We start from the raw sequence: 72,089 nt of genomic DNA on the forward strand, positions 1-72,089 counted from the left end.
TCTGTATCAAAATATTAAATCAACATGAGTCAGACTAAAAATAAATTAATCCATGCAGTGGAACATCTGATCTTGGTAATATCACGTGCTTTCATTTAATTACTCTGCTAAGAATTAAAATTGTAGTTAAAATTATACAAATAAAAACACTGCTTTTAATTAATAAAAAGAGTATTAATTATGAATATAATTATTGATTTAGTACATAGTAGCTCTACAGGCTGGAAACATCAGGCACCACAGTGTTTTTTGCAGATTATCAGCCACTACATTAATATACGCCATGAATGTAAAATAATTTTCTGTTCGATATTGTATGCATATGCTATCCAGCCATTGTAATGAGGGAATTAGTTCATGTTAAATTAGTAGCCAGCAGAGCCGGAGTGGCTAATCGGGAGATACGGGAGGATTCCCGATGGGCCGGCTCATGTCAGTCTGTAGTTTGGGCCGATTGGGAGGGGAAAATAATTTTGGGCCGGATTTGGGCATGAAACTCCCGGGCTGAAAAAGTGTCCCACTCCGGCCCTGGTAGCCAGTGTTGTGGCTGATACCAAAGTCCTAAAATTTTGCATCCAGGGATTAAGCATGCATGACGTACCTCGTCATTATGCCATCACTGGTTATTATGAAGTCACATGTACCACAGTATAAAAAGAACAATGATTGCTCAGCGATAGACAACAATTAATCCAAATCACTGATACTTGTGAACTATATTAATTTTAAACGTTGTTCACTTTTTGTCCAATCCTTTCTACATTTGGTCATAAAGAAAACAGCATTTAAAAAACATTGGGCGTACTTTTAGTCCATTTTGTTTTTTAAATCGACATTTGACCTCAACAAGAGAACTTAGATGTGTTTTTTTTATATAATTTTATTATTAGAATAAGGACGTCTTACAGTCAACATTCTGCTTGTACATCCAAGCCATGCTGTGGAATTCTGTTGAGTCCTTGTGGACTGTGTTGTAATTTTTAGTGTTGTGTGAGAATTTTGGTGACAATTTTGGTATGATTTACATTACTGGTATTGCAATTGCAGCTAAACAGATGCTAGACATAGCTGATGATGATGAGACTTGGTGCAAAGGGTCTTTGCAAGCACGTCCTTAGCCCAACCGCCCATCTGTTCTAAAAGGAGAAATGGACATCTCTCCTACCATGCTCCACAAGGACCCCCCTCACAAGAAGAAAGTTAGCAGGGCAGCATACTGCTGGGTTTGGACGGGAGGACCTAACAAGCCAACCAAGGAAGACGCCCCTTGGACAAAGACACCACCAGCTCTGGAGAGAGCGGTCTCATGGTCTGATCTGACCACGGAGGAAGAAGTTCTTCAGAGGACGCGCAGAATGAATGCCCAGCAGGGGATCCAGTCCAAGGTCTACAGTTCCAGGTACAAGAGACGGTTGATGCTGGCCAGAGTGGCTTTGTGTCCCGATGCTGATTTGGGCATTCCTGAGGTCTGTGGCACACTCAGAAATGATGAACTACTGAAATATGACATGTCCATTAAAATTGAGCAGGATCAGAACATGCGTGATGTGCTCAGGAGAGAGAAGAGTGCTGACATGGTGCCTGAGAGAGAAAGCAAAGGAGCAACCCAGGCAGAAGTGAAAGACACAATGGAAAGAACGAAGGAACAGTGGTCCTGCACCAACAAGAACACTGTTTCTGCTTCTGCCTGCACTTTGTTAGCTAAACCTACCACCAGGGCAAAAATCAGTATGACTTCCTCTCAGGTAGGGGCAGGCAGCTCCAGACTAACCGTGAGAGTAGCTACCCCTAGTGTCAGGCTAAGCAGCCCAAGACTCTCACCAGCAGCCCCTCCTTCCACTGGATCAACACTCATGTGGAATTCCAGGCAGTCCCAGCAGTCACCAGCTGGAGTGGGAAAGCCCAGAAGATCCTCCTGAATGGAGAAGATGATGAAATGGTACGCTTGTGGGATGGGGACACGGCTCTTCTGCTAATTTCATAATGTCAGCGACGAATCATTTTAGCAGTCATGTTAACATTTCTTTTTCTGTTTCTTAGGCTCTGATTGATCTGGAGGATGAACAGAACCCAGGAAGAGGTATTGGAGACCCAGACAACCACAAACATGGCCACAATCAAGACGAAGGTGTCTGAACATTCATTGATCATTGAGAAGGGTGTGGTGTATGCTGCTGGTCCTACCATGACCGCTCCTCCACTGAAGCCTGTCTCCAGAGGAGCTGCTAGAGCAGCTAGTGCTCAGCATAATGTGAACTGCAAGATCAGTAGACCACTTAGCACTTTGATGGGTGAACACAACTTCAGGAATGGAGTTCATCCCTGTTGCACAACACTTCATTCCCAGAGGAGCATCATCACTGATGAGGAGATGAAGTGTCCAGGGCATCTTTTCAGCAGAGATGCTTCGGTTCAGGTATGTGGGAAGGGGCTGAGAGAAAGAGCGTTGTCCACTGTTTGGATGGAATGTACCGTGTTGTGAAAAATCACATTAGCAACAGTGTTTGAATTTGTCTTTATATCCATCAGAGACCTGTCACTGATGTAAGTGGTAGTAGACGAAAGAATAAAACCGAACAGATTGTCAGAGAGGAGGAAAAGAACTGTGAGGTTCAGGGAATGAAAAACAGAAAAAAGACCAAGTGGTGGAGGAGGTGAGGATTTGACATAAACTATTACATGCAGCAGTTCTCCATTTGAAAACTCATCTGAGGACTGAAGTGAGACTTTGAGCAAAAATGAATCATTTCTGAAAGCAGCTGTGTTTGTGGCCATTAAGATGTGCTGTGTTCACCTTCCCTTACAAACTGCATTTATTCTGCTTTGTTACAGGCACCTCTGTTTACTCCCTTGCTTGTGTGTTAAATATGGCAATAAGCAACAGTAGAAACAGTGAGACACGAAGCACTCCACATGTCTTTCCTGGACAGGCTTGGCCACATCAGAATATTCTTTTGTAATGAATTGCAATACAAACTGCAAAATGTTTCTTTTTTTTACACAGGGATTACATGAATGGGGAGTTTTATGACTTGTTTACCAGATCCTTGCCTTTTGTGATCTGCAAATGAGGGCACTCTTGGTGGTGGGTGGTGGGGGTGTGGAGGTTGGTTGGTTTTAGCTAAAATGCGAGATGGTTAAGCTAGGTTTGCTCAGTTGTAAAGCAGTCATTTAATTTGAGAACGTACTTTCAAATGGGGTTTCAGGTCTAGTAAATATTTAGCGAATGTTGATGTCTGATTTAATGAGTCTCCAATCCAAATAGATTTAAAGTCGTAAACGCAAAATGTCATATAGGACGTCCTTGTGTGCGCTGTGGATCCTCAGGTTCATTTACCCACCAACATAGACCCAGCACAGTGTGTGTTTGATTAAAATCATAATACAGACAGTTTGGCTCTGATATTCTTCAGCTACACTTTAAATCACTTTCCCTCTTTATTTAATTTGTCTTTAAATATGTCATCTTAACTGTTACCATATTAATTATTTAATTCATGTTAATATTTTCTTTTAATGTATTTTCCCTCTTTTTTTTAATATTGAATAATTTGTTTTATTTTATTTATATTATTATAATTTGTTTTTAAATTAATTGCATTTTAATTATGAAATTGTTGTATGTAACTTTATTCAATTGGCAAAACTGGCAAAAAATGCATAGCATCCCTGTGTAGTAGAAGCAAAGACCTATAAACTAAGCCTTTCAAGTTTTAATATTAAATAGGACTAAACAGTCTCGCTTCTATAGGATCAGTAATAGAAACAATACAGGAACATCACCCAGCTGAGGTTACAAAGAGCTGGAGTGATCATGTAGACCGGGTGAAGATCCCTGAGGCCTGGGTGAGGAGCTGAGGCTCTATCTAGTCCAGTCCGGTGTTAAAGACATCCAGTCCAGGATTTTACGTTACCCTTTGATCTCTGATTTAACCCACCTGCTTCCAGTCCTCCACTAATTTCCAAACGCTTCATACACTCTAAAATGTTTGTAGTGGGGACAGGGATTTTATACCTCTATGCTCTGCTTTGTCATGTTTGCACTGCGAAACTGGCATGATGTCATATGATTAAAAGAACCCTGATGATGCAACATGTGCCAGAAATGAGGTCATTTTAGGATATCGGTGACTGAAACTAAATGGAGAACGTGCTACAGTCAGATCCATGAATTACCAATACTAAAATTAGGGCTTATATTTCCAAATTCTCTTTATGTATCAAGGTAACTTGATCTGGTTTGTTCATATTTAAAATGAGCCAGCAAATGTTGGCTACAGTTAACAAATTAATGGCCCATTCTAAGTCCCAATTGCGTATGGTGAACTACTGTGAATTTGATGCTGTATAATGTGCCATTTAACTGCTGGAATCATCTGGACATCCCACCGTTCAGGAACATCATCTGAGACCTCTTAGCCCCTCACCATGTACTGTTCTCTGTGTTCTTGGCCCCTCACCATGTACTGTTCTCTGTGCTTTTGGCCCCTCACCATGTACTGTTCTCTGTGCTCTTGGCCCCTCACCATGTACTGTTCTCTGTGCTCTTGGCCCCTCACCATGTACTGTTCTCTGTGCTCTTGGCCCCTCACCATGTACTGTTCTCTGTGTTCTTGGCCCCTCACCATGTACTGTTCTCTGTGCTCTTGGCCCCTCACCATGTACTGTTCTCTGTGCTCTTGGCCCCTCACCATGTACTGTTCTCTGTGCTCTTGGCCCCTCACCATGTACTGTTCTCTGTGTTCTTGGCCCCTCACCATGTACTGTTCTCTGTGCTCTTGGCCCCTCACCATGTACTGTTCTCTGTGTTCTTGGCCCCTCACCATGTACTGTTCTCTGTGCTCTTGGCCCCTCACCATGTACTGTTCTCTGTGCTGGGCTCTGACAGGAGATTCTGCAGCATTTGGTGCAGGACCACCAGGTTCTGCAAGAGCTTTTCCCCATCAGACCGCTGAACTGTTAATGTAAACATACCACCTGAATTGATACCATGGTTCTCTATACCGGTTACCATGCCTTCCTGTGCACTTTTCTACACCTTTAATCTACATCCTCTAATATATACAAACAGTATTACTAACTTGTTTTTGTATTTTATAATAGTTTTGGCTGCTACACATTTGATATATATTTGCATATTCTATTTTTCAATGACATGCAGAGCTTATTGCAATATAATTTTGTTCCGTGTACACTTGCTGTATTCTGAGTTACAAAGTTTGCCAAATTTAAAAAAGTGCCACCTGTGGTCTTTTAGAATATACTGCCTTTTATACACAGGTACAATGAGATTGAAAACATCTCCATCTTTTGTATATGTTGTATCTGTGAAACCTGACACACATAAAGGTATTGTTTATTTCCTTTAAACTCCACTCCATTGTTGCAACCATAGTGATCCAAGGCCCTGGAGATGAATTTTCAAGCACCATATACCCTCATGTTTTTCTCAGACAAACACCAAGAGTCTTGTAAATGGGATTTTTTCCTCATTAGGGTTGAGGGTTCAGGATTGTGTGTGAACACATGATGCTTCTGTGACTAAAACAGCTGGTCTTGCCTTTATACTGTTTGTTGTCCTGCACATTTGTCATTTTGTGTGTCCAAGATAGAATAACCCTTAGCAGAAAAAACTATAGCTTGGATAGCATGGAAAACCTGAAACTATACTGGACAATGAAGAAGCTCAGTGGTAAAACATTAGTTCTCAGTTTCATATACCCGATTCAGGTTATCAGCAAACACTTCAAGAGAGCAGGGAGGAAGCCCAACGTGGTAGTGCCACTTGGAGCCACTTGGCAAAAGCCCTGGAGGAAGTGCTGATATGTCAAGGGATGGGTTCCAAATCACCACCTCACCTGGAATCCTTAGAATATATTTCAAAATACATCTGTGTTCTTCACACTTCCCACCATGAGTGACAACTGAATTAAATTTGAGCTTCCTCCACTCATCTTTCATCTGGTGTTGTCGTGATTTGGACATCTGGGTCAGGAGGAGCCGGGGACATGATATCGACACCTGTTGTAAATCCTGATTTGAAAAAAACACCATGGTATTATTGTCAGTGACTTGAATAGTTCTTTGTAGGAAAAAGCCTTGCCTCATACCCATGAGGTTTCTGGTTCAAATCCAGCCTCACCTATGTGCAGCTTGGAGGTCTGATGGCATCATTTTTTAACAAAACGTAGTTCTGAAAAAAAAAAAAAAAAAACCACAACCAACCCATATTCTTAATGTCCACAGATGTAACACTTCTGGATTTTTGGCTTTTCTTATATTACATTCCCCGCCTTGGACTGACAGTTTTTTTTTTAGAATATTTATACACATTATATAATATTAATATAATACACTGTCGGGATTTTTGTCTTTGCTTTCTCTTAAAATGACATTAGATCTCCTGAACTGCCCATTTTCACCATGCCTTATATAAATGGTGATGTATGAAGAATTTCTTGGGCAGGAGGCAGAGGGGTGCAATGCCAAAGCTGGAACCTGACACATAAGAACGTGCCACGCCTCAGGCCAACATCACACAAACACCACTCTCTGCTAAGCTGCCCCATATTATGACTTCCACCTCTCTCACCTACAGGAGCAGAGTGCATTGATCACAGGATCCCAGATCATCAAACTGGCCAGAATCATCAGGTCTTCAGGTCATTAGCTCCTCAATCAAATGGCAAACCAAGCCAAAGAAAAACACCAATGTGATTGTGAGTTAGGATCAGTCATCAAAATACAAATCAGACCATACACTCTAAGCTCTTCTGATTACCTTGCTTGTAAAGGGTGGTCATTTGGGTTATTGTTGTATTTCTATCGGCTCAAAAAACGTTTGACCTCTGGTCAATCCTCCTCTGACCTCTGCCATCAGCAAGTCATCATCACCCAGAGAACTGCTGTTCCCTGGATATTTCTTTTCCCTGGGTCATTCTCTGTAAGCCCTAGTGGTGGTTGGGCATAAAAATCCCAGTACATCAGCAATTTCTGAAATATTAAGCCCATCCCATTTAGCACCGACAACCAGGCCACTTGCATCTCTTTTGCTCTCCGTTTTAATGCTCAGTTTAAACTTCAGAAGGTTATCTCGACCATGTCTACAGGCCTAAATGCACCGACTCGCTGACATGTGTTGAGCTGTTTAGATGTTTGCATTAATGAGCAGCTGAATATGTGTAACAAATAAAGTTGGGAGAGAGTTTACACAGCATGTGGCCCTTCAGTTCAAATCTTGACAAGAAGAACCTTTGACATAACCCTAACCCTAGAACGTTCAACCTCAGCACTTTAACATTTTCTTAACTACCCTGCATCTGATTACTCTGCTGAAAGGGAACTCTCTGCAAAGCATTTGAGAGAATATAGTAAGAATCCAGAATCCCCTGGACAGCATTATGGTTCTAATCTTTTGATGTTCCTCATGTTCTACAAATCATTTTGCACATGGGTAATAGATGTCACGACCCTTAACAGTTGACCAACCATAAGTGATAATGTGCTTTTTTTTTAGCATACTAAAATTGTAGATTTTGATCTCTGATCTCTTAGAGCTCTTTATTTGGTCTTATTGTCAACCCCTAAAATGTAAATATACACTAGAATTATCACAATGCTGAACCATTCTTCCACTGAATTTTTCTTGTAGCTAGCAATTAAAAGTGACAAAGCCTGTTATTAAGTCAAAGACAAGAAAATGCTCTGATTAAGACCGATGATTATCAGTGCTGATTAAGAGAGATAGCAGCTTTACCGCCCCTTGCTTTAAACTCATTTAGTTCAAATCAGCCTCAAAATCAAAACTAACTGATGTAAGGGGGGGGTGGGGGTCTTAAAGGGACTCATTTGTTATACTGCATGTTTGTGTAAAATTGTATTCATCAATGGGATTCTATCCTGCATTGATTCTGGACCCACACGGATCAGCCTCATCATCATCTGTGTGATGCTCACTTTCTCAGATTCAAGAGAACTCGGACTAAAAATAAAAGCCATTTTTATAGAGAGGTGTGTCTTTTTGACCAGGACAATAAGAATAATTAATTCTTTCCCTGACTCCACACTGAACACATCTTGATTGAAATGACTTGATGCACTTGTCATATCTTGTTATTACATGGTTATTATATACATGTGCATATGAGTAATGCAAGTCTTAACTATTAGCTTTTGTGTGCTGGATTTGCACGTAGTAGCCGTTTTACGGCTGTTTTACCCACATTGTAGACTTTGCTGTTCTCATAACCTTGGCATTTCAAGTCTAAATGAGAAGACCAGTCCTGAAACATAGTTTCAGAGCAGCACCCACAACCCTTAAACATGATTAACTACTACAATTAAAAGCATCAAATCTGAGCCAGAGAGCAGCTGACCAGCTCCTCAAATATTCTTTGATACCATCTAAGGCGGCAGGCTCGTTGCCTAGGTTACATGGTTGCAGTGATGGGGAAGTCCAGCTCTACTCAGTGAGGTTGTACATAACACCATGACCCAGACTTCACACCTGACACTAAAGTGCTGGCTATTTAGCTCCATATCCATACTTCACATACCTCACATTCCTCTCAGTATATGAGGAGTGAAGCGATGTGGAAGTGGAAATCCCGGTGGATCACAGCAGCCATCATCCAATAGAATCGACTGAGGAAAAACTATATTATAGCCATCGCTCCCCCTCCCCCCATTGGTCATACTGGGCACTATGGATCAGACATCACATCCAGAGGAACACAGGAGAGGTCATCCCAAATAACAACAAACAACAGTGTCTTGAAACATCTAAAGCTTTGTGAGTGTATAGCATTTAAAAACAATCATTTAGTTATCTTAGAATGTCATGTCTATATAACTACTGGGGCCAAACAGGAATTGTTGAATGGTTCTTATCTTAGAGGGATTGGGGTAGAACACATTGGACTGTTTGTTTTAAAATGAACCTTCCTACACTTAAAGTATTTGCTCAGCTGCCTTTGCATGCATATGATCTTGAGTGATATCCCATTCCATATAATCCATATGGCAGTCATGGCCTGGTGGTAGGGAACTGGTCTTGTGACCGGAGGGTCGTGGGTTCGATTCCCAGACCTGAGTCCATGACTGAGGTGCCCTTGAGCAAGGCACCTAACCCCAACTGCTCCCGGGCGCCTGGATAGGGCTGCCCACCGTTCTGGGCATGTGTGCACCACAGTCCCCTAGTAATCACTAGTGTGTGTGTTTGTGTGTGTGTTCTAATTGCACAGATGGGTAAATGCAGAGGACAAATTTCGATTGCAGTGAAAAATCACAATTGACAAAAATATGGCACATTTCATTTCATATGGTTTAGTATGATGTAATATGAAGCGATAACAGCTTCAACTTGTCTGTGAAGGCCAACCATATAGTTTATGATTGTGTTTATGGGGTTGGACGAGAAGGCCTGTCTTTGCTAATTCATCCCAAAGGTGTTCTATCAGGTCGAGGTCAGGACTCTGTGCAGACCAGTCAAGTTCCTCCACACCAAACTCACTCATTCATGTCTTTATGGACTTGCTTTGTGCACTGGTGTGCAGTAATGCTGGAAAAAGAAGGGACCGTCCCCAAACTGTTTCCACAAAGTCAGGAGCATAAAATTGTCCAAAATCTTTTGGTATGCTAGTGTTGAGTTCCTTTCACTGGAATTAAGGGGCTGGGGTTGGGCCCAGGTCCTGAAAAACAACCCCACACCATAATCCTCCTTCCACCAAACAACCCTGATGGACAAGAGGGATTGGTCACTCCAGAGAACAAGTCATCCATGGTTTACACCACTTCCACATGGTGTAATATGATGATATGAAAGCAACATGTAGTTTGTTGATGTGGGCAGGGCATGTGTTACTGAAGTTAAAGGAGTTTCATTTCCTGTTCCATTGTACTGCTTTTATTTTTAGTCTGCGTTCTCTTGGTTCTGAGTGAACATCAGGCAGATGATAAGGCTGATACGGTCCAGAATCAATGCAGAAAAGAATTAGTAATAAAATGAACACAATTTTACACAAACATGCAGTATATAAAAAATTAGTATGTGCCTTAAAATGAGTATGTGCCCCCCTTTTCCCCCAGCTGAATTCTATAGCCCCTTCATTTGCATAAGAGATCCCATTTGTCATGTTTCATCGTTGTATGCATGCAGGTAACTGGTGTCTTTGGTGAGCATTTATTTACTGTCAGACTACAGAAGAGGGACCAAGCCTTTACTGCTAAAGGAACGTCTGTTTGTTGATGACAGACATAAAGCTGGAGTTTATGTGCACTTTACTGGCGCCTTGTGAACTTCCAAAGAAGAACAAATTAAGAGCAGTTCTGTCTGTGTCATCAAATTCGCCACCTGCTATGTTAAAGTCAATTGTTTAAAATCAATACCAGAATCAAATACCAGAATCAAAATGACTGGTGTCCGGTTTCGATTAAGCCCAGAAACTGAAATGTCAGCGTGATTAAATAATCACTCAGAACTGGATGAAGCATATAACTCACAATGTCTCCTCTATATGATAAAAAACTACAAAACAAAGTACTCTCTATATACTGCATGTTGCTGTGATGTGTCACAAACTCTGTTACTGCTCATTTGTCATGTCGATTGTCTGCCCTTATACAGGATAACCACACCTTCAAATCAACAGCAAGGTTATGCTGACCTTAAATCTACACCATTTGGCTGACTCCCTTGTCCAGAATGACTTACGTGCTGTGTGATGCTCCATCAGACACACATTCTCACGTGACAATAGACAGTGAGTGTTCAGCATACCATAAAAGTATTAGAAATGACCAGAAATAAAAGAAAAATATCTAGCCGTTTACACTGTGTGTGCCATTTTCAAACATCCGCCTTGCCTTTATTTGTTTGTGGCATTGTGTCTGTAATATGACAACAATGAGTGCTTCACAAACTCCTCCTGCAGCAATGCCTTGCTAAATCCAAATACTACCTTCATATCCCATAACGCCTTGTTACCAAATACCCTGAATAAAAAAACTAGTAGACACAATGTTCGCCTTTAAAACATTTCATGCATTGAAATGCTTCCTGCTGAGTTTACTTCTTGGACATAATGCCATAACGCCTGGCCATTTCTTGTGTCACCACTCTGAAAATCTGAGTTCTGTGGTTTCCTTGGAGCTGACACAGGGTCAAAAATAGTAAAGACCTCCAGCATTAAAGGGCACCTTCAGTGAACACAGACACAACGTGGTACTGTGGTGCATAATGTGTGTTCTTTTGAACGTTTATGATTGTAGACAAAAAAAATGCCTCCGCCATTACATTTCTGAAGAGAAGCCTCTCACTTTCTTTGGGTTAATGTTATTAAACCACTGGACCCTCCCACATATATACAGTTACAACTAGCTGCTCTAAGCCACTGCAGATATTTAATGTAGCTAGACTATATCGATGTCAACAATGTTTCCATTTCCCTATTTTTGAAGACGTATTGACATTTGTTAGTTACGTCTGTAAAACGTTCGACAAGAACTTGTTCATATTTGCTCATACAAATAAAAGTTGAATCGGGTACTGAAACATCAGTGCCATGGATGTCAGCCATTGTATTGCACCCTCAATGCTACTTAGCTGTTAGCATCTTTCCATAACTGCTCAAGATTGCATCACGACAGAGAACCGTTAGCACGAAAAAAGAGTGCGAGGAAGACATTTGCTGTTATCACTAAATTATTGGGAATAATAAAACAAACCCTTAATTGTGTCCATTTAGGTTTAGGGTTTTTTTTTTATCTTTTAAAAACAATCTTTCTTTTTGCGTGTCACAGCGGTTCATTTTGCAAGTGTTTCTTCGAAAAAGTGAGCAAACTGCATAGGGTTGGTTAAGGGATATTAGGCCCTGCTACCCTGCTAATCAATTTCCACTGCTGAAAATGCAACAGCTCTATGGCCGCTGCAGGAAGAAACTAGAGAACCGCTGAAAAAGAGAAACTCAAGGCAGGGCAACCCGTGCATGACAAACGCATCTACAAATGCAAACCAATATGTCTACTGTTCGGAAAAGCACAGAGGATATCATGAACATTCGCAGCAGAAGAATGATGAAATGTGTGTTAATAAGGCCACAATGTTGACAGCTACTAACGCTAACCTTCAAAAGGTTAAGCTCAACAATGAATCACACATGTCAATTCTGATTCATAATTAAATAGTACAGTATGGCAAGGATTTTTATGCTGAAAATATCCACGAGGTAACGCGGTAGGAATATGACGTGTTTTTAAAGGGACAGTACACCGTGTTTTCCATTTTCTTGGAGTGCATTGGAGTAAATGTTTACAGCGCTGTCCATTTGAAAATGTCAAACAAGCCTTGAGAAATGGTGTTTGGAACAAACCTTTGCTCTCCCTCTGGGAATACAGCCGGGGCCATCACTTTGATTCGCCGCTATAAATTCTACGCGCCCAGAACTATAATAAAGTGTGCCGTCAGCTAACACAAACTAATTAATACCCGGCGCATTTAAATTATTTTTCCTTTACTTGCCTCTCGAGAGACGTTGCGTCGGTGATCATTGCTGACAGTCACGCCAAGGCTGGGCAGCTCCCAGTGGCGGAGCCAAAGGGGGGGCCAGGGAGGCAATAACCCCCCCCCCAACAGAGCCCGTGCCACCCCTAGTGCCACCCCACTGGAAATAGAAATTTTAACCACTGGCGATCGGGATATAATACTTAATTTGTGTCCATTTTACACTCGCCACCCCCTACCCCCGTCAACAATTTACACTCGCCCAAGATCGAATCTCTTCCCAAGCGATCTCTTCCTTTCATTCATCATTTGTATATGGACCCCTCTGATAAAGTCTTGGTCACCCTTTGGCCACCCCTTGAAAAAAAGTCTAGCTCCGCCACTGGCAGCTCCTGCAACTAGGCCACGATCTGATTACCCTGTCAGTGTGCGGCGATTTCTGGAAGCAAGCTGATCCGCACCTGCTACTTCAAAGGGTCACACTGAGATGCGACCCTGAAAATATCCACCTAAAGCAATGGCTTATAGTACTCGGAGTGTGAATAATGATACCCTGTGCCAAATGAGGCTTTCGTTTAGCCAGAAGTCAGCGTCCTTGAAGTTAAGATTCAAAAACAGCTTTCGTTGTTTAAAATCCTGTACCCGCGAGTCTCGGCGCAAATGCCAGAGCTGATTCGATGTGACAGTTATGCAAAAATCTAATTTCCAAAAATGTAGTCTAACTCAACTGTGCTGCGAATACAGGATATCAAGTCCAAAACGCATGGGTTTGTCATAACCTGTCATAAATTGAGGACGCTATAGTTATCCTTTCTTGCTTTATTCATAACAGCCGTCTTGGCTTCATAATTAGCATTAATCCAAAACCACTTATACCATTTAAACAGCACTTGCTATAGTGAACTCTAATTAAAGCAGGACTCCTCCAGTTAGATCCTTTATGCAGTAATAGGCAGTAGATATGCTTTAACCATCCTTGTCGGGATCGGTAGCAAACTGAACAGGACCATGAATTCTTGAACCTTCTGTTGAAACCCAAATGATCTCATAATTCCTCGGTCTGATTTTGTATAGTCATCTACTTACCGTCGCCTCTAAAAGTGCATTCCTTAGTCTCGTTCGTTTTGCATGGTGTAATGCCTTTGCAGGACTATTATTGCTTTTTGCACTTGTCCTAACGTGTCTACATCAGATTAGTTATAATTTATTTATTTATTTTTTGTTTGGCTAGTTCTTCATGGAGTCTCACCTAGATGACTTTCCCCATTTTAAGCTGTGGGGCTGGTATGCGCTTTGATTTCATCCTTATTTAATGGTAAGCGCCCAGGAAGCTAGTGCAACCCTCAGCAGATGCAGCCCTGCTGAAAGCACTGCACACAAATACACAAATCTCAAAAGGTGAACATCAACCCACAGTAAGGAGATGCTTGGTGGAGACCACCAGACTTCAGACTGCAGCTGAGCTGCGTGTGCACGGACACCTCACCAGAGTTTACCGACAGATAAAGTGTAAGTGGAACAGTAGACCTAGCAGTCTAACCTTAACCTGCCTGGGGCGGAGGATGGGAGATGGTGAGAGGGAGAAGTACTTGAACTCCCAGCACTGGCTTCAGCTGCTCGCTCTGCAACCCCGTCCAACGCCGCGGCAGTTGAAAGCCTTTTAGAAACTCAACAGACCGCTGCCACCTTTTCCACCACGTCCGATTCTACTGCAGGGGCTTAGCCGCAGCTGTGGCCCATGGCAGAAAACGTTCCTGCTACGCTGTAGGCAATTATTCTCATAAAGGGTCCGTTTTAGAGGCCGTTTGTGCTTGTGTGTGTCTGGGGGTGGAGGTGCCAGTGCTGTTAAATTTATGGGTGAAGCGTGATGCTTTCCTGCTCAACACCACCACTCCCCACCGAGCCTGCGGGACTCTGGCGTTCACCTTCGTGTTTCACTTGATACAGAAGGCAGCTTGGCACAGACAGGACCGTTTCCTCTTATACTGCCTGTCCATCTGATTAAGGGACAGCCAGCTGCAGTTAAAATTGCACTTCTGCACATCGCGAGGGAGCTGAAAACGATCAGACGGTTGTGCAGTGGCTCTGGAACGTTCTGCAGGGTGCAACAGTAATCCAGGAGAACAGACACTTAAGTGCCACTGATGGTGACATTTTTAATATTAATTGGCGAGGCATTCTGGGAATGGATGAACAGAAAACATGTTGCCGGAACATCAGAGTCATGGCAGCGTTGATGAGTGGGGATAAGGTTGACCAGTCTTCCATGACTAGTGAATATACTGGTGATATACCACCATGCTCTGTGCCTTAGCAGTTTCACAGAGGATAAGTTGGGTGTGAAAGCAGAATGAACAAGAGATGGGGATGAGGGTGGTGACCAGTGTTTTGCGGTGTAAAGCGGTTGGGTGTGTGGAGTGCAGCCGCTCTGTTTTGGGGTCTGACTGTACGTGGCACTGGCTGAACTCATCCTGCTCCCACAACGTTAGACCCTCACATGCAAGACTTCATCTGAACACAACTTGGGCATCCGCAACTACAAAACCCAGTGTGCCTGAGAAATAAAGCAGCACAAACTCACTTCCAGCGGGCTTTCAGTTGCTTGTATATTTCACAACAGTGCTGAATCCACGTTTGTAGAACTTTGCCCCAATGGGTGACTAATATGCGTATCCCCACATGGCTGTAATTGCAAACAATGCCACCGCAGCCTACCTGTAGGGGGCTGCACAATCAAGGCCTGGCAGGCAAAAGCAAAGAATTTATACAGGGACATTTATACGTGTGGACGCACCTCCACCCCCCTCCCAAAGGCAGAGAGAATTAGCAGCCCTGAAGCAGGCGTGCTGACCCCCCCCAATAGGAGATTCAGTGTCATGCATCACTCAGACAGCCTGGAACAGCCTAATGTGTTTACATGCCTCTGCCAGATACCACTACAGCTCACGCACACAATTACAGACGGCCCTTTTTGACAGTGCTCGTACATCCTAATGAGGTTGGCTTGTGTGCGCAATAGAGGGGCAGTGGAGGGGAAGGTGATGTGGACGATGCTTTAAATGCTGGGGGCAATATTGCGATGTCCCCATATCAATACAATGAAGCTGTATTGATACTCTCAGTAATCACAATTTTGGACTTCTGTTTGCTATTAAATGCTTTACAGTAAAACAAAATGTCATGTTTGTGCATACAAGTGACTGAGGACGAGGTTGTACTGTGGCCCCACCTGAGTCCTAGTTCACATACAGGTCATTAAAATAGAACAGGACTGGGAGAAATGGCCCCCATGATGGACCTTAGGGCCTGTTCCCGTCAGGCAAATGGTTATAAACTGGCGTCTTTGCTGCTCACACAACCACAAACATCCTCACAGTACAAAGACAAAATGAGGCTCAGCACTGGCCAATTCGTACACTTTCCTTCCTGTGAACCCACATTGCATGCTCATTGGTTAATGAACATGTTGACTTGGATTCACAGTGCACAGGGCGAAAACGTTAACCCTTTCCAGTCTGTTTCTTAGAAATAAAAATGCAAGCCTTGGGGTGTCTGGGTGAGAGAAAACAGTTAAGTGTTTCTGCAGACACCTACATTCACAGGCAATACACCACACTGATGTACAAACAGCACCCTACCACACACTCGCGTCGTGTCAAAACATCTTCCCTTCGCACCACCTAACAACTTCGAGGGGGCGGAGTCTCACATCACACACCCCCACCTCCGCCCCTTTAGAGGGGATCTCTAAAAGCAACGTGACAGCCTCAGGAGAGCTGTAGGCTTCAAGTAGACCAGGATGAACAATTAATGCACTACAGCGGGACTCCTGGGAACGGCCAGCAGCGGATCAAACACATGCAATGAACACTGAAATGGGACAGGAAGAGCATGGCCGCATCAGGAATCAACATTAAACATTTTCCAACTTATGTTTGGGAATATATATATTTATTTATTTACAGACACGTGTTTAAAGAAAAAAAGCCACACCTGTGTAAACATCTTTGACTGCCAAGGTGGCAGCTGTAGTAATTACTGTGGAAACTGGTTGATGAACTGACTGAAATTTAGCATTAACATACTTAACGTGTCGTGTTGCCACGGATACAGAAGTAGGCCATCTCTAAAGGAACAGAACTCCTTTGCAGGATTTGCAACTCCTGAAAAATCATTCCCCTTTAACAGCGCATCAAGCCCTTTTCAGAAGTCCCTAGGAACTTTTGTGAGGCCTGCACGGGTAAGTGTGGACTTGTGGTACCCACTTTACTAGCAGACAATCTAAATGCACGAAGGAATGACTAGAAAAACCCTGCCCATCTTAGGAAGCCACTCCAATTCCACCAGCAGTGATGCAACCACGTTGCCCCTAACAGACCCGTGTATCTCTGTGACTCGAGTCCTGCTGTATGTCCAACCATGGCCTCTTGGGCTTTTAACAGGACCCTGTAGACCACTGCAATCTGTCTGAACCACAACGATAAAACAAGAGGTCGCCATAGAGATGGGAACTACGGAGACGGGGGTGGGGGGGAAGAGATGAGTAAAACGAACAACGTTACAACCAGGTCTGTCACAGCTCCCTTCAACTTCTTTATTGATGTACCGAACATGAAAAAAATACAAAGTATTCGAAACACAAAGAAAAGAACATGTACATCTTCTGGTAATACTTCAGTTTACTTTTTGTTTTTAAATACTCAACAAAAAGATATATTCTATACCAAAAAAAAAAAAAAAAAAAAGAAAAAAGGAAATGATAACGGCTGTGAATAAAGGTCATACTATACAACTTTAATCAACACTGGTAGAACTGAGACTACAGGGGGGACAGAGGGACATTTGTCATGGTGCCAATGCGTCAGGAGTGTACACTGAAAGCCTCGCAGCTTCCGCCTTGGCCAAGCTACCATCCAATAGGACGGCAAATTTTAGCAGCTAATTTACAAGGCTTTCTGCACGCCACCACACATTAAAGCGGAGGGCTAACGTTTTGCGGCCAAGGGCGCACGTGGCATGAAAATTGCACCTCTGTCCCCAAGCAGCAGAAAGTCACAGTTCAATACTGAAATGCTCAACAACAAAATGTCCAAATTATAATAATAATAAAAATCCAAAAACAAAAAATAAGAAACCCCACAAAAGAAAAAAAGAAAAAAAAGTACAAGCAATTGCAGAGATAAATATAATGCATAGCACACTGCTGTACATGTAAGAGTCCGAGCTTTTCTCCGATTAATACCAAGCTGAAGCAGACAGCGCAGGCGCCTCTACACACAGACATCAGTAGACAGGCCCCTCCCCCTTCCCCTGGTGGAGCGGAAGGGACTCTGTGGCCGCCTCCACTGGGCCTTCTGGCTGAGACTTTTTTTTTTGTTGCTACAGTTATGGAAAAGCCCGTCGGGCTCCTCTCACGTAAACTAAGCAATATACACTCTTTTTTAAAGCAGTTTTTCAATTTTTAAAACAGGTTATATGCATTACATATAATATGAATACGAAAACGAAATCAAGTAGGCTTGTTAAACTGTGGTTCATCAATCTTCACCACAAATATTTAACGTTTATGATTATATATATAAAATAAACTCAAATGCCTATAATTTGTAATTGCAGAAGCAAGACTATCTACAGACAAAACCACCAACAAATCTGATACAGTAATGTCCCAAGGACAATGGAAACAAAACATTTGATCAAATGTAAACTTTTCCATAGTGAACGAAAAGTGAGGCGCATATTCAAAAGAAAGAAAACAAATTACATACATTACACAAAAAAATAAAGGAACAAGCCCACATTATCCAAAATGGAGAAAGGAAATACCGTACACACTCGCAAGAAACAAAAAAAACACTTTGGAATAAAGTGGGGGGGAGGGGAGAAATTATACATATTTCTCAACACAAAGTACTTATTTACAGTAAGGTATTAACTCGAGATATTCTCCCTCCTCACTTCTTAAAGTAGGGTATTCTTTCCAGCTGCTGCTCTCTGAGCCTTCAGCTCAACATCTCCTTCAGTCAGAGGAGTTACAACCTTTGTCTGGTTCAATAAAAGACAAAAGTTTGCAATATACTTAAATACAGCTCAAACCACCTTGGAGCCATGTCTGAAGGGAATCCTCAAGGAAGAACAGATTTTCACCCCTCTCAACACCCCCGCATTTACCTAAGAAGATTCCCTTGATATTTTGCATGAATGTACGTGGAATAAAACCTTTCAGATTTCCCTGCTGTGCATCTACCCCTCCACCCCCCTCCCCCAAAATCTCATCTGAATTCAAGTTGCTAGCAGTGTCCAACAACTTGTCTGGTCCTCCACAGAATTTTATAAATTAAACCAGGATGACCATTGGTTCTAGATTCTAAAGGTAATACAAAGATCTCAAAAAGGTCTCTGTCATCACAAATCTTTCCAGAAATTTCTGTCACTGCAAACTTTCTGGTAAAGTCTCAAAAGCTCACAGGGCATCATATGAAGATAGTTTCTCAAAGTATCCAAGTCAAAATATTTGTTCCATGTCCAGTAAAAAGTTTGTCCAAATTGTCTTTTTATAAAAATAGATGCTTTTTAAACCCACTTCAAAGAGGTTCGCAGCTCTTTGGCAAGGTACCATTTTAAGATTTTTTTTTGTCTTTTTCTTAATTTTACAATAAGTAACACTAAGCAGTAAACTATAAACTAACATTACTTCAAAACAACCAAGATGTAGAAATATTTTTTTTTACCAATACTGTTATGCACATTAAACCAATGAACTCAGGATGTTAAAAGGGTAAGGGGTATTGGGAAGGGGAAAACAAACCAACAAACCAGGCATGGGGACCGCCCACACAAGCTGCTCTCGATTCACCTTTGGGTAAACCTTTTGTTCCCCCGCCCTCTTTTGAAGACCAGCAACGAGTGGTGTGGGAGACTAAACCAAACCTAAAGCAAAAACCCAAACCAAAAATTCACATTGGGATAACCAAACAGTTTTCCTTCATAACACTGATTTGCAAAAACATTATAATTTCTCCACTTGTATAGAAAGTTTGCCTTATGTATCAACAGCCCCATTCCCTCCCACCCCACCAGTTTGCCCATGCCCCTTCGTCTCTCAGAGTTTTCCGGCAACCCAACGTGATCGGGAGTCATTCCACAGACGATCAGGCTTTGTGCGTTTTGTTAGTCTTGAACGAGACCTGCAGGACACGGTCGCCGAGGCGGTAGCCGTTGAGGCTAGCGATGGCCATGGCGGCCTCATCGTAGTTGGTCATGGTGACAAAGCCGAAGCCTTTGCACTTGTTCGTGCTGAAGTCGCGGATCACCTTCACGTTCGTCACGGCCCCGAACGGCCCGAACATCTGCCACAGGATACTCTCGTCGGCGTCCGGGGCCAAGTTGTACACAAATATGCACCAGCCCGTGCCCGCATGCCCAGGGAGATTGATGCCCGCCAAGCTGGTGACCCCGTCAATGGCCATGGGAGAAAACCTACTGCAAAAAAAAAAAAAAGAAAAAAAAAAGAAAAAAACCCAAAAAAAAAAAAAAAAAGGTTACAGCACGGGTATGTGGAGCAAAGGTTACATCAACCTGAAGGGTTACGTGACTCAGATTTATCCTGTCCCCTAACCCTACCATTAGGAATGAATAACCAGATCTCAAACTCTTGCCATCCTCTCGCCAGGAAAGACCAGTCACGCCTCAATAAGGAGAGGAGCGGCTCACTTCATTCCACCATCTACGCAACAACCGAAAACCGAAGAGGATGAAACCTTGAACACTGGCGTAGAAACTTGAATAAATCCCACATTTGGAAGAGAGCTGGAGAGAGACCTTCAAACTACAGCCAATTCTGAAACGCTGAGAGAAGCGAGCACGAAGGCCTGCCACTACATAGCGTGCGTGTGAACAGCGGCGTGTGGAGAGTGTGTGTGGACCGAGCGGAATACAGCAGGGCATAAATTATTTCAGCAGGCTTCAGATTAGATCACACGCCTGGCTAAGCTCCTCTCAGCACCCGCATCCTGACAGGTGTGCGGTGAACGTCACCGATTTCTGGAGAGGTTCTCCAAGAGGCAGCCTCAGACACGGCAGGGCGAGGGGGGGCTGCCTGTTCAAGGAAACGGGGAGCTCCATCTTGCTCTAGTGAAACGCGACCGAGACTCCACTTGCGAAGGCAAAGGTATGGGTGAGCTGGGAACTGCTTTCCGTCCACACGTCTTCCGATCCCGAACTGGCTGACGGCGTCATATAGGCACGAGGTCTTTCAGAAAAGGATCTTGTGCCCGCTGAGGGTGCCTACTACACGCCCGACCACTCACAGGTAAAGACGCATGCCGACCTGGCCGTTTATACGACCACAGCAATGTCCTTCACGACAAACAGCCGAAATTTGCCACGTACTCGTGTGCCTCGTGCGGCATGGAAAATGCTAATTCAACTGCGTGACTGAAGTATAATCCACAGAAGGTGCAGACGCGGGGCTGGGAGTCGGGTCAAGGACGGATCATGAGATGCAGTTACTACGTTGGCGATGAAGTGCAGAAAACCACCGGCTTGATTGGGGCTTTCGCGTTCCAGTTGGCCGTTGCCGGGGAGACCACGCGAGGAGTCACGTGACCTTCAACAGCCGTTCTGCTGCCGGCGTGAATCAAAGAGTGAAGGACAGGGCCGACCGTGGTGCGAGACGGAGGCGCACCCTGGAGGGGACAACGCCGGCCCCACGATGTACTTCAGAGCTCAAGCAAACCAGCAAAACACGCAACAGACGCACACAACCAGCCTTTAGATGAGCACCGAATGTACAAATTGAATACGCAGTGCAAGTCTGCCATCAACACCACAAAGAGGTCAAAAAAGGTGCTCAAAACGCACTGGTACACAACAGCTCCATTTACCTTTTCACTCCATAAGCCATGTTGAGCAGATTGTCCAACCTAAAACAATGACAAACAACAAAAAGCAGTTAGCTCACCCCATCACATCAGGACGGCGATCGTCTGCCACCGACTGCCTGGCCACAGCGGAACAACTCTGGGCACGAGTTACTTGATTACTACTTAATAGATTGCTAGACACCAAGAGCCAATACACGCGTGAGAAGCAACAGAACAACCTCCTGTATGAACATTTGGATTGACCAACGTAAAGACATACAAAAACAGGAAAGGCACTTGTGTGCGTGTGTGTGTTTGTGTGCGAGTGATCACGGTGGAGGGTCCCACCGGTCTGCATTACCTGAACCTCTGTGCTTGTTGGGTGAGGGGTCCTGGGTACCTCCTGTTGGGCGACTGGTAGAGTTGCGACAGGAGGGCCTGGCTGGTCTTCTGGCTGGGGTTATTGGCAAACTTCACCGTGATTGGCTCAGTGGCACCGGGAGGCTTCTGTCCGTTCAGGCCCTTGATGGCCTCCTCCGCCTCCACCCGCCGGTCAAAGCGGATGAAGCCGACACCGCGAGACACGCCTGCATGGACAGAACCAAACCAAGGGCTCAGACAAGCACATGACACGCCGGAGCAGAGGGATCGCGGCAGGTCAGACAACACCAGGCCCGCAGATCTACACCTCACTCCTCAGGAGAGCAGATACCCAGGGCTCCCACAGCAGGTCACATCCCTGGACTTTTCTGCCCATTCACAGACTAAAAAGCTAAAATTTACATGACCTTTAAATCCACAAAAAAACCTGGCTGCCTTTGCCGAATAGGTGTGTAAAAGTCTTTTATAAGTATGGTGCGTATGTGAAAATACATTTTGATGAAAGGCAACTAAAATTTACAAGATACTACAAACAAAATCCAGATTTTCCAATACCAACACAAAAAAGGACCAAACTCCTATGTATTTCTGTCTGGAATAGACTTAAATTCTCGATTTCAGAAATTCCATGACCTGTGGGGAAACCCGAGTATCTGGCAGATTATAGTTCCAACCCTAATCCAACAAGCCTGCTGCAGTTAATCAGGGCTTTCAGCAGGATCTCAGCGGGAGAGCCAGGTGTGTTGGAACGGCGCACAGCGGAACAGCAGGATGCAGCCGTCCTGCGGGACAAAACGGAGCACAGAGCTGCATCCCGGCAGAGAGGGGAACATAAGGGAGGGAGCAGGCAGGAAGAGGGGGAGAACGAGGGGGGGGTGGGCCCAGAGACAGCACCTCGTCGTCTGCGAAGGAGAGTCGGGTACACCTCCTTGCTTACCCAGCAATGTACCGTAGGAAAGGAACAAACGCATGTGTGGAAACGGTAAAAATGGGTGCGTTTATGATTGTTTAAGAAACAGACGGATGTCTGCGTTATAGCCACAGCAAAAAAAAAAGGGGGAGGTGCCTCTCTGTCTGACCCTTCAGACGCTAGATGGTGGGTGGAGCCGTGAGACTAACAAGCTGCTCCAGACGGGGTGGATGGACCTAAAACCCGGGGAGGACTTTTTTCCTGGACCTGGACTACCCGCCTGTGCTGGCAGCAGAGGGCGTGTTCATTACGGTGCCAAGGGCACCGACTGCAACACTTTCATGTAGACGAGAGCAGACAAGAGACTGGAAGTGGAGAGAGAAGCAAAGGAGGAGAGAGCAAGGCAGGAGAGAGAGAGCACAAGAGAGAGACTGAGCGAGGCAGAGACTTGGCACGCTGGAAATGGAGATTAGAACCACTGTAAATTCATTTGAAATCTTTCTGTGAAACAGGCATTAACCCAGCACCCGGGGCTAAGGCGACGGAGGGGGAGGAAGAGAGCGAGGGAGAAGGTGGGTTTCATTCCCAAGTCGGTCGTTCTCTGCTCCAAAACCCATTTCACATTTCATCCATCTATGCATATGTATGACTGAGTACTGAGAAATGGCATATTTTTGGGGGTGGGGGAGGGACACGTGCCCGCAGCGCCTGTGCCGGCCTCCAGGAGGAAGGGCGGCGCTGTGATTTCTGGTGCATTTCAGGCGCTGGAGTGTAAAGTGACATTAGCCAAGGCACTGACCCAGTTTAGCAGGGGCTGGGAGGGCAGTGGGGTGCTGCTGATCCAGAGCGCAACTCCCCCGCCGTCTGCACGCGTCCTACTGACCACGCTCAGCTTTAAACAATGTAAACATGCAGGTGTGGTGCGTGTCCCCTAGCCGTCCTCAGCTGGAAGGCACCGGGTTATGAGCACCCACACACACACACACACACGCAGGGAAACGTGGAGAACCTCATGAGCACTCACCTGTGACCTGGTCGACGAGGATGCGCGAGGTGATGATGCGGCCGTACTGGGAGAAGAGCTGTTCCAGTTCCTTCTGGGTCATGGTTTTGGGCAGGCCGCTGACGTACAGGTTGGCATCCCTGATGGAGGCCGAACTGGGACGGGCGTACGACACCTGACAACAGACGACACCGCACACGTCACCGGCACGCCCATGAACCTTGTTGCCAACGCGCGCACAGCATGATGAAGGCGACAGAGGAGGGGAAGAGAGCATGCAAAGCTGAAAGCCCCATCCTTAAGTCCATTTTACTGCTAGGATTTAGGAAGCTATTTGGGGAGAGCAGAACTCCGTTTCTCAGAACCCTGGAGAACCAGTGGGTTGCGTCATCACAATTCCACGTATGATGCAACAATGGCGGCCAGACTGTTTCTAAGGAGGTGTCGCACATTCACTTCCTGGTTCTCATGTTCTGCCTCAACTGTAGACTAGGTGGAGAAACCTCAACTTTTGATGCACCAACTTAGTGAAACCCAACGTTTAAATTTAGCTACATGAAGCTCCAAGAGGACCCCACACACACACAAACACAAATAAATAAATAATAACTGATGAGTCTGTTCTCACTTGTGCCTCTAAGCTATCGATGCAATCACACCCAACAACTGTCTATTGAGAGACGACGTTGGAACAGATGGAGATATTTATACAACGCTGACGACTGCAACACCTCCAAACTGTGTTGCTGCTAAATCAACTCAAACTCCCACTCAAACTCAAATCCCACAACTCAAACAGCCCAAGAGCAAGCATATGCTAATCTGCTTTCAGCTATTTGACTAAAAGAATGTTGGATCTTTTGTTTAAAACATGAAACAAACTGTGCTCAATATTTAAACACATTCACAGCAACAGTTTATTTCAGTTCCCAAAATTAGGGATGAGCAATTTTAGGAAAAAACATAAATTGTGAAATTTGGACACATCGTAACTGGAATCTCAGACACGACTCCACTGGGCTGAGCTACAAGTGTGTATTTGTGGTTCATCTTCACCAAACTAAACCTTCTCATGCCTACAAAACATGATGAAAGGAGGCAACCAAAACTATGAACTAAGACTATGAACACTAAAGTATAACACATTGATACTACTTAGCAAACAACTTGACCATCTTAAACATGAAAACTGCAGTTCAATAAATGCAGTAACCCCAAAGACGGCTGGTAAATACATACAACAATTATACCTGGCCTGCAATTACAAGGGCATCCACGCAAATGCATACCGGAGACGTCCGGTGTAGAGGATCAAGTCAATGGCATCAGGCCCCACCCCCTGAGCACACGGCCAGTTCTCTTTGCTGATGATCAAACAGGAACACTGAACTCAAAGTGCAGAATGCTCTATATTTATTCCCCCACGTTGACGCATTTGCTGAAGGAAGCGGATCTCATCACACCACCGAGGCTCGGAACGGCCAAGCGCACAAGTCCCAGGCAAAAGTGCTGAGGGTAGTTAAACAGCTGAGGAACGCCAGCGTTAAGAGAGCCTCCACCTACTCCTCCCAAGCACTTCAGCAGGGTGACGGAGACCACGCCTCCTCAGCCTCAAGCTGCTTACTGTGCTGGCAAGCACTAAACGACGCCACTCGGCCGTCCCGCTATGCTACGTCCCGCTCAGCTGTCTTTGCCGAGGGACGGTCTCGAGCAAAAAGTGTTTCAAATTAAAGCACCAAAAGGGATCAGTGCAAGGAGCTGCAGAGGATGCTCCGCCCACACACCTCCCCCCGCCCCTCCACCGCATTCTTACACTTGCCTCAGCAGCTGCTGCACAATACATCGTCTGTTATTCATCACGATATTCGATGGCATCAGAGAAAACATGCAATATACAAATGAAACCTCTACAAAAACCAAACTCGTGTGGTGTGTTCTTGACCAAGGTCGGGTAATCAGGAGGAGTGGGCTTCAGCCGCACAGGCACGACTCAAAAGGACCAGGGCTCAGCCACTACAGGGCAACCTTTAGGGGAGATTAAAGCACTCAGACCAGCAGAAGTGTGGCAGCTCCATGGGAGACAGCAGCACAGGCCACCACAACAGACCCATGACGTACCCCACGCCCCCACGCGTGAGGCGCACTCCTGCCCGACCTTCAGGTGGCATTTCTGAACAGCAGACATGAATGTCTGCAGAGAGGCAGCAGCTCCGAGTGGTACTAAAAGGCAAAGGAAAGCGTGCTTGGGCACAGGCTCGTCTTACCTTGATGGTTTTGGTCTGCAGTCGGAGTCCGTTTAGAGTGTTAATGGCTTTCTCTGCGTCCTTAGGGTCCACGTAGTTCACAAATCCATAACCCAGACTCTGCCCTGGAAGACACGCAAATAACGTGAGCGCAACAGACGCACCATCCTGACGCAACGCAGGGAGCAAACGTAACTTCCAGAAACAGCCCTGTACCAGCAGACGTGGCCATGAAGTTTCAGAAGGGAAATGATTAAACAAATGATTCATACAAAATGTCACACCCAATTCATCACTTGTCATCCAGTCTCATTAACAAAAGTTCTCCGACAACAGTACTGAAGAGTGTACATCTTTAAGGCCGTGGTGATGAATTTGGGAGGGGTGTTGACGGACACCTTGACAATCTTGGCTAGGACTCATCACACCCCTGATCTGCGCGACGAAGATCAACAGGGTCTCTTGAATAATTTCAAACCAAGTCTCCTGGAGAAAATAAACACACAAATACGATCAGACACCCACTCCCTCCTGAAACACGCTAGCAATGCGATTTCCTCGGCTGCCCACGCAAGAGGAGACTCGGCCGCCAAGCTCGGCCGCGCGGGTTCACCTTGGCCGCCCCTGCCGAAGCGGACCCTCCGACGATCGGTGCGGGCCGCGAGAGGCTGCAGACGGACTCCACGCCAGCGCTCACGGCCGACGCCCGGGCCAAGAGAAAAGAGCAGCAGGAGGAAACCCTGAGCTGGGAGAAGGCGGTGGAGTTCCACAGAGGAGCTGGAAAACTCGCCGCCACCCGGATTCCAGTTCGCTGCCACAGCAGCTCACTCGGGGCTTCCTCAGGAAGAGAAGCAGCCTCTTAGACACTCGCGTCAGGCCAGGCACGTTGAGGACAGTCGATCAGGTTACGTTTGATCATGTCCACGTGCAAAGAGGCACGTTCATAAGGACTACTTTGCTTCTCTTAGTAAAACACTCCTGCAGAGGACAGACAGGACAATGCTTCAAAATATGCAGTCTGAAGTGCTGTCCAAACAACCGGCGTGCTCGGCCAGATGCAAAGGTAATGGGCCGTCTGGCTGTAGTTTTTTTAACCTCCGTGAAAACCCAATGAATCAAGCACACTCAGCCCTTTGTGATAGGAAGTAAATTCAGCTTTTTTTAATGCATGGTTTTTAATTAGAAATGTACACAAAAAGAGCTACATGACAAGCAGTTAAAGCCAAACTGGGACCAGTTAAAGGCAAACAGGTGCCACGTTAGTCACTTGTGGCCATGTTGCAGTTTATTAACAATGCTGCAACATACAAGCGATGCAAGCTCGTCTGAATCAATGAATCCGTTCATACTCCAGGAACTGGCTACTGACGAGGCCTCATCCTCGCAGGCCGAGGTAGACCTACACTCACACCAGGTACGCAGGGTCCTGCCCAGCTATATTAAGGTCAGAAGGATCACAAAACTCAAAACTGAACAGTTTGTTTACAGAGAATTGCGGGAGTGCCACTAAAAACGAGGGTTTGTCAGCTCAACTGGGATCAGTACAGTGAGGCGAGCAACGCTCAAACGCTACGGTGAGCTGGTCAACACATAGAAACTTCATGTTAATACAGGTATGAAAACAGAGCACTGATTTATTCAATACTTTTCCGTTTTTTTTTCTGCTGTGTGGGTGGGATCCCAACAGATTGACAGGCTCAGTGTCAAATATTACCACCAGTCAGTTAGGATTGCATGGATGCAGCTTGTCTGAACCTGAAGAGGTGAAAGGCCATTAAGGGGATCCATGTTTAAACAGAAGTTAATCAAATTCTGATTACACAAAAGAATGCAGTTTACATTAAAGCCATTAGCCAATGTTAGCTAACTAGCTTATATTCAACTGGTTACCCAAGTATAGGTAGGAGGCTTTGACAACACTCGGAACCAGAAGTGTAAATGACTACTGGCTATTAAGTAGGTCAGTGGACCATAACTCTGGGTAGGGGGAGAGAGAGAGAGAGGAGGGGAAAAAATAAAAATAAAACACACTTTAGCTCAGCAAAAACATGAAATTATCAAACAGCCAAAACACTATTCTCTCTCTCTTTTTACATTATTGAATGATGTGTTGAATAAAAACAAATGACTAAATTCAGATTTATCAACACAGCCGATTAAAGCTTAAAGCTTTCCCGACCCTTACTGGAGGCGACGTGGCTGGCCAATCTGGAGATGTACTGTACCTAATTTTCAAATTAATTTGCAGGAATGTGCCTGCCACAACTCTTGTACTTGGGGTCACTTCAAGGACAGAAAATTGAGCCATTTTGATTTGGTCTCGTTTTCTAGAAGAGTGTGTCACCTTTCTCCCACATGAACCATTTGTATGCACAAAACATCTCCGTTACTCAAGTAGAGCGACGCGGGGCGAGTCCGTGTTGGATGGCCAGTTGATTCCCCAGTTCATGAATATGCAATAGAAAAAGGCAGCTTGCGACTCACTCTAGTCAAATTAGTTTCATCTGTGATGTCAAAGATAATGACAAATGTGTCATTCTGAAGCAGTGGTTAGGGGGCACAAAGTTTCATTTAGAGGTTATTTAATGTTCTCCACTGTGCCCAATAAATGCTTGAAGACAATAACACACTAAATGTTGGCTTAGCAGGAAGTAAGGTGGAGAAATATGATGGCATGACGAGGATTCAAACGAACATAGATTAAAGGGCTGGCTCTGCCAAACTGTGACGGCAGAGGGAAAACCTAGAAAACACTGAACCGATCAGAAGCACAAGTTAAGCACAATATCCGTGTTACCTTCACTAGTGGCCATTCCCTTCAAAACATGTCTAGCTTTTATAAGCTATAAGCTATTTATCTACTTCAAACCACGAAGAGTTTTATTTTATTATTATTTTCTAAAACCAGTCAATAAACAAATGCATACATTGATTTGTTGCTGTGGTAACTAAATGGGTCAAACCCTTAGTGCCATTTTGTGCTTTTGACGTCCACATGATCTGGTCCTTAACCTCCGGCACGGTGATGCCGAGTCATCAGACAGCAGGGTCTTATCCACCGGGGCAGTGCCAGACACCGCGGCGGAAACGCCCCCCGCCAGAGAAGGCTCGAAAAGAAGGACTGTGCCAATCTTCCACCCCCCCATGGCTAAACCAGCCCACACACTTACACTCTGCTTCTCTTTTTTGGCTACAACCCAGTGCAAAGCTCCAATTAGTGTTCCGGAATGCGCGTTTTTTTTGGATCCATCCTTTAGAGGTTTACTGTAAAGTTCTGTAGAATCCATGTGGGATTAGACATAACTGGGCTTAGAGTTTAATGGCAAATTAAGTTCACAGCTCAACTAGGAAATGCTTTCACAATAAGCAGGCCAGAAGTCACCCCCCCCCCCCCCCCCCAATCCAGGGGAAGAATGGCAAACAGTCCATGGCATCACACCTCCCGTGCAGCAAACGCAACATTAAGTGTGCTGCTATGGACAATCTGAAGGGAGGTGAGATTTAAATAGTACTGCAGAGTATCCATTCTATATCTTGAGAAAAGGTCATCAGAGAAAGAGAGACAATTCTCCTGTGGGTCTTCAGCCTTTACATTCACATAGCTCGCACAATGCCTCCCACCCCTATAAAAAAGGTACCTTCCCAGAATTAAATAGAAAAAAAAAAAAAAAGACATTTAAGACAGTGGCCCAGAATAAAATCTCTGCGCTTGCAGGCCTTTAAACAGGCAGCCTTGAAACGGATCAACCGGCTGACTGCAGTAAACTCTGGCAACGTCACTCTGCACAGGGGCCGTTACACGTGGACAGCGTCTCGGCGGTTTCTCTGGGGAAGACGATGTGGCATGGAGTAAGCAATCTACACAAGCCGGTGCAAACTCAACTGCAGCCGACACACAGAAAACATGAAGTATATAAGCCACATTTTCCTTTTGCCTGTGGAGTATGTAGACTCGGATTAAAGAGAAGCTAAAAGTACAGCACCAGGCCTTACATCATAAAGAGGTTTTAATAATACAGTAGCCTGGGGCCAATAAACAATATCAAATATTGCTATAATTAGTGACGATATTAAGCAAGTTATCGTTCTGTTGCTTTCCGTCACATGCCATTATCACATCGTGTCTTATTTAACTATCCCCTTTGTACCAGCTGCATAATCTATGCTTCATTAAACATTTACACAACAGAAAAGCCAGCATTTAATTTTTGGCCTAACACAGGACCAACAAATTAGTTACAAAAAATTTCAAAATGCCACTTGAAAAAGATGATTTTAAAGGTTGCCCACAGGACCAATACAATTTCAGACCCCACCCCTCATCCTCGGGGGCACTCTGGGTGCACCTCCAAATCCCCTCCCTTCAGGGGAGGCTAATGTGGACTCTGTGAAATGTCAACATTGCTAGCCAGAAGCCAAGAATCGAGCAGAAAGAAATCTTAAGACAGGGGAAGTAATCTACAGCAGTTTCAACAGAAGAACTAGCGGACACGTATTTCAGTTTCAGTTTGAGAACAGAAACAGTCTTGAATAGTGCCAAATAGGCAATAAACCACATGAGAACGTTTAGCTTTGAGCAAATGAGAAATATTAAACTGATACAAGTGCCTGGCCACTTCGATATCTTTTGCAACCTCCAGTTCCAACACTAACCAGCAGCGTTAGCATCAGAAACATACCAAGGTTAGCCAAACTGTACCAGCACAATAAAATGAGCTTCGCTGAAGCAGTTACCGGCTCGGCTTTGTGGTCAGTTTCTTTTTGTGAAAATCCAAATTAAAATGAAGCAGGGTTCATTAGCTACCCGTCAAGCAGAAATGTGGCTAACTCAGCATCAGCTTTTGAACCCTATAAAAAGTCCCGATGTACGTCCGTTTTCTTGAGCTTGAAAATGCTTTTTTTTAAATTTTCGTTATATTAATTTGCCAACTTCTGTTTATTTGCCGTTGTCATGTCAGCTGTGGTTGCCAAAGGAAAGCTGGGCTGTGTTTCATTAACTGCAGTTGTTTATCCACTATTGGTTGCCCAAAGGTCCTTAATCCACTATCTGACCAAATGGGAGCGTGTGCGTGTACTACCAGCGACACCCAGTCAGACCCTCCCCTGGCTCTGATTGGTCACACTGACTCAGTGATGGATTCTTTACAGAGGGAGCGTGATTCCCCCGCCCCAAGATTGAGTACCGTCAGTTATTTTTACAGGGGCGACCTACTGCTGCTTCAAGTCTGCCAAGGAATGCTGGAATATATGCAAAGGATGCACTGGAGTTTCTCTGCAATGTGATCAATCGTCTGCTTTCCTGCACAAGGTGATCACATTCGTTTGGCAATCATTCTCATTGCCACACCAAACGGACACCTTTATGTATTAATGCTGCAACAAAAATATCTAATCCCAAGTACTCAAGCTGATGCCCACACAACAGGACCTGCTGTCGTTATTAATACAACGCAAAATGCTTGTCTGCATGAGCTGAAAAATTAAACAGATTACAGCTGTGCGTATGTGTCTTCCATCCTCCATCTTAATTCTCTCCCACAGAGAGGCAGGGGTTTGTTCACCCATCAACTCAGCCTAAACCTTTTCAGGTGTGGCTAGATCACACACACCCACACACACACACACACACTCCAGAGTAACTAACACTTCACATTATGCATTAAACAAAACATTGAATCACCAAAAAGTCCTTACAGACATTACCAGGTACTCTGAGAACATCTTCCCAGATTACAAGACCAGCACACATTACTAGCCTAAAATTTATAAGCATCCGAATGCAGACCAGTTTCTCTGGGAACTTAACGCTGGGATCAAAATCTGCTCCTGTAAACAAGCGTTAAGGAAATCACCACCACATTTCTAAAGCTCCAAGATTAAAGGCTGACCATTGCCAGCAGCAAGTAATACTACAACTCCCATGACCCCTTGCTACTCTCTGTGCACAGACGCATTCAAAACAAGTTCAACTGCTTGTGCAAATGACTATTACAACAGTGCCCAACAAAGCCTGAAACCACAAACCCAGAACATCAGACTCCAGTTTCATGAGCTCTATATATTTAAAACCATGACCAATTTGATCAAAGCTGATTTTGACTGGAACAAAATCCAAAAACACGCACACAAAAAAACCAAACAAACAAAAGCCTCATATTGGGAATTAGCATGTCATTCTGCAGAGACTAATGGCATGAGTTCCCAATAAACGACAGCCCAAGGAAGAGAATATTTAAGCCTTTTGTAGTACCACTCAACCTTCACAAAAGCAAAAAGAAAGAAATAAGAGCATACGGCATGGAGTAGCCCACGCCTCTGCCACCCGCCTTCCAGCCCAACCCCTAAGAAGTGACTCGCTGATTCACAGAAGGCTCTGCATGCGATTGGCCAAGAGAGCATCACCACAAAGCATCAACGCGAACCAACAGGGACCACGCCTTGCTCATCACAACATGCCGGCAACCATGGCCAGCAGCCTCGCTGGACTCCACCGGATGGGACTTTGATAGGCCGAAGAGAGGGAACGACGGCCTGGTAATGAAGAGACGGCCGGAGAGGGAGCTCCTGGCCACCTCCAGACGCACGGCCTTTCATGTCCAACAAAACTGCACATGTATATTCAATTCCACAAAGCAGCTTGAAACCAGAAACTTTTTAATAAACGATTCTGTGCCTACCAGAGCAGTTTATTTTTTATTTATATAACCATATGTACTCTCAGCAAAACAAGTTAACAGTGGCAATAGATGCATGCTACTTTATTGCACACAGAAGTGGTTAGCGGGCAAGGAGAGGCGTGCTAGCCCAGCCCCGGATGGATGGAGGTATCTAGGGATATTTACCAGACAGCTGCTGTTCTCCACAGTACTCACAGCTCCTCCACTCACAGCTCCTCCACTCCAGCAGCAGGCAAAAGGTTTTTAATTGGAAGGTTTTTTTCTTTGTATTGGGTGGAGCTTCAATAAAACATGGGACACTGGGGAGTTATGACCGTGGAGAAGAAACGCACACAGAGTGCGACGCCTACGCCACGCCACCGAACCGACCGGTTCCGTCAGCACAAACCTGGCAACACGGTACGGTCCTACCGTCTTTATATGGAGAAGCTGAAGCTAAGCACAGAGGAGAGATTACTCATAGCGCAACCGTGTTACATAACACCTCCAGCAGATGAAGGCAACAGCTGTGCAGGTAGACGTCGGCCTCGTCGGACCCCGCTGCCCCCCACGCCAACTCCACGTCCACCTCGAGCAGGCAGAGGCGGAATCCACTTCAAGCAAGGCGGGCCGGCAGGACCTAGACGCCGGCTGATTAAAGGCTCGCCAAAGCGCTCCTCTCTCCTGGCGTTCCCATTAGCGGGGGGACGAGGCTCCACATTTGTGGCCGGTGCAGTATGCATCTGTGAAAGTTCTTTTGAGTGGGCTTAAAGACTTTCCACATCTAGTCTTCATTAGGCACCAACGAGCATATAAGTGAACCAGGGGAGGGGAACAACTGAACGCACGGCAGTTGTGGGATTAAGCTCATGATATTCCACTAAAGCAAAGTGAAATTAAATTAAGCTCTTTGATATATGTAGCTCGAAGATCCGACATTACAGACTGTCTTCGGGTCAGAGGCCTGGGACCGAGCCTCAGGGCCTTGCCTGACAGACTGGCCATCAGTAAACCACCACCCCAAAAAATGACCCTAAATATGAGCCAGGGGGGAGGTCAGAGCGCACAAAACATCTCGCTCACCTGTGATTTTGTCCCGTACTAATTTGCAGGACTCGATCTCGCCGATGCTCCCAAACAGGCTCTTGAGCTCCTCCTGGGTCATGTTCTGGGGAAGGTAGTTCACTATGAGGTTCGTCTTGCTGTCCTCCATACCAGGAGACTCCACAGGCGAGGAGCAGTTGTTGGAGATGGGGGCGGGGCCGTTGCTCGTGTTGTTACAGGTCGGCCCATTGGACAGCTGTGTTTCCATGGCAGCAATTACCTGCTAAAGAATCGGAAAGGAAGGGGTAGGAGGGGGAAGGGTTAAGTCAGAACACCTACACATTGTCTTCCCTTTATGTCATTAGTATTTGCCATCATGAACAATGTTGCCTGTGAGTGTTGCATGTAAACACATGACTAGTCATTTAGATTGAGGACTCAAACCTATTAAGTCAGATACCGGAATTCATTCATTTCTTCCCCCCTGCGAACACCTGTAAGGTGTGTGATATTTTACAAAAAGGTTAAGCTGCACTTTGTGGAAGACTGCAGTAATTTCAGAACGACATCTTAAAGATTCAAGAGATCAGTGAGGGTGAATAAGCAGCCCAGCCCTTATAACCCGAGGGCCATGCACACTTCAACGGCCCCAGCACCAGGACCATCTCCCGATACCACACGCTGCTGGCCAACAGTTGCAGTATCATATCTCTAATCTGCCATTTAACCACAGGGCTTAGTGATGCACTCTTAAATCTGGCCAAATCCAAGGGATTTAAAATCTAAATGTAATAATTCCATCGACTAAAATACTGTTGGACATGGGGTGAGGTTCCAAATGCACAGCTTCAAACTCACCGTGACTCTGCTGTGCTAAATATAAACATTAAGAAATGGAGGTGGCGGAAAAAGCAGATTAGTCCCAAACCAAAGGACACCAGTGCACGTTTGGGGGGGGGGGGATCCTCTCCACCCAAAAGGTAAACAACGCACTGCGCCGTATACACAACTCCACCATTTCATGAAATCTCCACATCCGTGACGGGGATAGACACATCCTACACCTTCAGTATGAAATGTGCTGGACTGGAGGAAGAAAATACATTTAGAAATACATTTATCAAAGAATTAACAGTATGAGAATGCTTCGGGATAAAGAGTTCTGCAGGAGACCTTTATTGCAGCTGAACATATCTTTAAAATCACATTAGCATCACAGATAGGAACTACCCAATTAAATCAACCCGGGGGATGGGGGACCCCCAAACATGCCTTCAAATCTAATTCACCATTACCTCATTAACCAGTACATGCACAATAACCCACACACAGACACCAGTGAAATAATGCTGCTTTAAGCTGACTTGAGCGGTCAGACATTTAAGCAGCGAGGTCTCTGTAGACCACTGTGATGTAAGCAGCAAACGGCTCAAATCGAATACTAAAAACCTTCAAACATGCAAACACAACAACTCTGTACTCTATGTACCAGAGACACTAAGGACACTGATCTGAGAGAGAATGACAAATTACAGTCACTCAGTCCAGCTTAGAAAGAACTAATTTAGCTTTTACAAATATTACTCAACCTTGAGCCCTCCCGCCCTCCCCGGAAAATCTAGCCCCACAGGCAATTACCATGTTGGCCATGACATAAGAGAACACAGGTAAGCATGTGAGTAAACAAATAAATAAATAAGAAGTCCCACAGACCCCGGTCCAAGGCTCTGCCGCCCACGAGCCACTTCTAAGCAGAGATGCCACATCACAGAGCCTGACTGCCATGTTAGTTTGAAGATGCCGTCTGCAATGTGGACACAGAAAGAGCACACTGTGTTAGATATCACACACACACACACACACACACACACACACACACACACACACACACACACACACACACACACACACGTCAGTCAGATATACATCATATCATTAAAGTGAGGACAGGGGATGCATTCGCAGAACCATTACATGCAGGTGGGAAAACGCAGATGCACAAGCACCTCTTGGGACTCGAGGCCAATGCAGTGACGCAAAAGAGAGCTGTGAAATCCAGAGACCAATCAGGAATAGTAGAAGCTAAACCAACTGGACAAAACTTACTCAGAGACGCATCAGGAATAGTAGAAGCTAAACCAACTGGACAAAACTTACTCAGAGACCAATCAGGAATAGTAGAAGCTAAACCAACTGGACAAAACTTACTCAGAGACCAATCAGGAATAGTAGAAGCTAAACCAACTGGACAAAACTTACTCAGAGACCAATCAGGAATAGTAGAAGCTAAACCAACTGGACAAAACTTACTCAGAGACGCATCAGGAATAGTAGAAGCTAAACCAACTGGACAAAACTTACTCAGAGACGAATCAGGAATAGTAGAAGCTAAACCAACTGGACAAAACTTACTCAGAGACGAATCAGGAATAGTAGAAGCTAAACCAACTGGACAAAACTTACTCAGAGACGAATCAGGAATAGTAGAAGCTAAACCAACTGGACAAAACTTACTCAGAGACGCATCAACCATTGTAAGCACACAAAGTTCACTGGCTAGTGGAAACGGGACAGTAGACTTTAGAAGTTGCTCAAAGTTGAAAATGCAGGATGTGTGCTACAGATCACTCAAGTACATTTATCTTGTGCAATATAATTCTAAACCTTAAAATGCTACCACACTCCCTAAGATAAAAGTGCTTGATTGGATGCCACCAAAATCATAGAGCAGCACCCACACACCCCCCACCTGTATGCCTGTGGCGTTCAATACACCTCACATAGGAATGACAGCATAAAACCTGAACTCGCGCATACACACACGTAAACAGGCTTAGAGACGGAGCAATTCTCAGCAACGCTGTGGGAAACCTTTCACAATGAGAAACACATGCCAATTGAGCAAAAACAATCCAAAATTAGATTTGGGCATATTCGTTTTTGCTTTTTCATTAATCTCCAAACAGCCTTCCTGGTTTAACAATGTCTGACAGCTGATGTTAGGGGGCAAATCGATCCAATTTCACCATCTTTGACTCGACTCTACTGGGGCTGGATCCTTTGCCTATGAAATCGCTCAATATTGCTGAAGGGAAAAAGAAAGCTGACTGTGAGCCAAACGCAGAGCGAGGAGGGAAGAACTACACGCTCAACGTGGCCGCTCCACTCCTCAAACCAAACTTCATTTCACCTTTACACTCAACCGTGACATAGGCCACTTCTTACGTCCCCTGGCAAAACTAAAGGGGGCATGTCTCTCTCTCTCCCTCTGCTTCTCTCTTGCTCCTGCAACACACAGCAGAGCCTCCAACAGGCCTACTCGAAGGAAACACAAACAAGTCAGGGAACAATGTGGAGCCCCATAAGCACATTATGCACACAGCACATGCTTTTCCCAGACCAGAAAGCAATCTCTCAGACACAAAAGGCCTAGTCCGGGACATGGTGGACTCCAGCAGGCATAGCGATGCACATGAGCGAGGGTGCAGGGTACGCCCAAGAGCCCCATAACGGAGCCCTCACTCAAACGCGCGTGCGGAAGTGGAGACTCGGACAAGGGCTGGTACCAACAAGCAGACGGCGCCCTGAAGACAAGTGCACTGTAGTTACGTCACGCCTCCGCGCTACGGCATGCTGCTCTCGTTTAAAAATAAACACCAGGCGAACACACAGGCACGCCTAAACAAAAACAGGGCTCCCCCCACATAAGAGCACGTCAAAACGGTGACTGGCCCGTCCTACTTGTGAGGAGTGTTCACTCAGGAAGACTAGAGCGCAGAGAGTGTAGGTCTGCTCTCCTAGGAGGTGGGAGGGCATCGTTCAGAGCCAGACTGCACAGGAGGACAGGGAGGATCAACCACCTCTTCAGCCCAGCCACGCGGCCCGTTGTACATCGCCACCACACAGTCTACAACATTTTACAACCGAATCACCAATTCCATTTCCTAAACAAGCTCGTGTTTAACAGTCAAGTGGGAACTTTATTAAAAACACTCATCTAATTAGATTGCTACCACGGGCGACCACGTCAGCTGCCAAGTATAGAATTATTTCCAACATGCGCCTCTATGCAACACTCAACAAGCTCAAAACTACCGCTAACACTGGTCTTCCAACGCTTGCTCCTACACACAGACAGGGACACAGCAGGCGCATCACGCATCAAAACGCCACCAACATCTGCCTTCAGGATCAGCACACCAACCTAATGTGTCGTACTCTGTACATTCTGGGCAAACCGTCAGTCGGCAGACTTTTAAGACCATGAGCAGGGCAGACAGCAGACAACACTGTCCAGACAAGACCAGGGAGACCCAAACAACATTTACTTATGTCTTTGTAAGTGATGCAAGTCAGCAGCAGACCCGTACGTACATCCAGCCGTTAAACGGGAACGTCTCGGACCTCTAAGGCGATACAAGGCCTGGATCCAGGGAACTGCAATGGGGGAAAAAATAAATACATTCACACAAGACAAAATTAACACAAGAGCAAAGAACACTACCAAAACACTTGACCTGAACACTGAAACCAAGCAAACACCCCTTTAAATATCTAGTACAGTTTGATCAAGTGACCGCTACAAGCCGTAAATAAGCACCGATTGTCATTTAACATCAGCAGTACAATCTGGCGGCGCTTAAAAACGTTCCTGCTCTTGAATCGTAACCGACCAACCGCTTCAAGCTGCAGGAAGCCACAGCAAGCTGGGGGTTAAAACCTGCGTGATTCAAATCACAAGCTTGAAAACAGTCACACTTCTTGCCATCACCACGGGTGTTGAAACAAGCTGCGAGGCAAAAAATAATCCAAGAAGGAGTCGCCAAATGATCCGACACCCACGCGCTCACAGCTCGGGTTATGGGCTCCTGCGCTCCGCCGTTCACCGCGCTGCGACGAGCCTGGCCCACTACTGCGCCCTGCAAAACGCACAGATAGTGAGTTTAGGGTGGCTGGGTGGAGTGGGTGGGGTTTGGGGCCCAACAATGGGCAGGAGTCAGGTAGGCCTCAGTTCCCAAACCTCACCAATGCCGTAATGACTCACTCCAGAAACTAAAAGGCACCATTCCCATTTAATCCATTAAATATTGGCTTTGACCCAACTTAACTGAACTCTTCCTAACCAAAGGCTTCCAAACTGATTATTTTTAGTGGTAGCAACTTCACCAGGACTGTAATTATAAAGAATCTTTGATGAAACTCCTAATTTACATGCACAGAGTGTAAATCAAATGCTAATTTCTACAGCAACCTAGGGCCAACTGTATAAGAATATTTCCCAGCTTAGACCTCCCGCTTACATTAATAGCTCTAAACTGAATCTACATCAGAAGTACTGCCAGAGACATAACCACCCATAACAAGGTCTGAGGGAACAGGTCACATGACCAGCAGACAACCAAAATTGTACCCATACACAAAGACTCCTGCAATGGAATTTCTACAATGCTTATTTGACATTTTGTTACAACTAAACCATTTTTTGTAAAAATGCATAAAATTGGTTGCAAATAAATACTTAAATGTAGCACTCGGACGATTTGAGTACAATCCTCAATGCTTGCGTTCGTAAGCTAACCTAGTTCTGATGGCCCTGGGCAACAATGCAGAGACGACAGCAGTTTCTCCAAGTTGCTCTCACCCCCCCTCTTAATCTCACTTACTCATAGCACTTTATTTAGCAAGCAAATGACTGGGACCAATAAAGCATCAGAACACCACTCCTGACGACGGTGCAGAAAGTGGGGGGTGTAATGGTTCTGCACTTAAAACCCCAACTATCTGCTCCACTCAGAAAAGCAACACAACTGCCTATAACCCGATAAGCACAGTTATTTTAAGGTGTCACCATTAAAGAGCGGTTTGAAAATTTCACTCCTGAGTAAAACTAACCTCTACGCAGATGCAACAGTGGGAGTGTGCAAGGGGGCTCACCCAGGGGACGAACCCTACAGAGTCTCTGCGTGTGGCCCACCACAGAGGAGCTGCAGTGTGCCCAACATTGGCATTCCTCTTAAATCCATAACCAATACGCACGCGCATCCACCATTGCCATCCTGCTCTGCCTCAACACATATGTACGGACATTCTGATGCCATTACAAAATATTACGCACACCTTCCAATAAAGGTTGGGGAGGGGAAGCAGCAGCACAGTAGCCACAGTACACTGATGCAGCCTTCACAAGTGCCTACATGCCTTCCAGCAGAACAGAAAAGCAGTTTGACGCAGTAATAAATCAAAGCCAGACAATACAAATAGTAAACATAGGGACATGAACTGAATGAAACTCAACATGCGCAAATATATCTAAGGTATATTATACATGTACATATATGAGGAAATGACACATCAAGTGTCCACAAGTTCTAAACAAATAATCAACACTACACTGATCTGAGCTTCCCGAGCTCCAGAAACCACTATGAAGTGGGCGTTATGAAACCAGGGTACTCCAGCGTCCACACGCCACCGTGCCTAAGTGTATTTGGCTGGAGTGGCAGTACATCATCAAGGCCAATGGGAGTTCTTGCTGGAGAGCATACACTAGATGCATTAGCTCCTAGAGCAGGGGTAATCAATTAAATCTTTCCGCGGTCCATTTTTGGCGAACGAAAGTTGTTGAGCGGGGGGGGGGGGGGGTGGCGAACGAAAGTTGTTGCGCGGGGGAGGGGGGGGGGGGTGGCGGCGAACGAAAGTTGTTGAGCGGGGGGCGAAACTAACACTCAAATGGGTGGTGAATGTAACACTCGTCTGAAAATAAATTCTCCGGTTTAAAATATAGTCTCCCGTTAAATTTTTTTTGGCATATGGGTCCGTATCCAGTTAATCAGGAATGTGATTGGGTCCGGACAGGACGGCGTTCGGGTCCGGATCCGGACCGCGGTCCGCCATTTGGTGATACCTGTCCTAGAGCCATTTACCCCTGCTGAGAAACGCTGATGTGACGAATGCTCAGGCATCACTAATCAATTTCAGCACAGGCAAGAGCACACATCAAGTACTCATGACCGTGAGGATGGGGTCGGGAAGGAGAGCCTGCTGAAAATGTTTCAAACTCAAGCTCAGTGGTCAATAACCAAGCCATTTCATATCCGCACAGAAGTGGTGAAAGTGCGCTAATTATTAAGACGCCATCTGATGTCCATTCCTGAGCTGTCTCCATTTGACCCTCATTAAAAGTAACAGGAAGTCTGTGATACCAGTAAACCAGTTAAAGCCCCACAGGTCACAACAACCAGGTTCAGCTGGTAACAACTGGCACTACTGTAAACAACGTAACGATGTCTGAGCAGTGCATTTGGCAGATTTAATCACTGTAATGCAACACGAAGCAAACAGTCTGCCGTTCTCTCTTCCTATGAAGACTAACAGGACATATTCATAACCATCGACAAGTGTGCTAGTTCTAGCGTTGGGGACATGACGGTTTGGTGTACCATGAGTGTTAGACACCAATAGGACAGACTGTAGAGTACCACATGCGGCCTCTGTGTAAATTCTGGCATAAACTCCTCAGTTATATTTTATTTGCACTGGAACAAATTCAGCCAACTCCTGCTGCTGGATTATTAACATACAATACAAGACGTGAGCTGTAGAATACGTGTTATTGGTCATTTTGAAGCACTATAATTTAGGAGTCATTTGGAGGGCCGACCAAGCCGGTCCTGGTGTTTTACGGCTCAACATGTATTCCCAATCCTAATCCAGCACACCTGATTCAGAACTCTACAAATCAGGGTGTCCATTAGGGTTGAAGGAACCGCTACAATAGTGTTGGGCGTATGCGAACAGCTTCGGTGCCTATCAACTAGCAACGTTTGTTTGACCTTTCGTCATTTCTACGCGTTTTCTCCCAACGGTGGGTGGTTTTGACACCGTGTAACACTGATTAACACATCGACAGATAGTCGGCAACCTACTTAGACTAGCTACAATTCGGCCAAAAAATAATTAACGAACTGCCTTTAAGGTGTTGGGTGTGAACGCGTATATCTGTCCATTTATCTGGGACGGTTAACGGGCTACGTCGCTCCGCCGGCCGTTAAATCCGTTACTTTTAAAACCAGCTTGCTAGCCGTCTGCACATTAGCTTAGCTAGCCATTTTAAACTCGCTTGGTTTAATTTTAATATATATAACCACCGTTAAATGTATTTAATCGGAGTATAAACGTCTTTAACCACACTTTAATTGATACGTTTCCCAAAATGTGACGATTTTTTAATGTCCAATTAGCCACCAGGCGTGTTGGCAGGTCAAAATCATCGAGCCAACTAGTGACATAGCACAAGTAACCAGCAAACTTGGTTAGCTTACAGCGACTATTAAAATGCAACAAAACGCGACTCGGCTCCAAAGTATTATTACAATACGCACGGGTACTGTACTTTTATTTCCCTTTCTTACCGTAGTCGATAAACACAGCGAGCTGCGGTCTTTAGCTAGTTATAAAGGAGGTCCCTTACACGCTGAGAGTCCCGCTCGTTTAACTCCAGTGATGAGTTTGTGGAGGACAGTGGCGGGAAAAACTGTAAGCCTAAATAAACTGACTGGCCAATCACGACCCAGAACCACAGTGTTGGTGCCGCGTGATTGGACAAGTGCGGTATGCGGAGACCGAAGGGAGGGACAAGATGTCAATTCCCCGCAGGTGTTGCGTATCAATCGATCGTCGCCTTTGCAGAGAACAAGCAAGACGCTTTGTATTCTGGTTACAAACCACGAGTCGATCGGATGGGCTACTTTTAATATAGCTAGGTACTTCCTGGAAGTAACGGGCGGTTTCTCATTAACAAATTAAAGCCATTTAAATGATTCTTTACACCGCAAAAACACAGGCAGTATTTTTGCAAGACCAGGTGGTATGCGTGGAATGTGCGTGGCTCAACTCACCTCTAAATGTTCTAAATTAAGGTTTCTAGATATTACCCTGCTAGATTACGATAATCACAAGGTTGTAAATTGCTTATTTACTGAACGCCATAAAAAGGTACGCCATCTGAAATATTTACAATAAACATTAGTCCAAACATAATTGTAAGAATACAACTTTCTTGTGAATCAGCTAACACTAATCGGGTGATGGACTACTTAATGCAAACGATCCGAAGACGGGAGGCATACAGGAAAGGAGGTACGGTAGCTCGTTACTGACAATCCTAAAAACCCTCTGCGGACACCCATTTGTCTGTGCATAGAAAATGGCCTTAAGACAAAGACTTCTAGAATAAGGGGATAAAACAAAAATAAGACTATGGTAGTTTCATTTTTTCAGAAACAACACACATTTTCAAGTGTTCTTGAGAAAAAGGCAAGTACGTTTCATTGTAAATCTCAGAACTGAATATTAGGGTTCACGACAATGACCTGTCGGTTCGATAGCCATTTAAAACTTGGTAATTATTCAACAAAACAGCCGTCATCCAACAAATGAGCTTTTTGTCAGGCTTGTACGCGCGAATCTAATACAATTTCTCGTTTTTATTTGCGAGCAGGAATAACGATTGGCTTTTCTAAAGGCAATAATCAACCATCACCACATAAAGAAAAATAGTATTAATCCCACAGCCTGTTTTTTGTGGCCGCACGTGAGAGCACAGGCCCGTGCTTAGTTCTTTAAAACATGCCCTGGAGATGCTGTCCTAAACAGTTGCAATGCGGCCACGCGTTCTCTTAACCTATGGCAAAGGCGTACAGAAGAGACAGATCTTAGATCGTACTTTAGCGGCGACTCAATGCCCTCAAGCATATACTGCTTCACGGAAAACAGTTTTAACATTGCCATTACAGGTTACAATCGACACGCCGTCCCACACCTTCCCCATACCAAATAATTTCAACAAAATGAGATGGAAACGCACGCGATATCCCGCTCCCGAGGCGACAGCCAAGCTGTCATACTTGAAAGACAACCGTTAATGCCGCGTTAAAGGGACGCCGACGAACAGGTTATCCAAGCTGAAAGTCACCAAGCCGAGCTCTGTCAACCTAAAGCTATTTTGTCATTTACAGAAATGTATTGATAAAATGTCTTACCGTCTCTATAAAGGCAAAGTTACGGATGTCCACTGCGAAATATGCCTCTTTAAAACAATAAACCAAGACAGTTCAGTAGACTATTGAAAAACGAATCCCGTTCTTATCTGAAACTTGCGATTAGCTATAAAATAATCAATGCATTAAAACAGTTAAAATCATTAAAATGAAATGTTTATTGAAAACAAAAGACATAAATACTGTCAGTGAAACAAAAGGAAAAAAATAACAGAATAAATAAAATAATTAACCAAATAATTAAAAGGCCGACTTGTGTCTGTCTTGTTCTTCACAGGGTCCCCTCACTAAATCGCGACATCACTGTGTGAAATTCTAACATATGCGGAGAATGTCTTTAAGGAGGAAGATAGTCCTGGCCGTGAATATATACCGGACCGTATCACAGCACTATACCTCTCCGCTATCGTAGCGTTTCATCCATTCAGCCAACACACACACATCAACACACGCGGAAGTATACTCCTCCAATGTGATGTTTTGAGGTACTCGATTCAATTGGTTGTCGTGTCTCTTCCTCGAGAGGTCTGCCCACCCATGTTGAGATGTTACTGGTCTAGTGTTTTGTCAATCACTTTGATAAGGGTCGTCCATCACCAAGGAATTTTGAAATAGTTAATGAGACTCACAAGGACGGTCTACGCATCAAAATGAGGTGTTAGACGCTACCAGATATATTTTGTTTTGCTCCTCCGAGGAAATGCTGAAAATGAGGCTGCGCTATTCAGTACACTCTGTCTGTCTATCTGATTGTTTGTTGCGTCAGAGTCGTTTTCTTTCTTTCTTTTAGGTAAAGGCCGTGGTGACGTGACGATAGTTTAACCTTGATATGTGATATTTTAGGCAGTGTAGCTGGCCAGCAGGCGATGGTAATTGTTGGAATATAGTCAGTTGTTGCATAGACTTCGTTTTTTTTTTTTTTTTTTTTTGCAGATCGACTACATTGTGTGGTTGTATCATGTGTTGCAGGTCGACAAAGGATCGCGCGTGAGGTTCTGCGCTTGTATCAAACTCCTGTCCACGTGGGAGTGCCTCGATTCGTGCTTTCCATGCGGCACCATCAGCGCTGCACAAGCATGTCAAAGAAACGGAATTCTTAAACGTCTAAAGTCTTAGTACTTAATTTGCAAATGTAGCGATTCAGAGCAGACCTCTGGACAACATGAGCACATCGCGCTGGTAGCTGGTGAATTCTGTCCTGATTGCTTTTCAGTGATTGTGCAACGCATTATCATGAATTTAGGCTATTTGTAATGTCAGCTTTGCTCGCGTGGGCAACGTAGCACATTCTCTTTATGTGCCTGGCTGAAGGTTATTTTGCGTTCTGTGTTGCTGATTTAAAGTACGACGCCCACTTACCACTTTTCTCCGCTGAACTCTCGGTACGCGACCGTCGTTTCAACACCGCCGTTTCAGCACCAAGGACAGGGAAAGACACGAGGGTTCTGACCATGCGGTTGCTGCGAGGGCGTGCGCAGCGGTAGTCGAGCCGGTGGGTGCGCTTATGAATAAGCATATTGTTCAACTCAGTACGCCTGCGACGAGCGTGCGGCAGCTAGGCGCAGTCCCATCGCAATATAAAAGTAACATTCAGCAATCGCTCGAGTTTAGAGAACCTTCAGTTGGGAAATCAAACGTTGCCGTGAAACTGAACTACGCCCATGTTAATAAGGGAAATATTAAACGACATATATGACCCACGCGTCTTCAGTTTTTGATAGAGCACCGACATAATGTATTGAATACGATCATGACGAACAATGTAAACATGATAATTGTGTTTAAAATATCAATGTAGTTCTGTTTAGTCGTTCCATAATAAGTTGTACGTTCGGAATCGCTATACTTTCTCTCCTACGCCTTTCCTTGGCCATTTAATTACGTTCCATTTCACATCGGGATTTTGATACAAAACAGTAGGCACCGATGGCTTACCTCCCACGTGGCGCGTTCACTATAAAGCCATTTAATTTCATGAATACCTATAAACACTTCACTCCATCATATCACTGCTCATCTACACAATGTTTATACAGCATTTCAAATTTCACTCTGCGACCGCCTGCGCGAGAAAACTTCATCCGCCCCCGCGTTAAGGCTTTCGCAACCCTCGCTAACCATTAATACAAAATTCATTAACGTTTACAAAAGACTTAATCCTCTGCAGAGTGTGTGTGTGTGTGTGTGAGAGAGGGAGTAGTCTTCGTGCCGTGGGAGTGCTATGTTAATATAGTATGATGTGGGATGAGGATAAATGATGTCATATCGGATGGGTAAAATGAGAGTCATAGTGTTCCGAGATCATTTGCACAATGAACACAGTATAGTGGTGATTTATGTTTCCAGAAACTGCATCTACAGTTGAGGAAGTAAATGGAGGATTAATATATTGTATTACATAGTATATTAATAGATCCCACCACCACCCCCCCGCCTCCTCCCCACACACACCACATCACAGTGCATACCACTGTATGGATGTCTGGTTTGAATTTAAACAGAACACTATTTAAGCATTTGACTTAACTTCATTTCATGGTGTTTAAAATGTTCATTTTAGCCCTGTTCAGTAAGTGTGTTGTCAGTGTAATAAGCAACATGTCTTTTTAGTTTTAGTTCAGTTTTAAAGCAGATTAGGACAAATCCAGGATTGTGAGTTACAGCCAGCATGGTCACAGTACTCATAATAATCTTTTATCTTTTACACCAAACTCGATTGGCTGTTCAAAAAAGTTCTGAACTTTCAATAATAAAAAAATTTTAATGTGATCTATGAAGCATCATTATGAAGCTAAAGGTTCAAAAGGCTCTGGGCCACATATTTACACACTACTGCTTTTGTATCACTGCTGTACTCATGATGGAAATGTGCATGTGTGTGTCAAACTGATCCTAGACCAGCTGTCTGTAAACGTCTTTCTCTGCGCTATACAGACCCTACATCCCCTGAGCCTAAATAGGCACATGTTTCATGTTGTGCCATTGCTGGGAAGCGGTCAGATGGGTTTCATGGGACTTGTTATTGTAAAGGCAATATCTGCAGTAATGGATAGAATTTCACCAGTCAAAGCCAGACTGCTGGCAAGGTCAGAGCTCGTCATACATTTTAGGGCACGTGGGAGTGTAGATGTACACCACACAGAACCCCCGCAGACAGTACAGGGGCCAGCATGGAAGAGTCATTAACTCTGTCCATATCTGTAATGTGACCAAACGACAAAACACACACATACGGAGCTTGTTGAATTCTATTACATAAACACTCCTATCACTCCCAATGTCCTTGTGATCGTAGAGTTCAAAGATCAACGCCTCAGCTCATTCTACCTCTTAAAGTGGAACTTCGGGTTGCTACTCCTGTCCTCCCCACACCCTCCCTCGTTCTCCTGCTCCCTCTCCTCCTCGGCAGGGGAGGTGAAATGTCAATAGTGGTTGCGCTAATGTGCCATCGTGCTCTACGTTTCAAAGGACTGTGTAGCATTAGCACATGCTGCATCCAGAGCAGGTGATTATAGGAAGCCCAACACAGGAGGGAGGGACGCATGTCAACACTCTGCATGTGACACTGCCCCAGGAGATAATGAGCATAATTACAGTAAACCACTACTGCTGAGGCACTGTTACCAGGTTACAGACCATCGTTACAGACAGGGGATACCATAGTGGTTGGGTATTCATGAGCCTAGAAGATAAGACTTTCATAGACACGAATATTTTCAAAAACTAAGCTTTGCAATGATGGCACTTTTCAATGAGACACGCTGTGGTTTGAGTATTTGTACATTTGCTTTGGAAAGTACGAAAGCAAATGTGAACATTATATGTGACAAAAAAATATTAATTTATTGAAATCATTCTATAATAGAATGTGATTCTTGCATTATACTCACACAGAGGGTTCTAGAACCCTGCTAACTATTGTTATTATTAATGTTATTTTTATTGTTATAATTCAGAAATATTGTGTCCTTGCCTCAAGCAGTCCTGAATCCCTTCTTTGTTAGAGTTCTCATATGGCTGTTTGGGTAATGGCACTGAATGATGTCATTGATTGTAGCACATGCAATATGAATCCATGTGTGTGTGTGTGTGTGTGTGGGGGGGGGGGGGGGGGGGTTAAGTCCCACAGTACCCACAAAACAAAGGTAATGGTACTCAGGATGATGTCATACACACATGAGACAGACTAAAATATGCAAGCCACTTTTCTAAAGACAAGCTCACAAGAGTTACTTAGGCTCACAAAGACTGGAGTTGCATGTACAGATTACCCATGGTGAGGAAGACCAATTTATAGGCTGTATGATGCCTCTGTTCTTGACAGACAGTAGACTGAACATACACATGAAAGTACTACAAGTGAAGACTCCCACACATTTACTGTTTTGATTCAGTTTAAGGCCATTTCATCGCCTGGGTGACAAGACAGTTGATTGAATTAGGCCTGTACACTCAGTTTTTAAAAATACATTCATTATAAAACATGAATTTGTTGACTTCAAGAATTGTTGATGACTTACGTAATGGCATGGTTAAGTAGCCGATCATCTCCTGTGAAGCCCCCTTCATTCAGCACTCTATATAAAAGCACTTCACCCCCTCTCTCTGCCTCTCTCTCTCTCCCTCTTTCCTCTCTCCCTCCCCCCTCACTCCATCTCTCCGCTCTCTTGCATCCTGTCTCCCTCTGCCGTCTCTCCATCTCTCCCTCCCTCCCTCCCTCCCTCCCCCTCTCTCGAATTCTCATCTTCCTCTCTGACATGCATATACATATTTCTAATCTGACAACTATTTATTGGGAAACCTTTATGGCATGATGGTAACATGTCCAAAAGTAGAAAAAGAAGAGAGAGAGAGAGAGAGAGAGAGAGAGAGAGAGAGAGAGAGAGAAAAGAATAAATGTAAATCAAACCTAACGGATGCTGCTTCATCTGAGCACACAGAGAAATATCGGTGCTGCTCATTGAACACTTTGCACAAAGGCACTTCAGTTTCACCTCCCTCAGTCCCTCTGTCACTCACTCACACACCGAACGGGAGAAATTCTGTTTGTCCATGACATCATTCATTTCCTCGATTGCCAGAGGTGTTACGCAACTAGGAAGCATGAGGGAGGGAGACTCCGCCCACCACAGAGGTGTGAGCCGCCATATGTAAGGTGGGTTCCTTACATTTCAGGGAATTTTTGTTTCAAAATCTGAGAATAAAAGAGAGAAAAAACAAAAATCAGATGAAATATTGATGATAAAAATGAGCAAACTTTATTATTTATTATAACTAGAATTATTAGTCTGACAGTAGCATAAGTAACCAGAAAGACCTTAAAGTAAATGAATAAATATGACTAAGGACACCTGGCCTAACAAAATCCGTAGAATTGATGGAGACTCCAGGAGCTGGATTAGAAGCAGACCACAGCTGGAATGAGGTGAGCATGAGACAGCACAAGAAATGAGAATTACATTCATTTTGGAGAGTTTCAGGAGGAAAAACTGATCAAATCCAGAAAGACTGAATAAACAAAAAACAGGAACAAGGGCCAGGATTTAAAAAGAGAACCCAGACCCCCTTCCCAAGATCAGAACCAAACTTACTTAATATCAAGAAAAGCAATAAGATACTGATAAAGGTGTAGGTAGGGGCAGGACACCTTACAGCGAACACAGCACACCAAAAACCCTTTTTACATATTTTGATTTTCACCTTGTTTGTGCAAGCGGGTCTTATATCTAATCTTTTTAGAAAGATCTCTCATTTAGTCTTTTTAGAGAAAGAAACTTTCAAAGCAGCTCATATTGGCTCAGGGAGTTTCCTATGAACATCTACGGGTCTCTCTGAAGAACAATGTTAGTGACATCTGTAGGAACACGTTTTTGCCTGCCATTCAGGGTGGTAACTAGTTGGTGTTAAGACTGCAGGGATGATATAGTGACAGCAGAGAGGACTAAATGAATGAGCAGACAAATACACCATGGATTGGCTTGATTTGATCACGGGGTGGATGGCTGTGTGGGCCAAGGGCAGGTAGGCAGAAGCACCACCCAGGCAAAATTATTAATGCTTTCATTTACAAATGTGTCAAAGTGCTTTTTTGACTGTGAACAGATATGGAAGATGTTTTTTAATGCATTCATAGTAATTCAAGGCAGAGTAATCAAGGCAGGAATATTTTGTGCAATAAATAGCAATGTATTGGCATGCTTTATGTAGCTTATCCTGTGTTGCATTTCATTTAAGGGCTGTTTGTATGATGAGCTGGGGGGGGGGGGTGTGGTGGTTAAGAAATTAAACCTACAACACTGGATATTACATATAGTGTTGGTGGCTTTTTGCAATTTTCTGTTAAATATAATTTTTTTTTTTTGTCACTGAATAAAAATTGTTAATTATAGGAAAGAGTGGTACAGCATGGTTTTTTCATGCTGTACTAACATGTGGAATGTGTATATGTACCAACATTTGCATCAAACACACACACACAAAACTTCTCAGAACTCTGAAAGGCTGATAAACACATTTCCAAATGCAAAAACCTGCCAAACCTCCACACTAATGGTGCAAGGTCAGGTTGCATTCAAAAACATTTGTGGTTTTCCCAGTACTTATGACAAAGCAGAAGCCTGCAGTCTGGCTCACAGACTTTAGTGACTACAAAGAAACAGAGACCCTCCCCTTTACTACAGCACACCGCCCACGCTCCCAAGCCACACCCCCTCATCACTTCCAACTCAAATCAGAGGCAGTCTTTCTTTGCTGGAGGTGGAGCTAGCAGAACTGAGGGAGTGTGACGAGATGTCTCACCAGCGGCGAAGACACACGGCGGGGGTGGGGGGGTGGTGCCCAGCTCCATCAGACAAAAAAGAGAGAGATGTAAAATCCAAAAGTGTCAGAGTAGTAAGTGAAGAGACATATGGAGAGAGGTGGAGAACTGGAACAAGGCCTCATGGGAAAAATGTCAGGCCAGGGAGACGTGCAGACGTGGGCACCCTCTGATCAGCCGGACACCCATCACATCGTCTGACGCTCGGGCAAAACAGAACCGCCCCACTGTGATCAACCAGAGGCCCCGTGGCTGCAAACGTCCAGGCCTGCAGACACCGCCAGCCTGGCCAGGCTGCCTGGGACGCAGCAGGGCCGGCCGGAGCTGCTGGGCTCATTCGCCTGTGCTCGCGCCTGTTTGTTGCGCTGTTGTCGTTGTTGGTTTCATTGTTGCCACTCCCTCCTCGTTAGCCCGCCTCCTGTTTCACCTGTCTCTTCTTCTCCCCTCATAAGTATGCATATTTAAACCGTTGTGTTGCCCTCTGTTGTCGGTCTTTGTATTGTCACCTGTAGTCATAGCTGTAGCTGTGGGTGTTCAATTGCCACGTGTGTTTGTGTTGATAAATGTTACGTGTGCACCTCTCTCTTGGCATCCTCTCCCTCGCCACCATCACAGCTCCCATATTCTAAAATATGTCCATATGCACTCACCATTTTTTTGTCATGCTAATTAAACACCCAGAAATATTAATGGAAAAAAATTCAGACATCATTACAAACTTGAGTGTTGGTGATAAACACATGCACAAACTTCTGTTTGCTTGAAAACGAAGTCGATTTTATTAGGAATAGACCAAACGCGACAAAAACCTTTATGTATTGCTTCATGGCAATATTATAACAATGTACAGCACAAGAAGACTAGGTGTATCCATGACACATGGTTTGTATATCGACATTGATAAAGTCGTGAAGACGACTTTAAAGTGAATTGTCTAGACAAGCGTTCGTCTGTCTGCGCGTGCTGTCTGCGTGATGTCTGCTAGTCCACTCTGTGACCAGAGAACCTTTCCCAGGATGATGTGCACTTGTGATTTACCAAGATGCCATAATCAATGATTCTGCTTGTGCTGCCCCCTGTTGGTGGGGGCAGGAGGTTGATGCTCTTTGCTGGTTCCGTGTTTCCAGGCGAGGATGTTCACGCGATGACCGCGCACCCTCGCATCCTTGCATCCTCGCACGGCCCGGCAAAGCCTCTGCAGCCGTGGTTTCCAGGCAACAATGTCGCCAGGAGCGAGGCAGCCACACCTACGCGATCACAAGTCCGGCGTAAAACAGGAGAAGGGGCTCATTTCAAACTCCAGCCGCTTCCTAGGAGAACGGACAATGAGAGGGCTGAAGCTGAGATCCAGAGTCCTCACCAAAACTGTTTGGCTGAGAATCCCCACAAATTCTGTTGCCGTGAGCATCAGTGCAATTCTAGTGAGCAGAACATACAGCCGTAGGGTCAACTACCCTTAAAAAGCCTTACGGGAACCTGCTGTGTTCTTGGAACCCGGCTTTGCGCCAAGCTTTGAATGTCAGACACAGGCGTTCGTCTATTAGTAGCGCCAGCACTGACCTCGTATCAACTCATATGTCAGACTACAGAAGCGGTGAAAAAGGCAGCGAGCGCAAGACGGGCATGTGTACGCTTCAGCAGACAGAGCTCACGTCCAGGGCAAAGGTCGTCTCACAAAAGGCCAGCGTCCGCTCCACATCCGAGATGAAGACGAGCGCTAAGAATCAAAGTGGCCGACACGAACGTTGAAAAAAAGGCGCAGAGGAGAAGGATTTTTTGGAGTTGAGACAGACATAACTAGCCGAGGCCCATCAGCCTCTTTTCCACTTAGCGGTTCGCTTTGATCTCTATTGCTCCCTCCTCCCTGATCCCGCCTTTGTGTCGGATTTTATTAACAGCCAATTCAGGAGAATAAATATTTTAGGTTTCAGTTAAGCAATTGAATAATCGAATGTTTAATTATTGAGTTGTGTGTGTTTGCAGAGAGAGAGAGGACCAGATTGCTCAGGCTTACAACTGTTATTCCATGCAAATTAAACAAATCTATCTTCCAACTTCTTATTCTATCAAAAGTCTAAACTTTGGCTTTTCGGTGAATTATAATAAATTGTTACTTTGCAACCAATCTCAGTCAACACCAGAAGCACTAGTAAAATCATTTAAATTCTAGAACAATCAGTTCTTGCTTGCAGGTGGTTATTTGAGACTAAAGCTCAAAATGTGGAGTTGATTGGTGATTGACTAAGACATGGTCTCTCCAGGAGCGGTCTATTAAAGGGGACACTTTCACAGGCCGGCGTGTTTCTCAAAAATACACCCGTATACAGTAATAAACAAACAGAAAATGCCACCACAATTCAGCTGTACTGCATGTGCGTTTTATCCTGTGATTTTCTCCACTATGAGGAAAAGGTCATATTTGGCTATGATTTTGTATGCTAAAGCTGCGGAATATTTACAGCAGCAAGATGACAGCAGGGCAGGAAATGTTGACTCAAACAATGTAGAGCGTTTGTTCAATGTGACATCACACTGAACGGCCAATCCAGAGAGATTTTAGCACATGGTCCCTTTGGAAAAAAAGTGACTTTGACAGGCAGTTCAAGTTCCACATCATGTGTTTATGGACTGGGAGGAAGAAAGCAGTTACTGTCTACAAAGTCCATTTTATATCACCAGCTTATGTTCTCTGTCCAATCAAATGTCTCAATGTTACATTTTATTGAGTGCCAGTACGTACAAGGTTTTGACACACAGGGAAAACACAGGTGTCAGTCTTAAAGTGGAAAATCAATGTTAATTTCTAGCAGCATACCACAGCGAAATGAGAACGACATGACACAGGCATACGCACACAGACATTTCTTCCTTACATTCTGATCATGTAAAAGTATCACGTAAAATCTTGTCATAATCAATTGAAAGAGACAATCACGTCATCATTTCCACTTTGCTAAGGCAAGGATCTCCTTCCACTGGTTCTGGAGGCACAGACTTCATGAATGCCCTTCATCCATCTGCAGACACTCGGAAGGGCATCACATGGATCATCTGAGCACTTTTCCCAGATAGCTTTAACCAAGAATTACCGTTTTCCCACTTCAAAGCACCTCTATTCTACTTTCTTTCCCCCTATTTTCTAAGACAAGGCCTAATTTAAAAAGGCTCTGTAATTGAATCTGAGAGCGTGACTTTCTTGAAACCAGCTCTCTCCAAGGGCGAGAGTACCGCCTGATCTTCGTGACGTCGCAGAAGTACTTTTATAACGAAAAACGTTGCCATTTACGGAGCGTCAGAGACTATGTTGGACCACAGCCCAGCCACGGAAGCTCGGCGTCTTCAAACGGAATCTGCATCGGGAAAGAAAGGAGCGACTCGGTCTCGCGCGGCGCTTTGGGGGGACCCGGGGACGGCAGGAGCTCTTCATCTGACAAAACAAAGCAAAGCTGCTAGAGAGTGGAACACTTCACGTGTCTGACACGTGTGACAGCACTAAGAGCATCCCACGCGTTTGACACACGCTGCTGTAAGAAGAACGGTTTTGCAAGGTTAGAAAAGTTCTGATTCCCTCATGGAGAAGCATTTAGGCCTTTGTAGAAAAAAATCGTTGACGTGGTGTCTGACGGACCACATTTCTCAGGACCGCCATGCCAGCTCCAATCACCTGCCATTTCATTAGAAACGTCTACCTCCACTAGGCATTTCCCCCCGCTACACACGTGTATGTTGACCAGTCTCTGTCTGTAGCTAATCACAGGTTCAGCCAGACTCTCACCTGTTCATGTGTGCTAGAGAGTGCTGATGACCACTGATGAAGTATTAGTTGATTAATGCAAAACTTGCAAAACCTGTTTTTCCCCCTCAATGTATATATGACAAGTTCTTGTTAAGGTATACAGGTTTGTAACTGAGACTGAAAACAAGGACGTTTGAGCTGTGTGAAATGACCAGTAATGATTTCAGGACAGTTGTTCTTCTGAGAACTATTTGCAGTCTAAATAAAGACTCCCAGGGAAGGAAGATAGAAGTCATTGGAAATAATTGTCCTTCAAAAAACTCTCAGAGGATGAAACAAGCAAGATTGATGGCGTTGAAGGCGTTTGTGCTCTGTAGGATTTAATGACTTCAGGAGGATTAACACTACTGATAATAGTTATTCTCTCTCTCTCTCTCTCTCTCCACCAAAATCAGTGGAGATTTCCTGTCCCCACTTGCCCTCTTTATTTTTCTCTCTCTCTTTCTCTCTCTCTCTCTCTCTCTATGTATTTGCCCTAACCAGCCTACTTCCACAGTAACAACTTCCCTTAATTACTGAAACACAGAAATTAACCTAATAATTAAATTAATTATTTTGCTTATTCATTATATGTATATTTTATATATTTCCAAAGGTGTTACAGCTTTTTTAATCTCCAAGATCATTTGCTTCCTTCGAGTGTTTATCGTTCAAACATCACACAGTTTCCATACTTTCTGAAAGGACATTTTGTGGGTTAAATATAGAAGACTGTCTGCCTTTTTCTTTTTTCCAGTGGAATGAAAATCAATGATAATCTCCAAGGCAGAATCCAGTGACATTAATCTTGTGGATGTGTCTGTTTGACTCAGTGTAATCGATGAACAGAAAGAACTGGAGGGAAATTGGTAATTAATCTCTAATGCTCTGAAAAGACACTGCCAAACACGAGAGGAACTGTTATTGTAAGTTTCCAAATAACATGAAATATACCGCACCTAATCACAGCACAGAACTGATATCAGTTTACATGGACACAGTGTCTTTTACAGTAGACAGTTAGTGAAATGGAGAAATGACAGGACTGAAGGACATTACTGTGACAATAGTCCAATGTATCTTTACACCTAGATGAGAAAAAGTAAGACTAAGACTAGAGTAAGACTAAGACTTAGTATGAAAAGTGTATCAATGCTTTGTCTCTCTTAAATATAAAAGTCTGTGTGTGAATGTGTGTGTGTGTGTCTGTGAGATTGAATATTTTGCCTCAAGGGCCCTAAGCAGTACTAGCATGCAGTGAAATGGCCTATATATTACACACACACACGCAATATCATACTGTATAATGTCACATAAAACAGAAACAACTGGCAAATGTATTGAAGTTTTAGAGGAGGAAATGACAGGCCAAAATTATTATTATTATTATTATTATTATTATTACTAATAATAATAATAATAATAATAATAATAATGGCATTTTAGTGCAAACTATTTATTATTATGCACTTTAATAGTCAGGACCAGACATACATATGATTCCACCGCACTGCCACTGAGTACCCGTGTAATGGCGTTCGGAGAGGAGAAGAGAAGAATATTTGCCTTGACAGCCACACACACACACACACACACACACACACACACACACACACACACACACACACACACACACACACACACACACACACACTTTGTCTGAGCTATATAAAAATGCAGACTTTGATTACAATGGACACAGACCATCACTGACTAGCAAATGTGGTGTAAAAGCATCTCTGAACGTACAGGAAGTGATGTCGTGAGGCGTGTGGGTCAGAAGAGTAATCGCTCGAGCCATGCTTCATGCAATGCGGCATTGGCCGTCATCGCCAAACAGACGCAAACGCTCCCTCGCTCTTTCTCATCATCCTCCTTCCTCCATTAGCACGCCCTCTCCCTCTCTAATCCTACCTTCCACTCTTTCTCTCTCCCTCCTTCTCGTTCTCTCCATCTCCCTCTTTGGGTAGTGACGGTGCTCTCCTAAGGCTGGCCTGCTGCTGCTCGGTAAGCAGTGTGAAGTGCCCCACCACCACACGCGCGTCGAGAATGGTGACAGACTGCCAGCGAATCACAGGGGCTCTGTCAGACCGTAGGGAGAGGAGAGGAACCACCGTAGCCAACAACAGGAGTGACAGCGCCGTGAACGTAACACCCTCTGCAGAGAGAGAGAGAGGGGGGGACAGAGAGAAAGGGACAGCAAGAGAGAGAGAGAGAGAGAGAGAGAGAGAGAGAGAGAGAGAGAGAGAGAGAGAGAGAGAGAGAGAGAGAGGGAGGGAGGGAGGGAGGGAGATGCAGAAAGAGAGACAGTGAGCTTGACAGGCCCATAAAGTCAAAGCCACTCTGGAAAGATCGGGAAGAGAACTGCTCAAGTCCCTGTTCTAAAAGTTACAATGGAAACACTTTCGGAACAGATTCTGCTTGGACAGCTCTTGTTACCGATCGACTCCCTTCCACCTGTGCTGGGTTTCAGAAAGACATCTGGACCCACTCTAGGTTAGGAACTGGATTAGGCACGAGGCTGGTGTGGTTCAGTACCGAAAGCCATTTGAATTGCATTGAAGGTAAAATGCCACATAAGGAAGAACTTGAATGAACCTAGTATATTTACATGTATGGTTTTATTATATTTCATAGCTGCCCATCTGTCTGAATCTTTGCAGAATGGATATGTTCACAAAGGAAGCAACTTAATCTTTGTTTAACTCAGAAGGGAGTTATATATATATATATATATATATATATATATATATATATATATATATATATATATATATATATATATATATATATATATTGCTTTCTAATATGAGTATGAATCTATTGAAAATATATACAATAAAAACGTTGTGGGTTGTAAATGTGTATCATTTTGAAAAAACCAAAAGTACTAAACCACCATCGTCAGTAACATACAGTGCTTATAAAACATCAAAAGCACATTGATCGCTAGGCCAGTTATGGCTGGGTACGACAAACAAATAGCTGACCTGTTCCCATAAAACCCGTCCATGTTTGGCTGACTCGCCGAACCAGTGGTTTTCGATTTGAAGCAACACGTTAATGTATACACGACGACGACCGTCCTGATGCTTTTTTTCACGAGGAACGGGTGGCTGAACTCTTTATATTGAACGGCGACACCTTGCACACTGTTGGTACTTTCCAGCCCCGACAATAACTGAGCTGTCTCGATTCACGCACAAAAGGAGTATATAAATAATACCCATCACCACCTTGGAGCTCATAATTGCATCGCTCCGTGGGCAGACACGAAAACGTGCCCCGTTCCTCCCGCGGGTTTCCTCTAAGCAGCACAGTGTCAATTTTCAGCAGTTAAACTGTCACCATCACAACTTTGGGTAGTTAGGGGGAGATCAGATGAAAAGTGACAGTTCTTTCGAGTCGCAGCTGCGAAACGCTCTTTTTAAATCGCCCTCCGTTATCTCCACTGCAGAGTTTTCATCAAGCTCAAAGTTTGTAAACAAAGATACACGAGCGTTTTGGCACCGGAAGTGGAGATTTGACAAGCTGATCTACAGTGGTGGTCCTATTTCTGTAAAAGCTAATTCAATTAAAAAACACGATCTATCAAATGTTGTATACGTGTGTTAAACACAGTCTACTTTTATCCTTACAGAAAAATGACTCACACACAGGAATATAGAATTAATAAGGTCCTTCAAAAATTAAGTTTCGCAATTATCCTTTCCGTTGCCCAAATGCGGATCTTCAGTGTGATGTTGCGCTCTATAGCATACCCCACTATGAAGGCGTTTGAAACACAAAACATGAAACATCGTTAAAGATTTATTCTGAGGGATTCCCTCCCCTTTCCCCTCCATCCTTGGGTTTTTACCGCGGAACAAATAAGGACATCAGAACAATGTGGTGTGATTGCATGAGTCCTTAACACGGAACTTTCTAATGCTGATAAAATGGGCTACCATTTTTAGAACTCATACCACACCAGATTATTGCAGCTTTTCAAATGTATTGTCTCTGAGCAATTGATAATCGCAAACATTTTATGCTATATTATGAAATGAAATGGCCTCTATTATCGTATTTTATTATTAAGTGTCAAGACTTCTTCACACATTTATGAGTAATGAACTTCTTACTTATGAAGTGTTAACATTTTAGTTTGAGAAAACCTGTGCTTGTAAACTGTTTCCCTAAGTGGTACAACAAAGCCAAAAAAGAAACAATAACTATGCAAAAATAAAAATGTGTTTTTTAAAGAGATAGTGGACAGCTTCTTAAAGGTTAATGAATATCATCACAGAACTTATGGATTTTAATTAATGGACTCATAATTTGTTGTGCTTAAAATCAACACTGAGCAAAACCTTTTCCTTTAGCATTACTGAAATTCATGCATGTTCAAGGTACCATTCCATGCATTTTCAGTAGACATGTTATCAGAATGACACTTCTAGCAGACCCTTTTTGACAAGTGGACCCCTGAGTGGTCAGTTTCAGCCCATGGCATCTCAGATGGAGAGACTGGATTGGACGGTAGTGTCCAGCCCTTGTTCTCCTGCCCACTGGTGTTCAGCAGCTCCACTGTTCCATTTCCCATCTAAAGAGTTCTGACAACACTTTGAAGTATGTTCTAGAATGTTGTCAGGTTCTACCCACTTGTCCAACTAATGCGTGCTTCCAGAGTTAGTTGAAGGAACACGTAAGTGAAGTCCAAGCCCACACAATGGTTGGAGCAGTCAGAGTGTTCCGTACGCTCGCATGGCAACCGCAGCACGAAACTCACGCTCAAACGCTGGAGTGTGGCAGATCCGGGCGGCCGAGAGAGCCATGCCCTCCTGGGCTGTCTCCGCTCCAACGAGCCTGATTGGGCACGTTGGAGCAGATAAGGGAGGAGAGGAGGGGCGGGGCAGTGACGGTGAAGCAGTATGGAGGGGATACTTTTCAAAGTATCGGATAAACAGGATCAAATTGGATGGCACTGCAGACCTACGCTGACACGTCCTGTTGAAGGAAGTAGATTTCAGCTAGCAGGGTTTCAGCTTTGTTACACATTACTGGTGTGATATTTCTCAAATCAATACTTTAAATCAAATGCAGTGACTCAATAAATGGGACATTATGTCAACGAGTCATGCAGACTGCATCACAACCTGAAACCATATCATATGAAAAACAATGAATTTATGTAAATAAACAGGTCACGGTCATGAAAAATCAAAATGAGTAAATTAAGACTTGGGTATTAGTAGTCCAATAGTGTTGTTTTCACAGCGAGGCAGGATTGGTATGTTGTCGTGCAGATTAACATATAGTGAACCTATTTCTGCACCTGGGGCTCTAGACTGAACAAAGCAATGGGAGACACAAGATAATTAATAGGTACCATACCATTATGTACAAAATATACAGCTCACGTTGAATGGAACCAAGTACTTCATATTCTAATATTGTTTAATATTGTGATTTTTAAAGTGATTTGTAAACATCTGAATGACAGAGAGGCTGTGATTATAGGCGATTTTTTTGTTTTGATATGCTGGTTATGTCGGGTGGTCTCGGAAGATCTGAAAGAGCAGTGGGGCCTTCTGTGTGGCTGCAGGTATGGGAGAGACACTACTTCTATTTATATGGGTTTCATGGGATGGGAAAAGTGCTGACCAAGACAGAACAACAGGAAGAGATGGAGAGAGAGAGAGAGAGAGAGATAGAAAGACAGAAAGAAGAAGGAGGCTAGAGACAGACAGGGAAAAGGGGAAAAAGACAGAGGGGTGCGTGTGGGTGCCGATACATCAGTGTTTGTGTGTGTGTGTGTGTGTGTGTGTGTGTGTGTGTGTGGGTGGGTGGGTGGGTGCAACTGAATGGACGAATGGACATTTGCAGAAAGGATCAAAGGACCAGACTTATCGTCGCAATAACATTTAAATGTCAAAAAAAGGAAAAAAAAATCTTGCTTTAATATTTTCTAATATTAGAATGTGCACAGCAGTTAAAGGTCACGGATGGCCAGCAGTGCTGAAAAATGATTTAGCCTTCACCTTACCTGTCTGACACGCCCTCTACCTAACCGAACCCCTTCACCTTACCTCTCTGCCACGCCCTCTACCTAACCAAACCCCTTCACCTTACCTCTCTGCCACGCCCTCTACCTAACTGAACCCCTTCACCTTACCTCTCTGTCACGCCCTCTACCTAACCAAACCCCTTCACCTTACCTCTCTGCCACGCCCTCTACCTAACTGAACCCCTTCACCTTACCTCTCTGTCACGCCCTCTACCTAACTGAACCCCTTCACCTTACCTGTCTGACACGTCCTCTACCTAACCAAACCCCTTCACCTTACCTGTCTGACACGTCCTCTACCTAACCAAACCCCTTCACCTTACCTGTCTGACACGTCCTCTACCTAACCAAACCCCTTCACCTTACCTCTCTGCCACGCCCTCTACCTAACCAAACCCCTTCACCTTACCTCTCTGCCACGCCCTCTACCTAACTGAACCCCTTCACCTTACCTCTCTGCCACGCCCTCTACCTAACCAAACCCCTTCACCTTACCTCTCTGCCACGCCCTCTACCCAACCAAACCCCTTCACCTTACCTCTCTGCCACACCCTCTACCTAACTGAACCCCTTCACCTTACCTGTCTGACACGTCCTCTACCTAACTGAACCCCTTCACCTTACCTGTCTGACACGTCCTCTACCTAACCAAACCCCTTCACCTTACCTCTCTGCTACGCCCTCTACCTAACCAAACCCCTTCACCTTACCTCTCTGTCACGCCCTCTACCTAACTGAACCCCTTCACCTTACCTGTCTGACACGTCCTCTACCTAACCAAACCCCTTCACCTTACCTCTCTGTCACGCCCTCTACCTAACCAAACCCCTTCACCTTACCTCTCTGCCACGCCCTCTACCTAACCAAATCCCTTCACCTTACCTCTCTGTCACGCCCTCTACCTAACTGAACCCCTTCACCTTACCTGTCTGACACGTCCTCTACCTAACCAAACCCCTTCACCTTACCTCTCTGTCACGCCCTCTACCTAACCAAACCCCTTCACCTTACCTCTCTGCCACACCCTCTACCTAACCAAACCCCTTCACCTTACCTCTGTGCTACGCCCTCTATCTAACCAAACCCCTTCACCTTACCTCTCTGCCACACCCTCTACCTAACTGAACCCCTTCACCTTACCTCTCTGTCACGCCCTCTACCTAACCAAACCCCTTCACCTTACCTCTCTGTCACGCCCTCTACCTAACTGAACCCCTTCACCTTACCTCTCTGTCACACCCTCTACCTAACTGAACCCCTTCACCTTACCTCTCTGCCACGCCCTCTACCTAACCAAACCCCTTCACCTTACCTCTCTGCCACGCCCTCTACCTAACCAAACCCCTTCACCTTACCTCTCTGCCACGCCCTCTATCTAACCAAACCCCTTCACCTTACCTCTCTGCTACGCCCTCTACCTAACTGAACCCCTTCACCTTACCTCTCTGCCACGCCCTCTACCTAACCAAACCCCTTCACCTTACCTCTCTGTCACGCCCTCTACCTAACCAAACCCCTTCACCTTACCTCTCTGCCACGCCCTCTATCTAACCGAACCCCTTCACCTTACCTCTCTGCCACGCCCTCTACCTAACTGAACCCCTTCACCTTACCTCTCTGCCACGCCCTCTACCTAACTGAACCCCTTCACCTTACCTCTCTGCCACGCCCTCTACCTAACCAAACCCCTTCACCTTACCTCTCTGCCACGCCCTCTACCTAACTGAACCCCTTCACCTTACCTCTCTGCCACGCCCTCTACCTAACCAAACCCCTTCACCTTACCTCTCTGTCACGCCCTCTACCTAACTGAACCCCTTCACCTTACCTGTCTGACACGTCCTCTACCTAACCAAACCCCTTCACCTTACCTCTCTGCCACGCCCTCTACCTAACCAAACCCCTTCACCTTACCTCTCTGCTACGCCCTCTATCTAACCGAACCCCTTCACCTTACCTCTCTGTCACGCCCTCTACCTAACCAAACCCCTTCACCTTACCTCTCTGCTACGCCCTCTACCTAACCAAACCCCTTCACCTTACCTCTCTGTCACGCCCTCTACCTAACTGAACCCCTTCACCTTACCTGTCTGACACGTCCTCTACCTAACCAAACCCCTTCACCTTACCTCTCTGTCACGCCCTCTACCTAACCAAACCCCTTCACCTTACCTCTCTGCTACGCCCTCTACCTAACCAAATCCCTTCACCTTACCTCTCTGTCACGCCCTCTACCTAACTGAACCCCTTCACCTTACCTGTCTGACACGTCCTCTACCTAACCAAACCCCTTCACCTTACCTCTCTGTCACGCCCTCTACCTAACCAAACCCCTTCACCTTACCTCTCTGCCACACCCTCTACCTAACCAAACCCCTTCACCTTACCTCTGTGCTACGCCCTCTATCTAACCAAACCCCTTCACCTTACCTCTCTGCCACACCCTCTACCTAACTGAACCCCTTCACCTTACCTCTCTGTCACGCCCTCTACCTAACCAAACCCCTTCACCTTACCTCTCTGTCACGCCCTCTACCTAACTGAACCCCTTCACCTTACCTCTCTATCACACCCTCTACCTAACTGAACCCCTTCACCTTACCTCTCTGCCACGCCCTCTACCTAACCAAACCCCTTCACCTTACCTCTCTGCCACACCCTCTACCTAACCAAACCCCTTCACCTTACCTCTCTGCCACGCCCTCTATCTAACCAAACCCCTTCACCTTACCTCTCTGCTACGCCCTCTACCTAACTGAACCCCTTCACCTTACCTCTCTGCCACGCCCTCTACCTAACCAAACCCCTTCACCTTACCTCTCTGTCACGCCCTCTACCTAACCAAACCCCTTCACCTTACCTCTCTGCCACGCCCTCTATCTAACCGAACCCCTTCACCTTACCTCTCTGCCACGCCCTCTACCTAACTGAACCCCTTCACCTTACCTCTCTGCCACGCCCTCTACCTAACTGAACCCCTTCACCTTACCTCTCTGCCACGCCCTCTACCTAACCAAACCCCTTCACCTTACCTCTCTGCCACGCCCTCTACCTAACTGAACCCCTTCACCTTACCTCTCTGCCACGCCCTCTACCTAACCAAACCCCTTCACCTTACCTCTCTGTCACGCCCTCTACCTAACTGAACCCCTTCACCTTACCTGTCTGACACGTCCTCTACCTAACCAAACCCCTTCACCTTACCTCTCTGCCACGCCCTCTACCTAACCAAACCCCTTCACCTTACCTCTCTGCTACGCCCTCTATCTAACCGAACCCCTTCACCTTACCTCTCTGTCACGCCCTCTACCTAACCAAACCCCTTCACCTTACCTCTCTGCTACGCCCTCTACCTAACCAAACCCCTTCACCTTACCTCTCTGTCATGCCCTCTACCTAACCAAACCCCTTCACCTTACCTCTCTGTCACGCCCTCTACCTAACCAAACCCCTTCACCTTACCTCTCTGCTACGCCCTCTACCTAACCAAACCCCTTCACCTTACCTCTCTGTCATGCCCTCTACCTAACCAAACCCCTTCACCTTACCTCTCTGTCACGCCCTCTACCTAACTGAACCCCTTCACCTTACCTCTCTGCCACGCCCTCTATCTAACCAAACCCCTTCACCTTACCTCTCTGCCACGCCCTCTACCTAACTGAACCCCTTCACCTTACCTCTCTGCCACGCCCTCTACCTAACCGAACCCCTTCACCTTACCTCTCTGCCACGCCCTCTACCTAACCGAACCCCTTCACCTTACCTCTCTGCCCTCTCCCAAATCCCTGGCAAACTCTGAGCTTTTTTTGTGACAGCATGTGAGCATGTAGGAGTGTGTAATGTGTAACAGCATCATGTACAGCAGACATCTGTAATCTTCATCCTAGGGGCTCAGATCAGCATCCTGCCAGCTCAAACACACTTGAAAGCACACGTTAGCTCATTAACAAGCAGGCATGAGCCGAGAGAGACACAGCAGACCTGTGTGCAGGGCTCAGAGAATTACACGTCTACCGTGTGTGTGTGTGTGTGTGTGTGTGTGTACATGTGCAACATGCATGAAGCTCTTTGACGTTACTGTCAGGTCCAACATACCTGATCATTGTCTCCTCACTCAGTCTAGCATAGAATTCAATAACCTTTCTGACAGGCAATATACAGAATCTAATATTGAACACAGGGAACTCATAGACTAATGTTCTCAAATTGAACCATAAACAATCTGATCTTTTTTTTGTTTGCTTTTATCACTGTTCTTCAAGTAAGATCTTGAAATAGGGAACAATACTGTCTCTCATAACTAGCTTTCAGTACTGGTCATTCACATTATTGACCTTAACCTTTCAATGACTGTTACAAAAACGTCAATGCAATGTCAATATTTCAGCACAGGTTTCAGAATTTTTTTTTACATATTCCACATTTACACTGCAAGCTACAGGTTACACCACCATGCATCATCTATCACACTAAGTAATGTGCTTGCTATGAACAATACATCACAGCCTGTCAGCATGAAAACTCAGAGTACAAAACTCTTTTATTCTTTTTCATACACATCATCTCCTTCTCTTCCTGTTCTTTCTGTTCATACACAGTGGCATAATCCACTTGTCTTATGAATAATTCACATTCTGTTCATGTTTGTGTGTGCATGCTCAGCTATACATCATGATGCTTCCCTTTTACCATAGCTCCAGGCACTGACCTCTGACCTTTATAGTCAGGGTCATGGTAATGCTTGCACAATTAGACTTCATCATCAGTGAAGGTAAAGTGGTGTTTTTTTGTTTTGTTTGCTACATGTATGTTTACAAGTATTCCATATAAAGTCTTTCTTTTACATATTTTTATAGATGTTCTCATAACTTCAAATACATCAGGACACATGTAAGCTTCATTTCTAACAAGGGGCATGGGGCGGGTGTTGATTCAGTTCCATATATTAACTCAGTTCCATAAGGAATTTCATCTTCTACTGCTCTGGACAAACAGAACACCCACTAGCATAACCTCCAAGCAATCTACGTCAGTCCTCTTCCCTGAGGTTCTATGGGAAGGCACTGGGTGTGCTCTGGTTGCTCTTTGGGTGGATGTGATATCTGATGAATTTCCTTAGAGCTACACCCAAGGCTGATGCCAGCACAGGTTAGGAGGCGCAATACCATGAGAGCATGGCCTAGAGTCAATCTGAAGGCTAGAAGTTGGTCATCAGACCACTGGGTTTAGAAACACTGAGCCATTTATTAATTCATTTTGTTTGTCAACATGTAGAGGGTTTTGAAAAAGTGGCATATTACAGCACACAGTTGCACCAAAAGAAGTTTATTAATTATCTAATTAATTGGGGAAACCAGTGCTGTAGAGGGTTTTAACAGGATAAATAGCATGCATATGGTTTGCATTGGGGATCCCTGTGAGAAAGCATGTTTGATGCGGTTGCCATACAGATCAGAGAGGAAGTGAATAGGTGCAGATTCTTGCTTGGAGAGCATGTGCTGCGTCCCGCCCACTCCCTCTCTCTTAAGCCACTAGCTTCAATTACCCCTTGTGGCTAGGCTAACACACTGAGCAGATCTACAGAGAGGGAAGGGTGAAGGGTCAAAGTGCAGGGAAGGCCAGAGAACAAGAGGAGCTCTCAGTCAAAAAAACTCTTAACCTCCTACAGAAGTGAGTGGGCAGCACACACACGCACACACACACACACACACACACACACACACACACACACACACACACACACACACACACACACACACACACACACACACACACATACACACACACATACACACGAAGAGAGAGAACGAGAGCAAAAGGCACTAAGAATATTTGAATCTTATAAGAGATCTAAAATATTGTTCTGGTTTTCAGTGTTAGAGGCAGCCAGCCAACGAAAGCCCACACATTTACCACCAGTGAATTTAGATATATATTATTACACTTTAATCTCTTTTATCTGCAATATCTGTATTTATATCTGTATTTCATTATGAAGATAGTTGATAAAGGGATATGAACATGTGTTAAGAGAGAATCCCAGTTTACTCACTTGGGATAAAGGGCTAGCAACATGGGATAAAACACACACACACACACACACACACACACACACACACACACACACACACACACACACACACACACTCATACACAGAGAGAGAGAGAGAGAGAGAGAGAGAGAGAGAGAAGAGCTGAAGCATGTTTTCTGTTTTTCCTTTGTCATTTTATAGTGATAACATAATAAGCTTTCATACGGTACGTGATATAGATATCAGCACAATGAACACAAGACTTCAGAAACAAAACACCTCAGGAAAGCACACACAAAGAAATAACACTCAGGCTTCTGCTGCAGGGTTAATACAAAGGTTTGATGTAAACATATGTACATACACACACACACACACACACACACACACACACACACACACACACACACACACACTTACTTAGGCACTCAGGGCTGGTGGGATGGGGTGTATGTCGTTAGACCTCAGACAGCATGAACTCGGGGCAGCAGACTAACAGCGTAAATCCTCTACGACGCCTGAAAAGGAACAACAAGTCGCAGTATGACAGTAACTGTTCACTGATGTCGCAGCCATTATAAGCAACTGCTTTGTTACATTGCATCCTTGTTCGTGCTTCTAAAAACCGTCTGCTCTGGAATTTCGATATACTGAGAAGCATTCCTGCGACTCATTCACATTCCAGTTTTAAAAAGACTGGCTTGATGTGTGATTTTTTGCTAAAGAGTGACCTCAGCGTGCTGTTTACTAACCCATGACACGGAGGATTGTGACTGTCAACGAGCTCCACGTGCCCACGTGACGTGTCTGATCTCTAAGCAAATGCTTAAAGCAGGGTTTAGCTGACGGATATGTACACCCACACAGAAAACAATCTCTGATATTCGAATATTACCCCCTCTCCCTCTTCCCCTTGGGGAGGGTCTGATGTGGAAAGCACTTCCTGAAGGATTAATGACTTTTAATGTAGCGGATAAAACAGAGAAAACGCTCCATCCATCAGTAGCTGACACGCTAATGGCGCTCATGAAAGCCCGGTTTGAATCTTTCCGTCTTTTTCTTTCACCTTCTGGCTTTCTCTTCTATGTTTTGAAAGTTACTAACCGTGGGTTATAAAACAAGACTATCGAATGATACTTAGCGTATATTGTCCTGGGTCAAACGATACTTCTTGTGTCGGCAAGAGAGGAAGAGGCCATATTATGAGCTTGTCCCCTCGTGAAGCTGCTTCTATTCTATGTGATATCCGAAAGGTGAGTTCTAACAAGCTAAATTCACTGCGCTTTATTGATTTAGTAGATTAATGCCAATATATCGCTTCTCGGTTCCATATTAAAATATACGGCCTAGCTCTCTTCCCCACCCACTGCGTATTGCAGTATATCGTGCGTGATTAGAACGTTAAACACAACGCATCTCATAAAATCATCTTGTAAAACCCGTGTGTGAGAGATGTTATGAATGTGTTGGTGGATATTCCCTGTACAGCATCAAACAAAATAGGCAACATCACCTTATTAGGTTGAAGGGTAAAATCTCTCTCTGTCTCTCTCTCTTTTTACACACACACACACACACACACACACACACACACACACACACACACACACACACACACACACACACACTCATAGAGAGGCTTTGTGTAGCTACTCTGATGAGTTCTGACATACTGCAAAGTGACAAGTGTGTGTCTTCATGTGTGTGTGTGTGTGTGTGTGTGTGTGTGTGTGTGTGTGTGTGTGTGTGTGGTGCAGTTCAACACTGCACAGTCAGCTCACAGCTCCTACCTCACCCACTAACAGAAAGGGTGTGAGAGAGAAATGCACGAGAGAGAGGATGGAGACAGAGAAAGTGAGACATGAGAAAAGAAAGAGAAACAAAGTATGTACTCATGTGCAGCCTCATATCTGAGAGCTCAGACTGAGTATGTACTCATGTGCAGCCTCATATCTGAGAGCTCAGACTGAGTATGTACTCATGTGCAGCCTCATATCTGAGAGCTCAGACTGAGGGAGTCTGCCACCTCCGCCAGCAGACCTGCCGCTCTCACACGCGCACAATCTGTACACTTTAATTATGGTGTTTTAACTAATCGAGAAGATCATTACAGAGTACTTAAAACAATTATTTTGCAGGGCAAGGAAGAGAGAACTGGAGAGAGAGAAGGAGAGAGAGAGAGGGGGGGGAGGCAGACAGACGCGAGATGCTGATCTGTCCATCTGTGGCCCTGAGTCCTCCCCGTCAGCGTATGATCAGAAGCGGCCATCGTACGTGGTCAGTATAATCCGCACTTGAAGAAACTAGCAGCTCACGTTACAGTACTACAAAGAACGAGTATGAACGTCCCCCAACAACACCCCCCCCGTCCCGCCCCTTTCCAGACAGAAAGGAAATGGGTTTGCATTCAAGAACACTACTGCAGCAGCACAACCTTGCAGAATCATATTCAGGACGTGTGAAAGGCAGCCACTTTGCTCGGCTGATAGCTTCATTTGCAAATGGGAGCTAATTACGAGAAGCTTAATTCTGTTTTCCCGTCGTGTCCCTATCATCTCCTGCACAGAGAACGTTTCAAAGGGAGAGAAAGCGTTGAACTGTGACAGCGTCGGAACACCGTGGAACAGTCCGATGTCAATACCATCCAGCTAAAGCAGATTAGCTACTCGCCCACATAGTGTGTGTTTGCATGCTTGTGTGTATGTGTGTTCAACAATTTGATAATCACTAGCCCACCAACCTTATGTCTTTAAAACGCTGTATCTTTGGTTAAGACTCTGTGGAAAATCGAAAAAGGTTTAAAGACCTTTTCATCTTCCAGGAAGTCATTTTCTTCCTTCTGACATCATACGCTTTTGGGGAAGACATGAATACGTAGAGGGAGGGGGAGAGAATGAGGATGAGGGTTTTGGAGCATGGCAGCAAAGTAAACCTGGATGTAAAACACACACACACACACACACACACGTACATGCATGTCACACACATGCGCGCGCGCACACACACACACACACACACACACACACACACACACACACACACACACACACACACACAGCACTTGCGATCTATGGGGGGTTATGCAAAATTGATTTGTGCTTTAAAAGTGCTTAGGTAGGCAGACACTAGAGAGAAGCGTAATGATTATACCATAAGATTCCACGTCAACATTTCACAATGGAGGCCCAAAACTACAGGGAAACATCCATTTCTTTTTCTCTCTCTCCTTCATTAAAGGCCATACATCATGTGTATGTCAAAGATCTACTGGTGAATAATGGTAAGATTTTGATCTCAAAAGAAACAAACCCAGGTCTGCTGGAATAGTTCACTTCATTAACAAAGGAATATCAAGGTCAAATACCTTGAATAAAAACCTCCAGGATTCATTTCAAATGTTCATGATAGGTGTGCCATGTCCTGAAGGCTCAGTCATGGTTTAAACAGTTCAGGTTACAGTTTTCTTTAATACTGAAATATTAACCAAACCATGAGGAATTCAATTCTTCCAAAAAAATGCTCTCTTACAGAGAATCGTTACATTTTGATCCAGTCACACTAGGGGAATGAGCCATTTGTTCCTCACAAGAGAAACACTGATTTGTCAGTTTGACAGGTTTTTGTTCTCTTTTTTCACCTGTCAGCCTTTCAAAGTGGAATGCAACCTTGTAAGAAAAAAAATTGAATCGGTAAGTCATGTCCTCATGTGTGAAGTGAGGACATTTGTTAGTGAAATATAAGTCTTCTGTGTGTGCAGCAAGTCTGTTTGCAGAGCTTTAAAGATATGTTTGCATGTTTATAACTCCTTCCGTGTCATATAGATGAAATCCATTACTGACCATTACTGACCATTGGAGGATGGCTAACACCCCTCCTCTTCCTTGTTTGTCCATCCGATAAACCGCAGGACTTCCAAAGGAGCCAGTGAAAATCGCCATTGGCCAGGTAAAAGCCATAAAGCTCTTTTAACTACCTGAACCCAGCTGCTGTCCTGGATGACCTCCTCCCTAATCAAACACGCCAGGTTCTGTTGGCCAAGGTCATGGGTAGAAGGTCATTTCCAGAGCCGGATGTTCTGGAAACAAATGCTGCTAGGGGTTCGGATCCGCGTGTCCGGATTTACTCACTGTTTCTTTGCAGAGAACCGCACCTTCTTGTCTGAGGTTCTCACTTCACATTATCCCTTTATATCCACCAACCTACTCTTTGTATACACAATCCGTGTCCCAGATGCAAACACTCACATTGCCTGCCTCTTTAGAGATGCTATTTGTAGCCTCTCCACTGCTGCTGAAGACAAACCTTTTTTTCCTTCTCTTTACACATGCAGAAACTTTTCTCAAATGCATTTTGCCTCACCTCAAATGAACGCAGTAATGTTTTAACAGCGCATTCTGTAAAAGAGTATATTTCTGTCTCATGAAGGACTTTTATTTTCCTCCCGCTGGCCCGGTGGATAATCTGTTCCTTCGCCTTTGCAGTAATGGCCTGGCTGGAGATGGGGAAAACCCATTACTGCGTGTGTTACCAGCTCGTCATAATTACCCTTACAGACCGAGGTAGTGCAGCCGTGAACTGCAAACTTTAATGAGTTCAAACAGAGTCATAACATGGGAACATTTCAAAGGTCACATTTTAGGACTATGACAATATGCAGATTATCTGACAAAGTGGGAATTTTGTCTTTAAAATGACTTTGAAATTCAGTAGCAAAATGTGTGACAGAAAGCATACACGCATAGAGAGAAAGAGAGAGAATGACCAGCTTCAGAAAGACTGAACTGGTCTAAAGAGTCCAGATAACTCTTGGCTAAGATGCTCTTTCATTCCAGTTCAGAACAGGACAAATAAAAAATTTCCCTATTTCTGCATGTGTGGGGTTTTTTTTTTACTTGTTTTTGGTGCATGGCGACATACTGCTTCAGGAGTGTGTGTGTGTGTGTGTGTGAGCAGCAGGCTCAGAGCTCCCAGTGGGCAACTCTGCCCGACGGCACGGCTTACGACGGCTCCGCTGTGAGCCTGCTGCTGCTAAGTTCTGTGGGACACACCACTCCTCCCCCTTCTCTCTCCCTGGGGTCACAGCTGAGGGGCAGGAATCGGGAGATATCAGACACAAATTTAGCGAGAGACATTATTTTATGTGTCACCACAGCGGGTGGGTGATGGTAGACAGGAGTAGGATATGAGGGGAGAGTGTGTGTGTGTGTGTGTGTGTGTGTGTGTGTGTGTGTGTGTGTGTGAGAGAGAGAGAGAGAGAGAGAGAGAGAGAGAGAGAGAGAGAGAGAGAGAGAGAGAGAGAGAAGAGAGACATAGAGTGAGAGAGACACGGGAGAATCAGCGATGGGGAGAGAAACGATAAAGGCACACACCATTTATGCCCTTGGCCCAGCTGGGGGTTTTATTCTTTGCATTCACCATCAAGGGACTCTAAAATGGAGCCAGGCTTCGGTAGCTGCCGGCAGGTAACCACGGTGTCCAGCCTGGCATTGAAAACCATTGATCAGTACATTAAGCTTGTTGGAGACAGGATCAGCGTTGCCGGCCAACAAGCAGCAGATTAACAAAATCTGTAGCAATTTTCCGAAACAGATCAATATAGAGTCATAACAAGAGGAATCACATGTTTACGTAATGACTTGTTTCACAATAACAACAAAAACAATGGCAGCAACTTCAACAGCAAAACAAAGACACTGTTCATACATTTCAAGGTTAGCATGTCAGACAGGCAAATGAAGGTAAACATTTCAGTGAAACA

At 44.7% G+C, this 72,089-nt stretch overlaps 1 protein-coding gene and 1 long non-coding RNA gene across 14 annotated transcripts; one reads left to right on the plus strand and one right to left on the minus strand.

Annotated features, from left to right (window-relative positions):
• Nucleotides 1–17,072: 17,072 nt before the first annotated feature.
• On the minus strand, nt 17,073–43,991 carry elavl2 (ELAV like neuron-specific RNA binding protein 2). 13 transcript variants are annotated; one of them, XM_077010606.1, is made up of 9 exons: nt 43,641–43,990; nt 37,975–38,037; nt 35,314–35,404; nt 33,640–33,883; nt 25,922–26,025; nt 23,679–23,832; nt 21,725–21,950; nt 21,385–21,423; nt 17,073–19,981 (listed from the first exon to the last, which is right to left on the minus strand). In XM_077010606.1, exons 3-9 carry the CDS (start codon nt 35,383–35,385, stop codon nt 19,651–19,653), a joined length of 1,170 nt encoding a protein of 389 aa, XP_076866721.1. In that variant the 5' UTR covers nt 35,386–35,404; nt 37,975–38,037; nt 43,641–43,990; the 3' UTR covers nt 17,073–19,650. The 13 variants fall into 13 exon arrangements, with proteins under 13 accessions (XP_076866721.1, XP_076866732.1, XP_076866731.1 ...); XM_077010617.1 differs by lacking the exon at nt 43,641–43,990 and adding an exon at nt 42,012–42,166 and having other exon boundaries at nt 17,073–19,978; nt 33,640–33,880; XM_077010616.1 differs by lacking the exon at nt 43,641–43,990 and adding an exon at nt 42,012–42,160 and having other exon boundaries at nt 17,073–19,978.
• Nucleotides 41,743–46,015, plus strand: LOC143517950 (uncharacterized). Its single transcript, XR_013132063.1, has 3 exons — nt 41,743–42,594; nt 42,670–42,738; nt 44,628–46,015. It is a non-coding gene; the product is annotated as an uncharacterized LOC143517950 (long non-coding RNA).
• The last annotated feature ends 26,074 nt before the right edge of the window (nt 46,016–72,089 follow it).

Source organism: Brachyhypopomus gauderio, chromosome 1 (genome assembly GCF_052324685.1).
Source record: "Brachyhypopomus gauderio isolate BG-103 chromosome 1, BGAUD_0.2, whole genome shotgun sequence".
Classification (NCBI taxonomy): domain Eukaryota; kingdom Metazoa; phylum Chordata; class Actinopteri; order Gymnotiformes; family Hypopomidae; genus Brachyhypopomus; species Brachyhypopomus gauderio.

Bases quoted from the DNA above. Each gene is read 5' to 3' on its own strand.
- elavl2 (XM_077010611.1), bottom strand. From the start codon at position 35,385: ATGGCAGTCAGGCTCTGTGATGTGGCATCTCTGCTTAGAAGTGGCTCG. The intron at 26,026-33,639 runs GTGAGCGAGATG...CGTGTCTTCCAG, and splicing joins AGTACGGGACAAAATCACAG to GGCAGAGTCTGGGTTATGGA. The intron at 21,424-21,724 runs GTAATGCAGACC...TCATTGTTTTAG, and splicing joins CAACAAGCACAGAGGTTCAG to GTTGGACAATCTGCTCAACA.